The sequence below is a fragment of the Mastacembelus armatus genome, unplaced genomic scaffold (genome assembly GCF_900324485.2).
Source record: "Mastacembelus armatus unplaced genomic scaffold, fMasArm1.2, whole genome shotgun sequence".
In the NCBI taxonomy this organism is placed as follows: Eukaryota; Metazoa; Chordata; class Actinopteri; order Synbranchiformes; family Mastacembelidae; genus Mastacembelus; species Mastacembelus armatus.
This window is the reverse complement of record NW_022872886.1, coordinates 1-60,776: the sequence shown is the minus strand read 5'-3', so window position 1 is coordinate 60,776 and position 60,776 is coordinate 1. Positions and strand designations below refer to the sequence as shown.

General features: G+C 41.1%; 14 non-coding genes across 14 annotated transcripts; 5 read left to right on the top strand and 9 right to left on the bottom strand.

The window, feature by feature from the left end:
• Positions 1 to 13,214: 13,214 nt before the first annotated feature.
• trnal-cag (transfer RNA leucine (anticodon CAG)) lies at positions 13,215 to 13,297 on the bottom strand. Its single transcript has one exon. It is a non-coding gene; the product is annotated as a tRNA-Leu (tRNA).
• A 4,613-nt stretch (positions 13,298 to 17,910) lies between these two features.
• On the bottom strand, positions 17,911 to 17,982 carry trnaq-uug (transfer RNA glutamine (anticodon UUG)). The gene has a single exon. It is a non-coding gene; the product is annotated as a tRNA-Gln (tRNA).
• A 486-nt stretch (positions 17,983 to 18,468) lies between these two features.
• Positions 18,469 to 18,540, bottom strand: trnaq-uug (transfer RNA glutamine (anticodon UUG)). The gene has a single exon. It is a non-coding gene; the product is annotated as a tRNA-Gln (tRNA).
• Positions 18,541 to 21,095: 2,555 nt separating this feature from the next.
• Positions 21,096 to 21,235, bottom strand: LOC113131327 (U4 spliceosomal RNA). Its single transcript, XR_003295796.1, has one exon. It is a non-coding gene; the product is annotated as a U4 spliceosomal RNA (small nuclear RNA).
• Positions 21,236 to 26,010: 4,775 nt separating this feature from the next.
• trnat-agu (transfer RNA threonine (anticodon AGU)) lies at positions 26,011 to 26,084 on the bottom strand. Its single transcript has one exon. It is a non-coding gene; the product is annotated as a tRNA-Thr (tRNA).
• A 1,757-nt stretch (positions 26,085 to 27,841) lies between these two features.
• Positions 27,842 to 27,913, top strand: trnaq-uug (transfer RNA glutamine (anticodon UUG)). The gene has a single exon. It is a non-coding gene; the product is annotated as a tRNA-Gln (tRNA).
• A 474-nt stretch (positions 27,914 to 28,387) lies between these two features.
• trnaq-uug (transfer RNA glutamine (anticodon UUG)) lies at positions 28,388 to 28,459 on the top strand. Its single transcript has one exon. It is a non-coding gene; the product is annotated as a tRNA-Gln (tRNA).
• A 4,179-nt stretch (positions 28,460 to 32,638) lies between these two features.
• trnal-cag (transfer RNA leucine (anticodon CAG)) lies at positions 32,639 to 32,721 on the top strand. The gene has a single exon. It is a non-coding gene; the product is annotated as a tRNA-Leu (tRNA).
• Positions 32,722 to 43,838: 11,117 nt separating this feature from the next.
• trnan-guu (transfer RNA asparagine (anticodon GUU)) lies at positions 43,839 to 43,912 on the bottom strand. Its single transcript has one exon. It is a non-coding gene; the product is annotated as a tRNA-Asn (tRNA).
• A 3,399-nt stretch (positions 43,913 to 47,311) lies between these two features.
• Positions 47,312 to 47,391, top strand: trnas-gcu (transfer RNA serine (anticodon GCU)). Its single transcript has one exon. It is a non-coding gene; the product is annotated as a tRNA-Ser (tRNA).
• Positions 47,392 to 47,844: 453 nt separating this feature from the next.
• Positions 47,845 to 47,926, bottom strand: trnas-uga (transfer RNA serine (anticodon UGA)). The gene has a single exon. It is a non-coding gene; the product is annotated as a tRNA-Ser (tRNA).
• A 5,916-nt stretch (positions 47,927 to 53,842) lies between these two features.
• trnac-gca (transfer RNA cysteine (anticodon GCA)) lies at positions 53,843 to 53,914 on the top strand. Its single transcript has one exon. It is a non-coding gene; the product is annotated as a tRNA-Cys (tRNA).
• A 1,172-nt stretch (positions 53,915 to 55,086) lies between these two features.
• On the bottom strand, positions 55,087 to 55,159 carry trnav-cac (transfer RNA valine (anticodon CAC)). Its single transcript has one exon. It is a non-coding gene; the product is annotated as a tRNA-Val (tRNA).
• A 3,272-nt stretch (positions 55,160 to 58,431) lies between these two features.
• Positions 58,432 to 58,513, bottom strand: trnal-uaa (transfer RNA leucine (anticodon UAA)). Its single transcript has one exon. It is a non-coding gene; the product is annotated as a tRNA-Leu (tRNA).
• Positions 58,514 to 60,776: the final 2,263 nt, after the last annotated feature.

Genomic DNA, 60,776 nt, shown 5'->3' with positions numbered 1-60,776 from the left:
GGATATAAAAAGTCTACACCCCCTGTTCAAATGCCAGGTTTTCGTGATGTAAAAAAATTACATCAAGATAAATAATTTCACAACTTTTTCCACCTTTCATGTGACCTATAACCTGTACAATGTAATTGAAAAACAAACAGAAATCTTTTAGGAAGGTGAAATAAAAATAAACAACTGAGATAATGTGGTTGCATAAGTGTGCACACCCTTTTATAACTGGGGATGTGGCTGTGTCCAGATTTAACCAATTACATTCAAACTCATGTTAAACTGGAGTCAGCACACACCTGTCACCAATTAAAGTGCCTCTGATCAACCCCAAATAAAGTTCAGCTGTTCTAGTAGGCTTTTTCTGACATTTTTGTAGCCACGTCTTCCAGCACAAGCCATGGTCTGCAGAGAGCTTCCAAAGCATCAGAGGGATCTCATTATTCAAAGATATCGGTCAGGTGAAGGCTACAAAAAAATTTCCAAGGAATTAATATTCCATGGAACACAGTGAAGACCGTCATCATCAAGTGGAGAAAATATGGCACAACAGTGACATTACCAAGAACAGGACATCCATCCAAAGTTGATGATAAGACAAGAAGAGAACTAGTCAGGGAGGCTGCCAAGAGGCCGACAGCAACACTGAAGGAGCTGCAGGAATTTCTGGCAAGTACTGGCTGTGTAGTACATGTGACAACAATCTCCCGACTTCTTCATATGTCTGGGCTATGGGGTAGGGTGGCAAGACGGAAGCCTTATCTTACAAAGAAAAACATCCAAGCCCAGCTTAATTTTGCAAAAAGACATCTGAACTCTCCCAAACGCATGTGGGAAAATGTGTTATGGTCTGATGAAACCAAGGTTGAAGGTATATTTGGCGCAAAAACAGCACTGCACATCACCAAAATAACACAATACCTACAGTGAAGCACGGTGGTGGCAGCATCATGCTTTGAGGCTGTTTTTCTTCAGCTGGAACTGGGGCCTTGGTCAGGGTGGAGGGAATTATGAACAGTTCCAAATACCAGTCAGTGTTGGCACAAAACCTTCGACCTTCTGTTAGAAAGCTTAAGATGAAGAGGAACTTCATCTTTCAGCATGACAATGATCCAATGCACACGTCTAAATCAACAAAAGAATGGCTTCACCGGAATAAGATTGAGGCTTTGGAATGGCCCAGCCAGAGTCCAGACCTGAATCCCATCGAACATCTGTGGGGTGATCTGAAGAGGGCTGTGCACAGGAGATGCCCTCGCAATCTGTCAGATTTGGAGCGGTTTTGCAAAGAAGAGTGGGCACATATTGCCTCATCAAGATGTGCCACGCTGATAGGCTCCTACCCAAAAAGACAGAGTGCTGTAATAAAAGCCAAAGGTGCTGCAACAAAGTATTAGTTTAAGGGTGTGCATATTTATGCAACCAGGTTATTTTAGGTTTTTTATTTTATATTTTTCCCCTTTAAAGGTTTCAGTTTGTTTTTCAATTACATTGTACAGGTTATAGGTCACATTAAAGGTGGAAAAAGTTTTGAAATTATTTATCTTGCTGTCATTTTTTTACATCACAAAAATCTGGCATTTGAACAGGGGTGTGTAGACTTTTTATATCCACTGTATATATATATAGAATATATATACATATAAATGATTCTATAATATATAGAATTATATAGCAATATAGTATTATATATATATATATATATATATATATATAGGAGTGAGTGTGAAGATGTGTGCTTGTTTATCTCTGTGCGTCTATATGTGGCCCTGCGATGGACTGGCTGGTGACCTGTCCAGGGTGTACCCCTGCCTTTCACCGAAAAGAGAGCTGGGATAGGTGCCAGCTGATCCCTGTGACCCTGGTTATGGAAGCAGGTATATAATCTATAATCTATATACATAGATATATAATAATATATATTATAATATATAGAATAGCAAAGTTCTCACAGTTGTTGAGAGAGTGCTTAGAATTATCACAGAAGGGGCAATATGATCTCAAAGAATTCCTAGTTGGTGGGGTAGGTTGTGTAGCCTCCGGAACCGCTTTCTCTGTGTTCAGGCTGTTGAAGATGGCTTTGTGTCTCTGACGACCGCTTTAGGGCGTTTTAGAGCTCCTTGACCTTGAAAGGTGGCGAACCTAGAATTGTCATCTTGAACTTGAATTTCAAACTCCAGCCAGTGTTGCGATGGGAAAACATTGAGGGTGAGCAAACCACCGAAATCCTGATCTTAAGTCATGTGGAAGATTTCCAAGTAATCTAACAACATGACATACACACTGTAACTTGTAACTGCCCTTGTTGCCCAATTGTTCCAACATTCCAACTAGCGTACTTTGAGTGCAAACAGCCTGAACGCTTTCTGGTCTCCAGTAGCGATATTTGGGCCGTCTATTAATTCGGCTATAAGCTGAATGGCGAGCTGGTGCGGCTGGCCGTACTGCTGATCTAGGGCAGCCATTGTTCTGGTAAAGGGATGCTGTGAGTGGCAATATGAATCAGCAACCAGCAATGCTTCTTCCAATTTCAAATGATCCATAAGTATTTGGAATTTGAGTCTTTCAGTTGCATGGGCTGGGAGTATGTTCTCCAGAGCAATTTTCAAACATGAGAACTCTCTTGGATTGGGGTGAACAAAGTCTCGAATCCTTGGAGTAGGACCTCAATATATCTGTTCTACCTCATGTGAGAGTGGGAGGCTAGATGGCTGACTTGGAGCTCGATAATGTCATGATCCGCAGTCTGGACTTCCTGTTTGTTTTATTTTGGAGGATCATGACAGGAACTGGTTGGGTTGTTTTCAGTTCCCCTGATTTAATGATTGTTTTCACCTGCGCCTCGTTTTCCCGGCAGGGCTTCTTATACACCTGGTGGTGCCATTGGCATTCGCCAGGTTGTCTGTTGACCAACCTCACCAGCACCTGTGGTTCTTCCTTACCCTGCGCACATCCAGAATGAACTATTGTCTCCCTAGTCGTCGATGGACCACGACTAGGATTTTCATTTTGCGGGTGTGGTTTCACTTCTGCATGTTGCCGGATGTTTGTTCACACGTCTGACCTTGCTCTTCGTGGACATCTACTGGTCATTGTATGGTAACTTTCTGTGTGAAATAAAGCCCTTTCCCTTCAGTCCTGTGGTTTCGTTTGTGGATGAAGTCTCCTCCGTAACCAAACCGTGACAGATAATTCCTCTCGGTGTCAGGAGAATCCCATTGTGTAGACAATGAGGGTCTTTGTGAATAGTACACTTTGAATTGATGATTCGTTACTGTACTGTGGGCAGCTGCTGGAGTACTTCTGTCAAAATGGGGGCAGTCGTGGCCTAATGTACTTGTAACCTGAAAATTGCAGGTTCGAGTCTCAAGTCCGGCAGGAATTGTTGGTGGGACGGAGTGAATAGCCAGCGCGCTGTGGTGAGGTGAGACCCTTGAGCAAGGCACCAGACCCCCAACTGCCCCGGGCGCCGCAGCACTGGCTGCCCACTGCTCCGGGTGTGTGTTCACGGTGTGTGTGTTCACTGCTGTGTGTGTGCACTTTGGGTGGTAATGCAATTTCCCCATTGTGGGACTAATAAGGGTAAAAACTTAACTTTGATGCTGAGGTCTTGGAAAAGTGTCTTCAATCTGATCCTCTCTATGAAGTTTGTCTCGTGGAGCTGGCACTGGCCTGAAACTCACTTGTGGTGGGTGCAGGAGTAGAATAGCTGGCCATATTTTGATTTGAACGGGTGACAGGTGAAAGAGAACGACTCATTGGATGTTGCTGCCTCATTTGAATTTGTAGCTGCTTCATCTGCTGCTTGAGCTGAGAGATTTCTCTGCCATACTGTTCATTTCAATTCTGAAATTAGTCTCTTTCATGTTGTATGAACTTCAATGTTTGGCGAAGCTCATCATTTTCCTTCCTTATGATATCAGACACAGCTTGATATTCCTCATCCGACCAATGCAATTGACTGTTGCCATCAAAACCAGGTAAGAAAGGAGTGAAACCTGTTGCACCTTCTTCTGCATTGTTGGCTTCAGCTGGTTTGATGGATGAAATGAGTGGTGGGTTGATGATGTAGAGCTGGTAGAGTGTAACCAGTAAGGTCGTCCTCATCATAACGTGCAGGAAAGGGCTGTGTTCCTTCTGACGCGCGCACTTGGCTCATCCTCTGTGTAATGTGACATCTTCTTTATCTTTAGCATGTGCTGTGATCCAGGTCGAAGGACCATGAAAAAATTGTAGGCTTTTCAGTGCTTCACCATAAGATAAATTGCTTAAGACACACCCACCAAAGATTGTTCGGCTTAGAGACAATAAGCGAAAATACAGTCCAGAGGAATAATCCAGGATCACCACTCAATTGACTTGGTTTCGTTGTTTATTATAATAACTCGTGATTGTATATTGTGATTTGGTTGTGTTGTGTTTTTCTACAATAAAGCAGATAACAACAATAACTAGAAAAGGTAATTTCGGAAGAAATTACGTGGGAGAGCTGATACGCTGACGAAAAATACGAGGAGTAATTTGAAGTCAAAAAAGCAGACGAAAGAAAAAAGTGCCAAGGAAGTAAAGAAGTTGACAAAGTAGAAGAAGTTGAAATAAAGGAAGGAAAATGAAGTTGAAAGTAAAGAAAAAAGGCAAGAAGTAAGCATGAAAAGAGAGGAACTGAAAAAAAAAGACAGACAAAGAAGAAGTACAGGATGAGTAAGAAAGGGTTGAAAGGCAATGAAAGTAAGAAAGAAAGGTGATGAAAGAAAAAAGTGCCAAGGAAGCAAAGAAGTTGACAAAGTAGAAGAAGTTGAACGAAAAGGAAGGAAAATGAAGTTGAAAGTAAAGAAAAAAGGCAGGAAGTAAGCATGAAAAGAGAGGCACTGAACAAAAAGACAGACAAAGAAGAAAGTACAGGATGAGTAAGAAAGGGTTGAAAGGCAAGGAAAGTAAGAAAGAAAGGTGAGGAAAGAAAAAAGTGCCAAGGAAGCAAAGAAGTTGACCAAGTAGAAGAAGTTGAACGAAAAGGAAGGAAAATGAAGTTGAAAGTAAAGAAAAAAGGCAGGAAGTAAGCATGAAAAGAAGAAGAAGACGTACTTTATTAATCCTCAAGGGGAAATTAAATTGTTACAGCAGTTACTAAAGTTATTAAATGTAATATTATTTAAATTATACAAATTGATTAAGTAATTAATAAAGTAATTAATAAAGCAATCAACGTGTATGTAGAAAAGTAAAGTAATTTGTTTTTGAGAGTTGGAGTGTGTATGTGTGTGTGCATGTGCGTGTATGTGTGTGCGTGCATGCATGCGTGTGTATGTGGTGTGTGTCTGTGTTATTGTTTATATTATGGAATTATAGAGTCTTATGGCCGTGGACACAAAAGACTTCCTGAATCTCTCAGTCTTGGTTTTAGGAGGAATTAGTCTGGGGCCGAATGAACTTTCCGTTCGCCACAGATCCTCATGAAGTGGGTGGGCAGAATTGTCCAGTATGGAGTTGATTTTGTCCATCATCCTCCTCTCTGCCACAGCCTTCAGAATGTCCAGTTGATGGACATACTCCAACCTGTTAGTTGTATTTGATGATAGTCAGTAGCTTGTTGCACACGTCAAAGGAACAGAGTCTCCTGAGGAAGAACAGTCTGCTCTGTCCTTTCTTGAAGAGTGCATCTGTATTGTTTGACCAGTCCAGTTTGTTGTTAATGTGGACTCCAAGGTATTTGTAGGAGTCCACAATCTCTACTTCGTCTCCAAGGATGGAGACAGGGACTGGGGTCTTCCTGCTCCTCCTAAAGTCCACCACCAGTTCTCTGGTATTCTTAATATTGAGCTTTAGACAGTTGTTACACCAATCAACAAAGCTTTTTATCAAGTGAACTCAAAAGAGGGACACTGAAGAAAAAGACAGACAGATAAGAAAGTACAGGATGAATAAGAATTGGTTGAAAGGCAATGAAGGTAAGAAAGAAAGGTGAGGAAAGACAGAACTAGGAAGAAGAAGAACAAGAAGTACTTTATTAATCCCCAAGAGGAAATTAAATTGTTACAGCATTTATTAAAGTTATTACATTTAATATTATTTAAATTATACAAATTGATAATAATTAAGTAATTAATAAAGTAATAAAGCAATCAACCTTCATGTAGAAAAGTAAAGTAATTATTTGTTTTTGGGGGTTGGTGAGTGTGTGTGTGTATGTATGTGTGTATAAAAAAAGGAATATAAACAAACTAAAATAATCAAATAAAGGGGGATAAAGGGTGTGAACATGTCCTGCCTAGTGAAGACGTCAAGGCCAACAATGCTGCCTACGGCAATCTGCCAGGAGCCAAGTGCTTGGTAAGAAGTGAAAGAAGTACGTTTCATGTCATTTCTCGGGGGTGTGCACATATTTACCTGGTTCACCTGAGATTATTTACATGTGAACAGTGAACAGAGTACAAGGGGGGGGGGGGGGGTCGCATTACCTATAATGAGGTGAGACGGGAAAAAACGGACTTCTCCTTACGTTCATACGGATTAAATAAGAAGTGATGATTTGTTTTCGACTTGAATTGTTTCACTCAAAAGAAAACATTTCAAGCTTTCTAGCCATATAATTCTTATTTTTAGGAGCCAAGTATTCGCTGAGATTCTGGTTGTTTTATTTACGCGTCTGTGAAGAGAAATGGCAGAGACAGACAAGGCAGAGATCGCACCCTGTCGGCTTTCTTTATTTAAAAAAAGCACAACGTTTTGCTGTTATTATGATGGTATACCACTAAAACCAGATTTGAATGATACATTTCTTTTATCTGTACGATCAGAATTGACGGAGTAATTTCAGTTTGTTTCGGCCTTATCAGGAAACGATGCGTCAAAACGCGCCGGCGCTTGCGTCGACCCCAGAGGGTTTTAAGCAGCCAGTCGGGTTTAAGCAGCCAATATATATATATAGCTCGGTGGCTCCACACCAGCTAACGGGGCTAGGCTAGCTGGCTTTGACATTAAGCAGCCAGTCAGTCTAATTAGCAATCACAGATAGCCGCTGTTATGCTAATGCTTTGTTTTGATCTGTTGCTATGGTGACCTAAGCCCAGAGTGGGAGGGGGAGTGACACAGCGCTTTACACACGCTGAGTGAATGAGAGGCTAACAAAACTTCACCTCACAAAATGGAGGACAACAGAAAAACTATAAGACCTATCGAAATAATTCTTTCACTAACAGTGCCAGGAGGCTTCAACGAAGAGAGTGATCCGCTTTTTGTGAAGATATTCCAAAAAATGAACGATTGGTGGCGAGTTAGAAACAGCCTTCATTTCTGTTTTCCCCCAAAACGCTACGACCGTTTTAGAATGGGAGTGAATGAGAGATTGAGCAGTCACTCTCCGTCTGTTTGGCCACGTTGCGGAAAAACCGTAGGTCCTATCAAAATAAGAAAAGCATCGCCTGAAAGAAGACAAAAATCTCTACTACTTTTGAGAAAATGGTGTATGAAGAGTCAAAATTGTGGCCGTGACGGCGAGTTAGAGAGAAAAATTTTCCTTAAACTTAACAGCTTCTCCCGCTCTAGCTGTGACGTCACACGCTCTAGCCTGCTGGAGGATTCTGCAATACACACCAATGGAAAAGTTGAAAAATGACCAAAAACAGCCTAAAATATAAACTGCCAGAAATCAAAAAGTATAAAAGATATCAAGAAGCTGACTTAGAGACTAAAAGTTTAAAGGGTCTAGACCGGTTTAAAGTTGAAATGACGTTTCTAGCCCAAAGTATGACGATTTGGGAACCTCAAATAAAGAGGAAAGTTTCATGGAAGTTGAAAGTTTTCTCCATAGAAAACCATTGTAAAAAAAAGGTGAAAAAAGTTGAATAAAAGAAAAAGTATAAAAGATAAAAAGAAGAAAAGTAATAGCAGGAAAGTCCTCTGAAAGATGCACGTTTTGAAGTTTGAACGGAGTTTCTAGCCCAAAGCGTCTGGAAGAAGATAGCGACCGAAGAAAAGGGCGAAATAATAATAAAAAAAACTAGAAAAGGTAATTTCGGAAGAAATTACGTGGGAGAGCTGATACGCTGACGAAAAATACGAGGAGTAATTTGAAGTCAAAAAAGCAGACGAAAGAAAAAAGTGCCAAGGAAGTAAAGAAGTTGACAAAGTAGAAGAAGTTGAAATAAAAGGAAGGAAAATGAAGTTGAAAGTAAAGAAAAAAGGCAAGAAGTAAGCATGAAAAGAGAGGAACTGAAAAAAAAGACAGACAAAGAAGAAAGTACAGGATGAGTAAGAAAGGGTTGAAAGGCAATGAAAGTAAGAAAGAAAGGTGATGAAAGAAAAAAGTGCCAAGGAAGCAAAGAAGTTGACAAAGTAGAAGAAGTTGAACGAAAAGGAAGGAAAATGAAGTTGAAAGTAAAGAAAAAAGGCAGGAAGTAAGCATGAAAAGAGAGGCACTGAACAAAAAGACAGACAAAGAAGAAAGTACAGGATGAGTAAGAAAGGGTTGAAAGGCAATGAAAGTAAGAAAGAAAGGTGAGGAAAGAAAAAAGTGCCAAGGAAGCAAAGAAGTTGACCAAGTAGAAGAAGTTGAACGAAAAGGAAGGAAAATGAAGTTGAAAGTAAAGAAAAAAGGCAGGAAGTAAGCATGAAAAGAAGAAGAAGACGTACTTTATTAATCCTCAAGGGGAAATTAAATTGTTACAGCAGTTACTAAAGTTATTAAATGTAATATTATTTAAATTATACAAATTGATTAAGTAATTAATAAAGTAATTAATAAAGCAATCAACGTGTATGTAGAAAAGTAAAGTAATTTGTTTTTGAGAGTTGGAGTGTGTATGTGTGTGTGCATGTGCGTGTATGTGTGTGCGTGCATGCATGCGTGTGTATGTGGTGTGTGTCTGTGTTATTGTTTATATTATGGAATTATAGAGTCTTATGGCCGTGGACACAAAAGACTTCCTGAATCTCTCAGTCTTGGTTTTAGGAGGAATTAGTCTGGGGCCGAATGAACTTTCCGTTCGCCACAGATCCTCATGAAGTGGGTGGGCAGAATTGTCCAGTATGGAGTTGATTTTGTCCATCATCCTCCTCTCTGCCACAGCCTTCAGAATGTCCAGTTGATGGACATACTCCAACCTGTTAGTTGTATTTGATGATAGTCAGTAGCTTGTTGCACACGTCAAAGGAACAGAGTCTCCTGAGGAAGAACAGTCTGCTCTGTCCTTTCTTGAAGAGTGCATCTGTATTGTTTGACCAGTCCAGTTTGTTGTTAATGTGGACTCCAAGGTATTTGTAGGAGTCCACAATCTCTACTTCGTCTCCAAGGATGGAGACAGGGACTGGGGTCTTCCTGCTCCTCCTAAAGTCCACCACCAGTTCTCTGGTATTCTTAATATTGAGCTTTAGACAGTTGTTACACCAATCAACAAAGCTTTTTATCAAGTGAACTCAAAAGAGGGACACTGAAGAAAAAGACAGACAGATAAGAAAGTACAGGATGAATAAGAATTGGTTGAAAGGCAATGAAGGTAAGAAAGAAAGGTGAGGAAAGACAGAACTAGGAAGAAGAAGAACAAGAAGTACTTTATTAATCCCCAAGAGGAAATTAAATTGTTACAGCATTTATTAAAGTTATTACATTTAATATTATTTAAATTATACAAATTGATAATAATTAAGTAATTAATAAAGTAATAAAGCAATCAACCTTCATGTAGAAAAGTAAAGTAATTATTTGTTTTTGGGGGTTGGTGAGTGTGTGTGTGTATGTATGTGTGTATAAAAAAAGGAATATAAACAAACTAAAATAATCAAATAAAGGGGGATAAAGGGTGTGAACATGTCCTGCCTAGTGAAGACGTCAAGGCCAACAATGCTGCCTACGGCAATCTGCCAGGAGCCAAGTGCTTGGTAAGAAGTGAAAGAAGTACGTTTCATGTCATTTCTCGGGGGTGTGCACATATTTACCTGGTTCACCTGAGATTATTTACATGTGAACAGTGAACAGAGTACAAGGGGGGGGGGGGGTCGCATTACCTATAATGAGGTGAGACGGGAAAAAACGGACTTCTCCTTACGTTCATACGGATTAAATAAGAAGTGATGATTTGTTTTCGACTTGAATTGTTTCACTCAAAAGAAAACATTTCAAGCTTTCTAGCCATATAATTCTTATTTTTAGGAGCCAAGTATTCGCTGAGATTCTGGTTGTTTTATTTACGCGTCTGTGAAGAGAAATGGCAGAGACAGACAAGGCAGAGATCGCACCCTGTCGGCTTTCTTTATTTAAAAAAAGCACAACGTTTTGCTGTTATTATGATGGTATACCACTAAAACCAGATTTGAATGATACATTTCTTTTATCTGTACGATCAGAATTGACGGAGTAATTTCAGTTTGTTTCGGCCTTATCAGGAAACGATGCGTCAAAACGCGCCGGCGCTTGCGTCGACCCCAGAGGGTTTTAAGCAGCCAGTCGGGTTTAAGCAGCCAATATATATATATAGCTCGGTGGCTCCACACCAGCTAACGGGGCTAGGCTAGCTGGCTTTGACATTAAGCAGCCAGTCAGTCTAATTAGCAATCACAGATAGCCGCTGTTATGCTAATGCTTTGTTTTGATCTGTTGCTATGGTGACCTAAGCCCAGAGTGGGAGGGGGAGTGACACAGCGCTTTACACACGCTGAGTGAATGAGAGGCTAACAAAACTTCACCTCACAAAATGGAGGACTACAGAAAAACTATAAGACCTATCGAAATAATTCTTTCACTAACAGTGCCAGGAGGCTTCAACGAAGAGAGTGATCCGCTTTTTGTGAAGATATTCCAAAAAATGAACGATTGGTGGCGAGTTAGAAACAGCCTTCATTTCTGTTTTCCCCCAAAACGCTACGACCGTTTTAGAATGGGAGTGAATGAGAGATTGAGCAGTCACTCTCCGTCTGTTTGGCCACGTTGCGGAAAAACCGTAGGTCCTATCAAAATAAGAAAAGCATCGCCTGAAAGAAGACAAAAATCTCTACTACTTTTGAGAAAATGGTGTATGAAGAGTCAAAATTGTGGCCGTGACGGCGAGTTAGAGAGAAAAATTTTCCTTAAACTTAACAGCTTCTCCCGCTCTAGCTGTGACGTCACACGCTCTAGCCTGCTGGAGGATTCTGCAATACACACCAATGGAAAAGTTGAAAAATGACCAAAAACAGCCTAAAATATAAACTGCCAGAAATCAAAAAGTATAAAAGATATCAAGAAGCTGACTTAGAGACTAAAAGTTTAAAGGGTCTAGACCGGTTTAAAGTTGAAATGACGTTTCTAGCCCAAAGTATGACGATTTGGGAACCTCAAATAAAGAGGAAAGTTTCATGGAAGTTGAAAGTTTTCTCCATAGAAAACCATTGTAAAAAAAAGGTGAAAAAAGTTGAATAAAAGAAAAAGTATAAAAGATAAAAAGAAGAAAAGTAATAGCAGGAAAGTCCTCTGAAAGATGCACGTTTTGAAGTTTGAACGGAGTTTCTAGCCCAAAGCGTCTGGAAGAAGATAGCGACCGAAGAAAAGGGCGAAATAATAATAAAAAAAATAATAAAGAGCGAAGATAACATAAGTGGGAGAGCTCAGCTCTCCCACTAATAATAAAGAGCGAAGATAACATAAGTGGGAGAGCTCAGCTCTCCCACTAATAATAAAGACACAGGATAACATAAGTGTGAATGCTGAATCAGCATTCACACTAATAAAGAGAAAAAACGAAGAACATATCTTGGGATTGCTGCTTTGCACAGCAATCCCAACAAATAAAGAGAAAAAACGAAGAACATATCTTGGGATTGCTGCTTTGCACAGCAATCCCAACAAAAAGAATAATAAAGAGAAAAAACGAAGAACATATCTTGGGATTGCTGCTTTGCACAGCAATCCCAACAATAAAAAAAAGAATAATAAAGAGAAAAAACGAAGAACATATCTTGGGATTGCTGCTTTGCACAGCAATCCCAACAATAAAGAGAAAAAACGAAGAACATATCTTGGGATTGCTGCTTTGCACAGCAATCCCAACAAAAACGAAGAACATATCTTGGGATTGCTGCTTTGCACAGCAATCCCAACAATAAATAAAACATTACTTTTCTGAAACATGAGATATCAATCAATAACCTATCAGCACAATGAGTAGTGAAGGAAGGAAGTTCAGCTGCACATTCAACATATTTCAGCTACACTGAAATAAAATAAACAATTCCAGCTCCCAAAGAACCGAGTCTCCGAATATAGTCAGACTAATTCATAAAGATAAATCTGACCTTAATGTTCTGACAACATTAAGATCAGATTGTGATGCATTGGTCACCATGACTGAGCGATCTAAGTGTTGCTTTCAGTTTGTAGTTTTCTCTGTATTGGTCTTCACTGATAATGTACTGTAAACAGTAACAAAGCTGTGAGGAGGTGACTGAGTGGTTAGGGTGATGGACTGCTAATTCACTGTACAGTGCACGCGTGGGTATGAAACCCATCCATCATAAATCTTGCTTTTAGAAGTGATGTTAAGACAACAAAACCTCAAGTATTATGTTTGCTTCAGTAAGGAGGATGGTTTTAGTCCGTCGACCTTGGGATGGTGGGTCCAGCACACTTCTGCTGCACTCTGTTCCCCTCCACTCTGCATTTTAGCTATATTTAGCTTCAATCACTATTCTGGAAGGTCAAAAAACTTACAAGAGTTTGTAAGGATTCTGGGAGACTATCCTAAATCCAGTGCACTTGCAAAAGGTGGAATACACTTTAAACTTTGTTTCAGCTGAGTTTTTATAGGTTGGTGTCACTGCCTTAAAGTCCAGTCCCATATTAAAAAAATCTATATGGGACTATGGAAGCAGTGGGATTATCTGATTGTTTTGCATGCCCTTATTGTAATTTTTACCTCACATTATTTAGTGTTTAGGTTTTATTTGTATGCATTGATACATTTATTCAATATATCATCTCAAAATTAATATTTTAGTATTGATAAAAAACATTTAAGTGGTCACATCTGACTCAGTGTAACAGTGTTCATAATGTATGTGATTCCACTTGTCATTAATTTAATTTGGTTATATTTGGGCATGTCCTCTTGGTAGCTGGCATAGTCAACATGTTGCCATTTCATGAGACTGGCATGATGTGGGTCACCAATATCTGCACTCTATTCCAATATCCTTAAGGTGGTTTAAAGCAGTTTGACACAAAGTTGTCTTTTGAGACACACATCAAAGCAGATCTGGCTTGTCAGGAGTGGGATTTGAACCCACGCCTCCAGAGGAGACTACAACCTGAACGCAGCACCTTAGACCGCGCGGCCATCCTGACTGCTACTATAACTGAAATACACAAATTTTGAATGGCAACATATTCACTAGTATATCGACACTACTGCACGTGTCATGGCCCCTTGAAAACTGATCTCTGCTGAAGACATTCCAGACTAATTCAGTGACATGGAGATGTTTGATCCAGGGAGGACACTGGACAAACTGCTCTCTATCAAATGTAGAAGACCAGGTGTCAAGCTGCGGAGACATCAGTTTCTAGGCGAGCCAGATGCATTGGTGGTTCAATGGAAGAATTTTTGTCTGCCACGTGGGAGGTCTGGGTTGGATTCCCAGCCAATGGATAAACATCTGTAAATTACCATGTTGTAGTACTTTTCCAACTTTCAAGGCTGGTGCAGGGGCCGTCTGTGTGTAAGGCAAACATGTTAACATCTACACTACAGGAACACAACTGTATGTTTTCAAGAAATCTCTCAGGGCTCCTTTATGATTTCCTAAAGATGACACACAGTTGGATCATTTGAGTTTAGATTCTCCAAATAAAGTGTCTTATGGGCTTAGTGTATAATGTTGCATTTCCCAGTGCCATGTTCTAAGTCTGAAGGTTGTGTCAGTTTCTGTAGTGTAGTGATCATCACGTTCACCTCACACGCAAATGTACCTGGTTTGAAACCAGGCAAAAACAGAGCTCTTGCCTTGACTGTTGAATATCACTTATGGAAAACTCAGCCTGAGCTTACCAAATGTAACTATGACGCAATCTCTGTGTAGCTGCATCTGATAGCGTACACGTCATATCGTTCATTTCTCTCATTCGTTTATTCTGTGTCCATTGCCACCCCCCTGTAAATTGAATTAATTCTTTGTATAGAATAGAAGAAGAGTTAGTCTGTCTGGGGCCAGTCATGTATAGTTGAAATTCAGTGACAGCCAATGAAATTTTACACTGCTCTTGAAGCACAGAAGAAAATACATCTTTTAAAAAAGAAAATTACTGTGTGTGGTTCAGGGTACTATTTTATTTGGACATTTTAACAAAGCCACTGAAGTAAACAATAGGTGCACCTCCACTGTATTTAATGCAGTTTGTATTTTTGTTGTCTATAAAAGTTTGTGTGGTCATTGTTGTAGCTAGTGCAGCCATGATATCTGAATATAGGTCCTTCTATTTGGTTCTTCTGCAATAATAAATGGACACATTACTTTTTATACCTCCCCAGTATTTCTGTACAGTTTCCACACCCATTTACACACTTTAACCTCCACTTGTTTAAATGTTTAAACATTTTTCTGTGTTTAAATATATCAATTTCAACTGGCCTGGAGTTGTATGAGCAAGTTGTTGAGGCCGAGTGGCTTACTTTTTAAAGGCTGTTTTCTTTCATTTCTATCAAACAAACAATCTTAAAAAAATATAAATAAATATTGAGCGGCGGCTCCCTTTAGGGGTTGCCACAGTGAATCATCTGCCTCCATTTAACCCTATCCTCTGTATCCTTCACATCCACACCAACTATCCTCAAGTCCTCCTTCACTACATCCAAGAACCTCTTTTTTGGTCTTCCACTAGGCCTCCTTCCTCAGCATCCTTTTACCAGTGTATTCACTGTCCCTCCTCTGAACATGTCCGAGCCATCTCAATCTGGCTTCCCTGGATTTTTCTCCAAAACATCTAACATGAGCTGTCCCTTGATGTACTCATTCCTGATCCTATCCATCCTCGTCACTCCCAGAGAGAACCTCAACATCTTCAGCTCTGCTACCTCCAGCTCTGCCTCCTGTCTGTTTCTCAGTGCCACTGTCTCTAAACCAGACAACATTGCTGGTCTCACCACTGTCTTGTCCACCTTTCCTTTCATTGTTGCTGACACTCTTTTGTCACACATCACACCTGACACTTTCCTCCACCCGTTCCAACCTGCTTGCACACGTCTCTTCACTTCTTTTCCACACTCTCTGTTGCTCTGGACTGTTGACCCTAAATATTCAAAATCCTCCGCCTTCTTCACCTCTACTCCCTGTAACCTCACCGTGCTACTTGAGTCTCTCTCATTTACACACATGTACTCTGTTTTACTGCGACTAACCTTCGTTCCTCTCCTTTCCAGAGCAAACCTCCACCTCTCTAGATTTTCCTCCACCTGCTCCCTGCTCTCACTACAGATGACAATGTCATCTGCAAACATCATGGTCCACGGAGATTCCTGTCTAACCTCATCTGTCAGCCTGTCCATCACCACAGCAAACAAGAAGGGGCTCAAAGCCGATCCTTGGTGCAGTCCCACCTCCACCTTGAACTCCTCTGTGACCCCTACACCCTACACCTTACCACTGTCTTACAGCTCTCATACATGTCCTGCACCACTCGAACATACTTCTCTGCCACTCCAGACTTCCTCATACAAAACCACAGCTCCTCTCTCAGCACCCTGTCATACGCTTTTTCCAAATCTACAAAGACACAATGCAGCGCCTTCTGGCCTTCTCTGTACTTCTCCATCAGCATTCTGAAAGCAAATATTGAAACTGTGATACTCTTTCTTGGCATGAAAGTCATCTGGAAGAACCTCCTGACCTCCCAGAGCCTTTTTCAGCTCCTCCCTGAAAGCCACACAACACTCTTCCTTTTTCAACTTCCACCACTTGGTCCTCTGCTCTGCCCTTGTCCCTCTTCATCTTCCTCACCACCAGTCATCCTACACACCACCATCCTATGCTGTCTGGCTACACTCTCCCCAGCCACTACTTTACAGTCACTGATCTCTTTCAGGCTGGAACGTTTGCACAAAATGTAATCAACTTGTGTGCTCCTGCCTCCACTCATATGTCACCTTATGCTCCTCCCTTTTCTGGAAAAATGTGTTCACTACAGCCATTTCCATCCTTTTTGCGGTCTACCACCATCTGTCCTTCTGCATTCCTGTCATGCATACCAAACTTACCCATCACTTCCTCGTCACCTCCGTTTCCCTCACCAACGTGTGTTGAAATCTGCCCCAATCACCAGTCTCTCACCATTAGGGATACCCTGAATCACCTCATCCATTTCCCTCCAGAATTTCTCCTTCTCTTCTAACTCACATCCTGCCTGTGGGGCATAACCACTGACAATATTCACCTTCCAGCTTCAGACTCATCACCCTATCTGACACTCTCTTCACCTCCAGAACATTCCTAGCAAAATCCTCCTTCAGGATAACTCCTACTCCATTCCTCTTTCCATCCACACCATGATAAAGCAGCTTGAACCCTGCTCCTAATCTATAGACCTTGCTACCTCTCCACCTGGTCTCCTGAACACACAAACTATCCACCTTTCTTCTCTCCATCATATCAGCCAACTCTCTAGTTTTCCCTGACAAAGTCCCTACATTCAGACTCCCTACACTAAGTCCTACACTCCTGCCCTTCCTCTTCTCTCTTTGCCTACGAACCCACCTTCCTCCTCTCCTTCTTTGACCAACAGTAGTGCAGTTTCCACTGGCACCCTGTGGGTCAACAGCACCAGTGGTGGTCATTGTTAACCCGGGCCAGGACTGATTTGGTATGGAAATCGTATTTGTGATTCACATGTTTGATATGGCTGAAATTTTATGTCGGAGGACCTTCCTGACACAACCCTCTGCATTTACCCGGACCTGGGACCGGCACATGAAGACACTGGATTGTGCCCCCCTGTGGTTGCATTTGGGAAATTATTTAGTAAATTCTTAAATAATACTTAGATACTTAGGCAAGGCAAGTTTATTTATATAGCACAATTCATACAAGGAGTAATTCAAAGTGCTTTACAGAAATAAAAGACACATTAAATGTACATTGGCAAAAATCAAAATGAGAAACAGTAAATAGTAGGAAATTTACTTGAAATTAGAGAAAAAATAATGTAGATAAAACACTTTTAGTTGTCGTATGCAGAGCTAAAAAGAGAAGTTTTTAACCTTGACTCAAACATTGCCAGAGATGAAGTTTGTGTAACATCATCAGGAAGACTATTCCAGGTTTTAGCTGCATAAAACTGAAACACTCTTTCTCCATGTTTAGTCTTGACTCTAGGCATGAGTAGAAGGTCTGTCCTTGATGTTCTCAGAGGTTGAGATGGTTCATACGGCATCAACATGTCAGAGATGTACAGGGGTGCAGAGACTTATACACAAGAAGTGCTGTTTTAAAGTCCATTCTCTGAGCGACAGCAAGCCAGTGCAGAGATCTGAGAACAGGAGTAATGTGGTTGTAGTTCCTGGTTCTAGTTTTGAGAGCCCTGTGAGCAGGCCTTTAGACTAGTCTAAACTGCTGGAGATAAATGCATGGATGAGTCTTTCCAAGTCTGGTTTAGACATGGTCCCTTTGAACCTGACAACGTTTTTGAGATGATGTAGTTAATTTAATATTGCTGTTAAAATTCAAATCTGAGTCCATGATTACCCCTAGACTTCGTGCTGGGAGGAAAAAGAAATTATGGTTCTCCTTTTTATAAAACATTTTTAAAACTTACTAACTTAAAGAAAAAAATTAGTCTTGCATCACTCAGACCAATGAGACTGCACTATCACAGTAAAGGGAATTGAACTGTCTGTTTCACAATTTCATTATGTTGGTAGCTACATTGTAAGTCATGTTTCATAACAAGACCTTGCTGTTTGTTTAAGCTGGTCCCACTGAGATTTGAATTCAGATCACTGGATTCAAAGTCCAGAGTGCTAACCATTACACCATGGGACCCTGGCATGTGTTATTTTTGTTCTCAGAAACGTGAGGCAGTGACCATGTGAAGAACCTTTGCTCTATTACTCGTTTTCTTCATTCCAAGTTTGATTCAAGTCAGGGGACTGTGAACCAGTCACCAGCGAGGATGGATCCCCTGGACCAAACCACATCATGTCAAGTACGATGATGGTCCAACCAGATGTATTCCCCAATCACTGCAGCAAGACACAAAAAGACAGTACACAGACAGACAGAACCAGAGATTTCTCTGATTCGTTCTCAAGATTCTCTGGAGACTGAGAGACTCTCAAGACTCTCAAGAGGTGAAAGACCCTCAGAAAGAGAGGACCAGCAAAATGACAATGGGGTAGAGACTGCTTTTATATTGATTATGCCGGTGAAACCAAGAAATGACTGAACTTTATCCCGAGCTTGATTTTATTTTGTTGGTAGTCACCTTGTAAGTCACGTTTTATAACATGAAACAGCTTTTTTTTAAGCTGGTCCCACTGAGATTTGAACTCAGATCACTGGATTCAAAGTCCAGAGTGCTAACTATTACACCACAGGACCCTACTGTTCATGACCTCTGTGATCAGAAACATGTGGGACAGTGACCATGTGACGCCCTGTTCGCGATCAATTAATCATTTTCTTTATTAGTTCATTCAAAGTTTGATTTCTTGCTCCTCTTGTTTGAAATTAGTTGGTCACAGTAGCTCAGTTATACCGAAAACCGTCTTGAAAAGACGATAGCAAAATAAGATAAAAAGTAACATAGGTAAAAATAAGATAAGATAAATATAATACAATTATATACACCAATGACTCTCAAACTTTTCCTGCCATTCCCCACTTAAGGCGGAGCATACAGTTTCAAGCCACAATTCACCCCAAAAAATGACAATGAAACTTATTTCAAACTTAAAATGTTCAAATTTATTCAAAATAACTTCTAAATAAATAATACAGAGTTCAAAGTGCATGAAAGTGCAATTGTGTAATTACTTCGAAGTCGAGTGGTTTATTGACGAGATTGGGGTGCGTTGTTGGGTCTCATGCTGTCTGCTGCCAATGGTTTAAGACACACAACACACATGGGTATCTCCTCTGCCCCCACCAGCCCCACTGTGAATCCAAGACCCAGGTAGGCTTCATCGTATTTTCTTTTTGGCTGGCTTTTTGCTTGATTTACCTTACTGTCTGTCGTGTTTTTGTCTGCTGGCGTGGAGTCGCCTGCTCTTTTAGGGGTCTGTGCAACAAATTTATCCATTGTCATGCCCACTAATTGCGTCACTGCGTGAAGGTTTGCTTATTGTTCCGCTACAATTAAGTGCCGACGTTAAACATTTATTTCCCACACCATGGTTCCTCGATTCCCTCTATTTGTGTTTTTTAATGACACGCTTCTTTGTATGTGGTTGTTTTATTTTGCGTGTATGGTGTCTGTCAGTAAAGAAAATTATGAATTAGGATATACACAAAATTAGACTAATTTACTCCCGTTCACTGTGCCCCACCTGTCACGGCGTCAGGCCCCACTAGTGGGGCGCGCCCCACAGTTTGAGAATCACTGATATACAAAGTGATATAACTCTACAAGAAAAATAGGAGTATATACAGTCAAGCCCCGAAGTTATTCATACCCCTGGCAAATTCTAACTTAAAGTTACTTTTATTCACATGCCACTTTTTGTTCAAATGTAAATAAAAGATGAGTAATAATTTTTTCCACAATGATGCCTCTTGTCCATCATTTTATTTTCTTCTGGGAGACGCCTGTGTCATTTCTAATCAAGAAAAAACTTGCTGGTTGAATAAAAGTAACTTTAAGTCAGAATTTGCCAGGGGTAGGAATAATTTTGGGCTTGACTGTATACACTGTATACACACATATTAACAGGTGGGATGAGTGAATAAGGTGCAATAACAAACACGAATAAAATGGAATTATCTGTTTGCAAAAGTTGTTGTACAGATGGATTGAGAACGGTATAAATGAAGTCCTATACTGTTCACTGTGGCAGCAGAGCTGGATGAGTCTGTTGGAGAGTGAGATCCGTTGCCCCTCTACAGTCCGGTGTTCTTTTATTGAAACTCCCACAATTCATCACAGAGAGGGTTTGGCTCATTAACTGACTGAACTGAATGCTGGAGCTCTTGTCTTTACATCCATCAATGTGAGCAGATACATAGGACACTAGACCAAAAAGCACAATCTTTCAGCTGGAGTTGAACCAGCAACCTAAGAAAATCATCCATATTAAACCACATCCTCCACTCTGTGAGCTCTGCTATAGAGTCATTTTATTAGCCATGGATGGACTTCTACAGACTAATCTTTGTCAGGTACAGTCATCAAAGGAAGCACAGAGAGGCTTGGTGTTCAGGTTTTTCATGGATGCAGAAACTGACACAGCTGAAGCTCTTTTCTTTACATCCATTGAAAATGAACCAATTCACAGGACACCAAACCAAAGAACATTCCCTCAAGCTGGAGTTGAACCAGACACCTAAGCATAGCTGCTATTTCATCCTACAGTGCTCTGCTCTATGTGTGCCCAAAGTGTGCAGTCCTGCTGCTAGGACAGAGCTAAACTGCAGAGTTATTCATAGATTCAGCAACACCTCCGACTCCAAGATGGGCCATACCAGCAACTCAGGATGCACATTCCCCACCACTGCCAAAGCCTGTGCTGAGCAGCTTGCAGGTGCACTCCAGCAACTCTTCAACGTCTCACTGACGCTGAACAAGGTGCCAACACTGTTTCTATTCACCAGAAAACATATCTGAGTTCAACAGAAGCACAGTTAAAAAGACAAACCAGTGTTTGTGTTACTTTAAAATGAGTTGTGATGAGAGGTGGTCTGGTGCCAGATAAGGTCCTTAAACCTGCTCTGGGTTGGTAAATGTGAGTTTTTACAGTGAGTCTTCATGTTATCAGAGTAAACAGCACTTCTCTTGCTGATGTACCTCCTCCTTCCTCTCTCTTCATTTAATGTTATAAGGTCTTCACCAATTTCTGGATGAGGAGGCTCAGCATAATAAGGAATTTAGATTATCTGACTAAGTCATATACAGGTATTAACTGCAAAATGATCAAATTTGATATTCAGCACATCATCAGTCTCCTTAGAGACCAACAAAAATTGCCATTACCGACTATATTGCAAGTCGTGAAGGCGGGGTATTGGGTAAAGTTTTCATCTAGCAATAATCACACCTCGGATAACCTCTGAAAAAGTTTATTTCACATCTTACACGCATAAAACTATCACACATGATACAATCAATACAAAACCCCCCTCAGTGTAATCTTAACCTCTTCTAATCACACCTCGGATAACCTCTGAAAAAGTTTATTTCACATCTTACACGCATAAAACTATCACACATGATACAATCAATACAAAATCCCCCCTCAGTGTAATCCTAACCTCTTCTCATGCATTCCCCCTCACCCCTCTGCTCCCAGCAGCAATGCCACACTCAGCCCACCTCACCGCCTCCCTCACCCTCCATTCCCTTCCCTCCCTAACCAACTCCTGCCTGGCAGTCCACAACGTCCTTTTAACCACGCTGATACAGTACCACAGCACCCACCCTGTACATTTCTCCTCCCTTTCCAACCCCTCCCCTTTCTCCACCATACCCCACGTCACCCTTATCCCTAGTTCCCCTTTACGCACCATCTTGTCCACCCCTGCCCGTACTGCTCAGCCCGTGCCTGTGCGTTCTCTCCCTCACAGGCAGTCCGCCTGAGCACCACCAACCAGTTCAAGTCCTTTAGACCATTTTCCATCCCCTTGGGCTGCACCCTCACCCACCTTTCTGCCGTCATGCCCACCACTTTCGCCTCCTCCCTCTTGTTTCTCACCGTCTCGTACATCCCTCTCACACTCCTCCACACCCCTCCTTCCAAAACCTCAGGATTCACCCGCGGTCCCAGGTTAGTCCAGTCAATCACCCTCCTCGCCAGATAAGCAAAATAAAACTTCGCGAGCCCTGTCCCTGCTCGCTCTGCCTCCACCACCCCTTTCAAACATTCTCTCACAAACACCGCATCCAACTTCAACTGTACCTCCGGAACACCCCCCCCCCCCCCCCCTATTCGTGCCATCATACACCTCCTACCTACCCACTCATACCCCCCCCCCCCCCCCCCCCCCCATTAAAAATTCAAAAATCATTTTCTGCACCTGCGCCCTCCTACTAGCCGGCAGCGGGTAAACCCCGGCCAGGTACACGAGTCCAGGCAATACTTCTCCCTTCACCACCAGTATTTTCCCCGTCTGTGTCAACTGTCTCTTCCTCCACCTCCCTAGCACCCCCCTTAATTTCGTTATTGTACTACTGTACAGTAGCCAATGCCTTCCACTTCCTCCACCCTCCTGTCCATCTCTTTCCCAAAACACTTCACATGACTCTTCTTTCTATTCAGCTTCGCTCCGGCGGCCTCCCCGAAATCCTCAAATATCTGCAATGCACATCTCAAACTATCCTCCGAATCCAACAGTAGCGTCGTATCGTCCGCATACTGCATTACCTTAATCCTGCCCCCCGCGGAACCGCAAATCCCCTAATCCTATTATCCTCCCTAATCACTCCTGCCACCATTTCCATATATAAAACAAATAACGACGGGGACAGAGGGTATCCCTGCTGCACCCCTGCCTGAACTAAAAATGGCTCGCCCATCATTCCATTAACCATCACCCTGCTCCGCACCCCCCTATATAACGTCTTCACCCACCCCACGAACTCCTCCCCAAACCCCATTCTTCCCATCACCTCGAACAAGAAAGCCCAGTTCACCCTATCAAAGGCCTTTTCCAGGTCCAGGCTTACCACCCACAACCTCAACCGCTTTTCCTCCGCCCACGTTATGTAGTCCCTAATCAGCTGCAGGTTCATCCCCGCCGCCCTACCTTCAACCCCACATGTCTGAGCCCTATCCACCATCCTAGGCAAAACCCCCCGCAACCTCCCTGTAATTACCTTAGCCAAAATTTTATAGTCCACACACAGCATCGTCAGTAGTCGCCAATTCCCCAAATCCTTTATATCCCCCTTCTTATATAACAATTTTATTACCCCCTCCCTCATCGACGTCCCCAATTTCCCCCTCCTCAGGATCTCCCCAAAAACCTCCTGCAGCCACGGTCCCAAAATATCCCAAAACACCAAATAAAACTCCACCGGCACCCCATCTATCCCTGGCACCCTCCCTTTCCTCATCCTTCCCACCGCTTAATTAACGTCGGACTCCGTAGTTTTCTCTGGAAATGATCATGTTCCTCGAAGCACAGGTCGAGGTGGAGGAGTAGCTGCAATCTTCCACTCAAACTTATTATTAAACTTTCATCCTCAGAACAATTATACCTCATTTGAGAGCCTCACTCTTAGTCTCTCGCATCCAAACTGGAAAACACAAAAACCAGTTCTACTTGTCATTGTGTACCGTCCACCTGTCCCTTACTCAGAGTTTTTAACTGAATTCCCTGACTTCCTGTCTGATTTAGTGCTTAGTTCAGATAAAGTCATTATAGTGGGAGATTTTAACATTCATGTAGATGTTGAAAATAACGGCCTCAGCATTGGATTTAATTCTATATTAGATTCAATTGGTTTCATTCAAAATGTTAATAAACCCACCCACTGTTTCAATCACACCCTTGATCTTGTTCTGACCTATGGCATCGAAATTGAACATCTAATAGTTTTTCCTCAAAATCCTGTTTTGTCAGGTCATTCTTTAATAACTTTTGAATTTAAAATGAGGGATAATGCAGCGTTTGGAAGAAAATTCCACTACAGCAGATGTTTATCCGACAACGCTGTTAATAAATTTAAGAAAATGATTCCATCTTTATTTACATCTATGCCAAGTATAAACATAGTGGAGGGCAGCTGCTTCAATCCCACTCCCTACCAAATTGATCATGTTGTTGACAGCGCTGTAACCTCACTGCGTGAAACGCTTGATTCTGTAGCCCCTCTGAAAAAGAAGTTAGTGAATCAGAGAAGACTAGCCCCATGGTATAATTTACATGTTCGTACCTTAAAGCAGGCATCATGAAGGCTGGAAAGGAAGTGGCGTTCCACAAACTTAGAGGAAATTTTTCTAGCCTGGAAAAACAGCCTACTAACATATAAAAAAGCTCTCCGTAAAGCCAGAACTGCATACTATTCATCACTAATAGAGGAAAATAAGAACAATCCCAGGTTTCTTTTCAGCACTGTAGCCAGGCTGGCAAAAAGTCACAGCTCTGTTGAGCCCAGTGTTCCCTTAGCTCTCAGCAGTGATGAATTTATGAATTTCTTTACAAATAAAATCACAACTATTAGAAATAAAATTCAGCAGATCCTTCCTATACCTGCAATAAATTAATCTTCTACTGCAGTAGCTCTTGAATCATCTGTAGGACCTCAGTTATGTTTAGACTGCTTCTCTCCCATAGATCTCTCTGAATTTACATCAGTAGTTGCTTCAACGTGTCTCTTGGACCCCCATCCCGACTAGACTGCCATTAATTAACTCATCTTTATTAGACTTGGTAAATTTATCTCTAGTATCAGGCTACGTACCACAGGCCTTTATAGCGGCAGTAATCAAACCCTTACTCAAAAAGCTTAGTCTTGATCCAGGAGTCTTGGCTAATTATAGACCAATATCCAACCTACCATTTATTTCTAAAATTCTAGAAAAAGCTGTTGCTAAGCAGCTATCAGACCACTTACACAGGAATGAACTATTTGAAGATTTTCAATCAGGATTTAGAGCACATTATAGTAGAGAAACAGCACTGTTAAAAGTTACCAACGATCTTCTCTTAGCCTCAGATTATGGACTTGTTTCTATACTTGTCCTTCTAGACCTTAGTGCTGCATGTGACTGGTATCACAGGAACAGCGTTAAAATGGTTCCAATCCTATTTATCGGACAGATTCCAGTTTGTTCATGTCCATGATGAACCTTCCACACGAACAAAAGGTAGTTATGGAGTTCCACAAGGTTCTGTGCTAGGACCGATTCTGTTCACCCTGTACATACTTCCTTTAGGCTATGTCATTAGGAAGCACTCTATTAATTACCAATGCTATGCAGATGACACTCAGTTATATCTATCTATTAAACCTGTTAACACAAACCAGTTAACCAGACTTCAAGCCTGTCTAACTGACATAAAGGCCTGGATGACCAGGTTTGTGGGTTTGAGCCCTAAGTTATACAGTGGCTCTTGAATGTGGAAATTCATTCCCAAGTTCAAGGAGTCTATGAGCATGTACTGAGCTGTTGACAGTGGAAGGGAAGGAACAATAAGCCCAAGTTTCTGTTAACAACCAAACCTCAGACTGCTCAAATGCTCAGTGTCTGTTATCTTTTCAACAAAGAACAGAACAGCAGGTATTGAAACATAATGTTCTATGTCTGGAAATTCCACTTAGTCTGTGTTTCAATTTGGAAACAATTCTGTAGTCATTTATGATACAGTCACTCATCTATGTTTATTTAATGACACTGAAACACCTTCTCCTATTACCCCCCTGAAGTCACATCACCTCTTCTCAACACATGGAGCTCTCCTGTAGAATCACCACCACCCAAAGTGGGGCTCCAACCTAACCCTAACCCTGAGATTAAGAATATCATGCTCTACTGACTGAGCTAGCCAGACTGTGTATAACACACATTTAACTGTAAATGTGGTATACTTGGATCCACCTATGTTCTGCCAATTGACTATCAGGTTAATGCAGAATATCTTTGCAGTTGATTCAGTGTTGTTACTGTTACATGTACATATTCAAGTAGAAAATGGCTTTACAAAGAGAGAGACATTGAATGTTACCAAAGTACAGGGTAGAACATTAGTAATTCAGCTATTTAGAAAAAGCTGCGTTTTTTTTTTTTACGATGTCACAAAGCAATAACAAGAACTGCTTCTGTAAATGTGTTTTGCAGTATTTCCTTCTTGTGTCATTTCAGTGTATGGGAAGAGAAAACCAGGACTCATTCTATTTGTAGGGAGTTAGTAATGAGGTACCGCTGGGATTTGAACCCAGGATCCCCTGTTTACTAGACAAGTACTTAAACCAACTAAGCCACAGCACCACCTGCAGCTAACCTTAAAATATAGCAGCGGTAGTAACAGGCTCCTCTCCATGTTCTGAAGAAATGAAAGGTTCAAGAGGTCATTCATTCCTGGGGCTATAAGACTGTATAACACCTCTTGTTGAACTTGTGCACTTTATTACTTGCATTGCAAGTATCCTGTTAACTATTTATTTGTCTGTCTGTTTTTATTCTTTTATTTGTATAATGTGGCATTGTGTGGTCTCTGTGCTACTGCACACTCGAATTTCACCTCTTGGGTATGAATAAAATATTTATCATCATCATCATCATCATCATCATCATCATCATCATCAAAGGAATCACAGAGCAGCCAGGTGTTCAACTATTACACAGATCCAGAAAGTGACACCATACCACAAATCAGATGTGTTATCAGAACTTGATTTTACATCCATCCAATGTGAACAGATACAATTCAATTCAATTCAATTCAATTTTATTTGTATAGCGCCAAATCACAATACAAATCATCTCAAGGCACTTTACAAAAACTAAAACTAAAAACCCAACAATTCCCTTATGAGCAAGCACTTGGCGACAGTGGAGAGGAAAAAACTCCCTTTAACGGAAGAAAAAAACCTCCAGCAGAACCGGGCTCAGTTTGGGCGGCCATCTGCCTCGACCGGTTGGGGTGAGTGGATAGAGCAGAGAGAAAAGAACAGCAACAATAAACAACAACTAGACACTGCAAGTTGGTGGGACCAGTAACTGCACATCAGCGATAAACAGCTCCAGGACCAGGGACACCTGCAGAAGGTACAGAGAGACAGAGAGAGAGAGGGAGGGAGAGAGCACAAACTAGGGGAGAGAGAGAGCACAAGATACCAAAACAAAACAACATTCCTTCAAGTCAAAGTTGATACAGCGATCTAAGGATAAATGCCATTTTAACCTACAGTCCTCCACTCTATCAACTGAGCACTTTAGACAGCATCAACAATGCTGCAATTTCATTGGCTATGACTCTTATATACAACTGGCCCCTGTGTGGAAGGCAGCTATGCTCACCACTACACCACCATCACTGTGTCAAAGGTTTTTACTACTCTTCTGAGGTATTTTCCATCCACCTCATCTGTTCTGCTCCTTGGCTCCTGTACTTCTGCTTATGGAAAACATGTCAGTCAGGAAAGCAGGAGTGAAAGTTTGGACTTTTTCTGGCCCTCTGGGTTTTTCAAACCAATCTGTTTTTTAATAGTCTAATTTTGAATTTTCTCAAAATTCTGACTTTTTTTTTGCTAGGAGTTCTGGCTTTCTTCTCATAAATCTCTAAATTAGCATAACATAACTTCTTTTGTTTCATGTTCTCATTCCTGCCAGAGAATAGTTTAATCAATAGTCAAGAATTTTGCTCCTTCTTCTTCTTTAAAGAGATTATGGCACCATGAGATACCTTTTCTGTAATCTGTCTAATACATGTATGCATAACCTTTTCAAGCATACTTGACTTTTTTTAATTGTAGTGCTACGTGCACCACTCTATCATACATGGAACTAGTCCACTGTGTCGAAAAAGTGGTTGTGCCATGTTTCACAATTGGATGCTCTGGCTAGTCCAAGTGAAGCCTGGTTAGCTCAGTTTGTAGACCATGAGACTCTTAATCTCAGGGTCACGTGTTTTGAGCCCCACATTAGACAAGAAGTTGTCTGACTTTAGATGAGTAGATGTAGTTGATGTGTAAGCTGTGTGCTGCAATAGACAGCAGTATTTTGATGATGCCCTGCATCAGCTGCGTCCTGTGGTGTAATGGTTAGCACTCTGGACTTTGAATCTAGTGATCTGAGTTCAAATCTCAGTGGGACCAGCTTAAAAAAAAAGCTGTTTCATGTTATGAAACATGACTTCCAAGGTAACTACCAACAAAATGAAATCAAGCTTGAGATAAAGCTCAGTCATCTCTTGGTTTCACCGGCATAATCAATATAAAAGCAGGCTCTACCCCATTGTCCTTTTGCTGGTCCTCTCTGAGGGTCTTTTACCTCTTGAGAGTCTCTCAGTCTCCAGAGAATCTTGAGAACGAATCAGAGAAATCTCTGGTTCTGTCTGTCTGTGTACTGTCTTTTTGTGTCTTGCTGCAGTGATTGGGGAATACATCTGGTTGGACCATCATCGTACTTGACATGATGTGGTTTGGTCCAGGGGATCCATCCTCGCTGGTGACTGGTTCACAGTCCCCTGACTTGAATCAAACTTGGAATGAAGAAAACGAGTAATAGAGCAAAGGTTCTTCACATGGTCACTGCCTCACGTTTCTGAGAACAGAGATAACACATGCCAGGGTCCCATGGTGTAATGGTTAGCACTCTGGACTTTGAATCCAGTGATCTGAATTCAAATCTCAGTGGGACCAGCTTAAAAAAACAGCAAGGTCTTGTTATGAAACATGACTTACAATGTAGCTACCAACATAATGAAATCCTGAGACAGACCGTTCAATTCCCTTTACTGTGATAGTGCAGTCTCATTGGTCTGAGTGATGCAAGACTAATTTTTTTCTTTAAGTTAGTAAGTTTTAAAAATGTTTTATAAAAAGGAGAACCATAATTTCTTTTTCCTCCCAGCACGAAGTCTAGGGGTAATCATGGACTCAGATTTGAATTTTAACAGCAATATTAAATTAACTACATCATCAGCATTTTACCATCTCAAAAACGTTGTCAGGTTCAAAGGGACCATGTCTAAACCAGACTTGGAGAGACTCATCCATGCATTTATCTCCAGCAGTTTAGACTATTCTAACGGCCTGCTCACAGGGCTCTCAAAACTAGAACCAGGAACTACAACCACATTACTCCTGTTCTCAGATCTCTGCACTGGCTTGCTGTCGCTCAGAGAATGGACTTTAAAACAGCACTTCTTGTGTATAAGTCTCTGCACCCATGTACATCTCTGACATGTTGATGCCGTATGAACCATCTCGACCTTGGAGAAAGAGTGTTTCAGTTTTATGCAGCTAAAACCTGGAATAGTCTTCCTGATGATGTTACACAAACCTCATCTCTGTCAATGTTTGAGTCAAGCTTAAAAACTTTTCTTTTTAGCTCTGCGTACAACAACTAAAAGTGTTTTATCTACATTAATTTTCCTCTAATTTCTAGTTTCTCATTTTGATTTTTGCCAATGTACATTTAACGTGTCTTTTATTTCTGTAAAGCACTTTGAATTACTCTGTGTATGAATTGTGCTATATAAATAAACTTGCCTTGCCTAAGTATCTAAGTATTGTATTTAAGAATTTACTAAATAATTTCCCAAATGCAACCACAGGGGGGCACAATCCAGTGTCTTCATGTGCCGGTCCCAGGTCCGGGTAAATGCAGAGGGTTGTGTCAGGAAGGTCCTCCGACATAAAATTTCAGCCACATCAAACATGTGAATCACAAATACGATTTCCATACCAAATCGGTCCTGGCCCGGGTTAACAATGACCACCACTGGTGCTGTTGACCCACAGGGTGCCAGTGGAAACTGCACTACTGTTGGTCAAAGAAGGAGAGGAGGAAGGTGGGTTCATAGGCAAAGAGAGAAGAGGAAGGGCAGGAGTGTAGGACTTAGTGTAGGGAGTTTGAATGTAGGGACTTTGTCAGGGAAAACTAGAGAGTTGGCTGATATGATGGAGAGAAGAAAGGTGGATAGTTTGTGTGTTCAGGAGACCAGGTGGAGAGGTAGCAAGGTCTATAGATTAGGAGCAGGGTTCAAGCTGCTTTATCATGGTGTGGATGGAAAGAGGAATGGAGTAGGAGTTATCCTGAAGGAGGATTTTGCTAGGAATGTTCTGGAGGTGAAGAGATAGGGTCAGATAGGGTGATGAGTCTGAAGCTGGAAGGTGAATGTTGTCAGTGGTTATGCCCCACAGGCAGGATGTGAGTTAGAAGAGAAGGAGAAATTCTGGAGGGAAATGGATGAGGTGATTCAGGGTATCCCTAGTGGTGAGAGACTGGAGATTGGGGCAGATTTCAACACATGTTGGTGAGGGAAACGGAGGTGACGAGGAAGTGATGGGTAAGTTTGGTATGCATGACAGAAATGCAGAAGGACAGATGGTAGTAGACCGCAAAAAGGATGGAAATGGCTGTAGTGAACACATTTTTCCAGAAAAGGGAGGAACATAGGGTGACATATAAGAGTGGAGGCAGGAGTTGATTACATCTTGTGCAGACGTTCCAACCTGAAAGAGATCAGTGACTGTAAAGTAGTGGCTGGGGAGAGTGTAGCCAGACAGCATAGGATGGTGGTGTGTAGGATGACTCTGGTGGTGAGGAAGATGAAGAGGACAAGGGCAGAGCAGAGGACCAAGTGGTGGAAGTTGAAAAAGGAAGAGTGTTGTGTGGCTTTCAGGGAGGAGCTGAAAAAGGCTCTGGGAGGTCAGGAGGTTCTTCCAGATGACTTTCATGCCAAGAAAGAGTATCACAGTTTCAATATTTGCTTTGAGAATGCTGATGGAGAAGTACAGAGAAGGCCAGAAGGAGCTGCATTGTGTCTTTGTAGATTTGGAAAAAGCATATGACGGTGCTGAGAGAGGAGCTCAACCGTCCAGAGCAACAGAGAGTGTGGAAAAGAAGTGAAGAGACGTGTGCAAGCAGGTTGGAACGGGTGGAGGAAAATGTCAGGTGTGATGTGTGACAAAAGAGTGTCAGCAACAATGAAAGGAAAGGTGGACAAGACAGTGGTGAGACCAGCAATGTTGTCTGGTTTAGAGACAGTGGCACTGAGAAAAAGACAGGAGGCAGAGCTGGAGGTAGCAGAGCTGAAGATGTTGAGGTTCTCTCTGGGAGTGATGAGGATGGATAGGATCAGGAATGAGGACATCAGAGGGACAGCTCATGTTAGATGGTTTGGAGAAAAAGCCAGGGAAGCCAGATTGAGATGGTTTGGACATGTTCAGTGGAAGGACAGTGAATACATTGGTAAAAGGATGCTGAGGTTAGAGCGGCCAGGAAAGAGGCCTAGAGGAAGACCAAAAAAGAGGTTCTTGGATGTAGTGAAGGAGGACATGAGGATAGTTGGTGTGGATGTGAAGGATACAGAGGATAGGGTTAAATGGAGGCAGATGATTCACTGTGGCAACCCCTAAAGGGAGCCGCCGCTCAATATTTATTTATATTTTTTTAAGATTGTTTGTTTGATAGAAATGAAAGAAAACAGCCTTTAAAAAGTAAGCCACTCGGCCTCAACAACTTGCTTATACAACTCCAGGCCAGTTGAAATTGATATATTTAAAAACAGAAAAATGTTTAAACATTTGTTTTATTTTCTAACAAGTGGAGGTTAAAGTGTGTAAATGGGTGTGGAAACTGTACAGAAATACTGGGGAGGTATAAAAAGTAATGTGTCCATTTATTATTGCAGAAGAACCAAATAGAAAGACATATATTCAGATATAATGGCTGTACTAGCTACAACAATGACTACACAAACTTTTATAGACAACAAAAATACAATCTGCATTAAATACAGTGGAGGTGCACCTATTGTTTACTTCAGTGGCTTTGTTAAAATGTCCATATAAAATAGTACCCTGAACCACACACAGTAATTCTCTTTTTTAAAAGACGACCTCCTTCAGGATAAAGTATTTTCTTCTGTGCTTCAAGAGCAGTGTAAAATTTCATTGGCTGTCACTGAATTTCAACTATACATGACTGGCCCCAGACAAACTAACTCTTCTTCTATTCTATACAAAGAATTAGTCTGGAATGTCTTTGGTTGAGATCAATTTACAGGGGGGTGGCAATGGACACAGAATAAACTAATGAGAGAAATGAACGGTATGACGTGTACGCTATCAGATGCAGCTACACAGAGATTGTGTCAGAGCTACATTTCGTAAGCTCAGGCTGAGTTTTCCATAAGTGATATTCAACAGTCAAGGCAAGAGCTCTGTTTTTGCCTGGTTTCCAACCAGGGACCTTTCATGTGAGGTGAACGTGATGATCACTACACTACAGAAACTGACACAACCTTCAGACTTAGAACATGGCACTGGGAAATGCAACATTATACACTAAGCCCATAAGACACTTTATTTGGAGAATCTAAACTCAAATGATCCAACTGTGTGTCATCTTTAGGAAATCATAAAGCAGCCCTGAGAGATTTCTTCAAAACATACAGTTGTGTTCCTGTAGTGTAGATGTTAACATGTTTGCCTTACACACAGACGGCCCCTGCACCAGCCTTGAAAGTTGGAAAAGTACTACAACATGGTAATTTACAGATGTTTATCCATTGGCTGGGAATCCAACCCAGACCTCCCACGTGGCAGACAAAAATTCTTCCATTGAACCACCAATGCATCTGGCTCGCCTAGAAACTGAATGTCTCCGCAGCTTGACACCTGGTCTTCTACATTTGATAGAGAGCAGTTTGTCCAGTGTCCTCCCTGGATCAAACATCTCCATGTCACTGAATTAGTCTGGAATGTCTTCAGCAGAGATCAGTTTTCAAGGGGTCATGACACGTGCAGCAGTGTTGATACGCTAGTGAATATGTTGTCATTCAAAATTTGTGTATTTTGGTTACAGCAACAGTCAGGATGGCCGAGCGGTCTAAGGCGCTGCGTTCAGGTCGCAGTCTCCTCTGGAGGCGTGGGTTCAAATCCCACTACTGACAAGCCAGATCTGCTTTAATGTGTCTCAAAAGACAACTTTGTGTCAAACTGCTTTAAACCATCTTATCAAGGATAATGGAACAGAGTGCAGATATTGGTGACCCACATCATGCCGGTCTCATGAAATGGCAACATGTTGACTATGCCAGCTACCATGCCCAAATATAATTAAATTAATGACAAGTGGAATCATATACATTATTAACCCTGTTACACTGAGTCAGATGTGACCACTTAAATGTTTTGTATCAATACTAAAATATTAATTTTGAGATGATATATTGAATAAATGTATCAATGCATACAGATTAAACCTAAACACTAAATAATGCAATGTAAAAATTACAATAAGGGCATGCAAAACAAACAGATAATCCCACTGCTTCCATAGTCCCATATAGATTTTTTTAATATGGGACTGGACTTTAAGGCAGTGACACCAACCTATAAAAACTCAGCTGAAACAAAGTTTAAAGTGTATTCCACCTTTTTGCAAGTGCACTGGATTTAGGATAGTCTCCCAGAATCCTTACAAACTCTTGTAAATTTTTTGACCTTACAGAATAGTGATTGAAGCTAAATGTAGCTAAAATGCAGAGTGGAGGGGAACAGAGTGCAGCAGAAGTGTGCTGGATCCACCATCCCAAGGTCGATGGACTAAAACCATCCTCCTTACTGAAGCAAACATAATACTTGAGGTTTTGTTGTCTTAACATCACTTCTAAAAGCAAGATTTATGACATGGATGGGATTCATACCCACGCGTGCACTGTACAGTGAATTAGCAGTCCATCACCCTAACCACTCAGTCACCTCCTCACAGCTTTGTTACTGTTTACAGTACATTATCAATGAAGACCAATACAGAGAAAACTACAAACTGAAAGCAACACTTAGATCACTCAGTCATGGTGACCAATGCATCACAATCTGATCTTAATGTTGTCAGAACATTAAGGTCAGATTTATCTTTATGAATTAGTCTGACTATATTCAGAGACTCGGTTCTTTGGGAGCTGGAATTGTTTATTTTATTTCAGTGTAGCTGAAATATGTTGAATGTGCAGCTGAACTTCCTTTATTCACTACTCATTGTGCTGATAGGTTATTGACTGATATCTCATGTTTCAGAAAAGTAATGTTTTATTTATTATTGTGGTTTTTCTTCAACACGTCCCACTGAGATTTGAACTCAGATCAGTATTGTAATGGGAGACTGCCTGGGAATACCAGCTGAAGGATAAGGACTGAAGAGTATGGACTGCACATGTTATTGGCAGTGACATGGAGATGTTTGATCCAGGGGGGAACATGTTATAGTACTTTTCTTTTCCAACTTTCAAGGCTGGTGCAGGGACCGTCTGTGTGTAAGGCAAACATGTTAACATCTACACTACAGGAACACAACTGTATGTTTTGAAGAAATCTCTCAGGGCTGCTTTATGATTTCCTAAAGATGACACACAGTTGGATCATTTGAATTTAGTTTCTCCAAAGGACGTGCCCTATGGGCTTATTGTACAATGTTGCATTTCCCAGTGCCATGTTCTCAGCTTCAAGAGTGTGTCAGTTTCTGTAGTGTAGTGGTCATCATGTTTGTTTAACCCACAAAATGTACCAGGTTCAAAACTGGACCGAAATGTAATTTATGCATCTTAGTTTCAAAAAACATGCAGCCTGACAAACTAAGCAACCATAGCTGTGACCTCTTTGTAGCTCCATTTGATGTGCTGAGTTACTCCTGGAAGGAGTTGGTTTGCAGGACACTGATCAGAGACTTTGTGGAGTGGTCTCAGCCTATCCACCTGTTCCTGAACGTGGACACGTTGAAGGAGCTCATCATAGACTTCAGGAGGAGGACAGCAGTGGAGCCCATCACCATCCATGGCCAGGAGGGGATGTAGTGAACTACTACAAGTAGAGTCTTCTGGTCAGCCTGCTGTGAGGCACGACAGGTTAGTGAATACCCAGCTACTGGAATGACCAGTAATAACCATTGATAATGATAACCCATGGATCCTCGCACATAGTAGCTGGTACACTCTGTGAAGAGCACAGAGAACAGGTGATGAGACCTATGTGTAAAGGACGAAGCCAAAGTCACCTTCAGTGAGTGTGTTACTCCTCTTCTCTGACCTCGTTTTCTGAGGTAGCATTTTCGAAGCATGTGTTCTTTTTAGCCCATGAAAAGAGTGGTCGCCCAAACTGAGCCTGGTTTTGCTGCAGGTTTTTTCTTCCGTTAAAGGGAGTTTTTCCTCTGCACTTTCACCAGGTGCTTGCTCAAAAGGTATTTGTTGGGGTTCTGATTTTTGTAAAGTGCCTTAAGATGATTGTATTGTGATATGGCGCTATACAAATAAAATTGAATTGAATTGAATTGAATTGAATGATTGAAGGCAAATCAATTAGGTTCTGCAACTGAACACCACAGGTAAAGAAACAGTATTGTCTGCATTGAATAGACATTTTCCACCAATGGAAAATCTATCCTTTCAGCAGATTTCTTCACACTTGGACTAGATCTAGGGGTTCGCCCAATACAGCATTGCAATTAAACACAGCCATGTATATTAGAAAAGGTTATGCATCTGAGTCTGAGACAAATTACAGCAAGGTAGAAAATAAGAGGATTAAACTGGGATGAACTGGTGGATGGAAGTGCAAGCTTATGGGGACATTTGATTTTCTAAGTAAAGCATGAGCTGTTGACTGTTCTATCATTGGCTGACCAGCACCATCAGGATCATGCTGCTTATTGCAAGATGTAACTGAAGCAAAGCTCTGTATATTTAAATAATGACACTTCCCAATGTGGGACTTGAACCCACAACCCTGAGATTAAAAGGCTCATGCTGTACCTACTGAGGTAACCAGGGTCCACTTGGGTAACCTGAAGCACTGTTTTTCCAATTGTGACATATGCCACAAACACTTTTTTTGACAGTGTACGGTCATTAATATTGGAAAAGGTTATGCATACATGTGTTTTCAGGAAAAGGTCAAACATGATCTCTTTAAAGAAGAAGAAACTGCAAATTTAGTGCAGCTGCATGTGTCTTTGCTGGGAATCATTTGCTTCTGTCTGTCTCTAACACTTTACCAGTCCATCTTTAGACTGAGTTTAGGATTTCCTGTTCCATTAATACACACAAATACAGAAAGAAATACGTGCAGCTCTGCAACAATGTAGAAAAACATTTGAAACATGTATTTATTCATATTCAGTTTATTATCAGCTTTTATTTCTTTTTGTTGTGCATAGAAGTTTGTGTGGGCATTTTGTAGCTAGTTCAGCCATGATATTTGGTGTTAATTCAGAAATTAGGTTCTTGTCTTTAGTTCTTCCTCAGTACTAAATAGACCAATTACTATAAAAAATGTATTGAAATCAATGACTTGCAATAATACTAAGTGGCTCTGGCCCTATGAACATCATTCTTTTTGTGTTCTTCTAGCTCCCAGTGAAACAACTGTACAAAGTAAAGAAGACTTGATTCAATTCAATTCAATTCAATTTTATTTGTATAGCGCCAAATCACAATACAAATCATCTCAAGGCACTTTACAAAAACTAAAACTAAAAACCCAACAATTCCCTTATGAGCAAGCACTTAGCGACAGTGGAGAGGAAAACCTCCCTTTAACGGAAGAAAAAAACCTCCAGCAGAACCGGGCTCAGTTTGGGCGGCCATCTGCCTCGACCGGTTGGGGTGAGTGGATAGAGCAGAGAGAAAAGAACAGCAACAATAAACAACAACTAGACACTGCAAGTTGGTGGGGCCAGTAACTGCACATCAGCGATAAACAGCTCCAGGACCAGGGACACCTGCAGAAGGTACAGAGAGAGAGAGAGAGAGAGAGAGAGGGAGGGAGAGAGCACAAACTAGGGGAGAGAGAGAGCACAAGGTTAGTAACATTCAATGGTGGAATATACATGAGGTGGGAGAGAAGGGGGGGGTTAGGGTAGGGGAGCTCAGTGCACCGATGGTCCTCGGGCAGTCTAGGCCTATAGCAGCATAACTAACTAAGGGATGGTTCAGGGTTGCCTGAAGCCAGCCCTAACTATATGCTTTGTCAAAGAGGAAGGTTTTAAGTCTAGCCTTAAAAGTACAGAGAGTGTCTGCCTCCTGAACCCAGGCTGAGAGCTGGTTCCACAGGAGAGGAGCTTGATAGCTAAAGGCTCTGCCTCCCATTCTGCTTTTGAGAACTCTGGGAACCACAAGTAGGCCTGCACTCTGAGAGCGAAGTGGTCTATTGGGATAATATGGTACTATGAGGTCTTTAAGGTATGAAGGAGCTTGATTATGAAGGGATTTGTATGTGAGAAGAAGGATTTTAAATTCTATTCTATATTTTACAGGGAGCCAATGAAGAGAAGCCAATATAGGAGAAATATGATCTCTCTTGCTAGTTCCTGTCAGGACTCTGGCTGCGGCATTCTGGATTAATTGGAGGCTTTTTATTAAGATATTAGGACATCCAGATAGTAATGAGTTACAGTAATCTAGCCTTGAGGAAACAAACGCATGGACTAGTTTTTCTGCATCATTTTGAGACAGGATGTTCCTAATTTTGGAAATGTTGCGCAGGTGAAAGAATGCAGTTCTAGAAATTTGTTTTATGTGTGAGTTAAAGGACATGTCCTGGTCAAAAATAACTCCAAGGTCTTTTACAGTAGTGCTGGAGGCCAGGGCTATGCCATCTAGAGTAGCTATAATTTTAGAAAAGTTATTTCTGAGATTTTTAGGCCCAAATATAATGACTTCTGTTTTCTCCGAGTTTAAAAGTAAAAAGTTACTGGTCATCCAAGCCTTTGTGTCAGCTAGACAGGCTTGAAGTCTGGTTAACTGGTTTGTGCTAACAGGTTTAATAGATAGATATAACTGAGTGTCATCCGCATAGCAGTGGTAATTAATAGAGTGCTTCCTAATGATATATCCTAAAGGAAGCATGTACAGGGTGAACAGAATCGGTCCTAGCACAGAACCTTGTGTAACTCCATAACTAACTTTTGTTCGTGTGGAAGGTTCATCATGGACATGAACAAACTGGAATCTGTCCGATAAATAGGATTGGAACCACTTTAACGCTGTTCCTCTGATACCAATCACATGCTCCAGTCTCTGTAATAAGATGTTGTGGTCAATGGTGTCGAATGCTGCACTAAGGTCTAGGAGGACAAGTATCGAAACAAGTCCATTATCTGAGGCTAAGAGAAGATCGTTGGTAACTTTCAACAGTGCTGTTTCTGTACTATGATGTGCTCTAAATCCTGATTGGAAATCTTCAAATAGTTCATTCCTGTGTAAGTGGTCTGATAGCTGCTTAGCAACAGCTTTTTATAGGATTTTAGAAATAAATGGCAGGTTGGATATTGGTCTATAATTAGCCAAGACTCCTGGATCAAGACTAGGCTTTTTGAGTAAAGGTTTGATTACTGCAGTCTTAAAGGCCTGTGGTACGTAGCCTGATACTAGAGATAAATTTACCAAGTCCAATAAAGATGAGTTCATTAATGGCAGGGTGCCTTTAAGCAGTCTAGTCGGGATGGGGTCCAAGAGACACGTTGATGATTTCGATGAAGCAACTACTGATGTAAATTCAGAGAGATCTATAGGAGAGAAGCAGTCTAAACATAACTGAGGTCCTACAGATGATTCAAGAGCTACTGTAGTAAAAGATTCATTTATTGCAGGTATAGGAAGCATCTGCTGAATTTTATCTCTAATAGTTGTGATTTTATTTGTAAAGAAACTCATAAATTCATCACTGCTGAGAGCTAAGGGAACACTGGGCTCAACGGAGCTGTGACTTTTTGTCAGCCTGGCTACAGTGCTGAAAAGAAACCTGGGATTGTTCTTATTTTGCTCTATTAGTGATGAATAGTATGCAGTTCTGGCTTTACGGAGAGCTTTTTTATATGTTAGTAGGCTGTTTTTCCAGGCTAGAAAAATTTCCTCTAAGTTTGTGGAACGCCACTTCCTTTCCAGCCTTCGTGATGCCTGCTTTAAGGTACGAACATGTAAATTATACCATGGGGCTAGTCTTCTCTGAATCACTAACTTCTTTTTCAGAGGGGCTACAGAATCAAGCGTTTCACGCAGTGAGGTTACAGCGCTGTCAACAACATGATCAATTTGGTAGGGAGTAGGATTAAGGCAGCTGCCCTCCACTATGTTTATACTTGGCATAGATGCAAATAAAGATGGAATCATTTTCTTAAATTTATTAACAGCGTTGTCGGATAAACATCTGCTGTAGTGGAATTTTCTTCCAGACGCTGCATGATCCATCATTTTAAATTCAAAAGTTATTAAAGAATGATTTGACAAAACAGGATTTTGGGGAAAAATTATTAGATGTTCAATTTCGATGCCATAGGTCAGAACAAGATCAAGGGTGTGATTAAAACAGTGGGTAGGTTTATTAACGTTTTGAATGAAACCAATTGAATCTAATATAGAATTAAATGCAATGCTGAGGCTGTTATTTTCAACATCTACATGAATGTTAAAATCTCCCACTATAATGACTTTATCTGATCTAAGCACTAAATCAGACAGGAAGTCAGGGAATTCAGTTAAAAACTCTGAGTAAGGAACAGGTGGACGGTACAAAATGACAAGTAGAACTGGTTTTTGTGTTTTCCAGTTTGTATGTGAGAGACTAAGAGTGAGGCTCTCAAATGAGTTATAACTGTTCTGAGGATGAAAGTTTAATAATAAGTTTGACTGGAAGATTGCAGCTACTCCTCCACCTCGACCTGTGCTTCGAGGAACATGATAATTTTTATGACTGAGGGGGGTTGATTCATTCAGACTGACATATTCATCCTGCTGTAACCAGGTTTCAGTAAGATAAAGTAGGTCAATTTGGTGATCAGTTATCAAATCATTTACTAACAGAGATTTAGAAGAAAGGGACCTAATATATAATAATCCACATTTGACAGTTCTGTTTTTCTGTTCAATAAGAGGAGTGGTCTTAATTTTTATTAAGTTTTTATGAATAACTCCTCTTCTGTTAACTTCTGATTTGTTTGATTTATATGTTCGAGGGGCAGACACAGTCTCTATGTGGTTTGAAGGGGGCGGCGGCTCTAAGGAAACTGCAGAGAAGTGTTTTAGACTGAGTCTCTGCATCCCGGTCCCCACCCTGGATTGTCAGGCTTTAGGTCGGCTAAGAAACTCGGCCAAATTCCTAGAGATGAGAGCTGCACCATTCAAAGTGGGACGGATGCCATCTCTCGCTATCAGACCGGGTTTTCCCCAGAAAGTGGCCCAATTGTCTATGAAGCCCACATCGTTTGCTGGACACCACCTAGACAGCCAGCGACGGAACGATGACATGCGGCTAAACATGTCATCGCTGGTCAGATTGGGGAGGGGTCCAGAGAAAACTACGGAGTCCGACATTAATTTAGCAAAGTTACACACCGACTCAACATTAATTTTAGTGACCTCCGATTGGCGTAATCGGGTGTCATTGCTGCCGACGTGAATAACAATTTTCCCATATTTCCGATTAGCCTTAGCCAGCAGCTTCAGATTTGACTCGATGTCGCCCGCTCTGGCCCCAGGAATACATTTGACTATGGTCGCTGGTGTCTCTAGCTTCACGTTCCTGACTATGGAATCGCCAATTATCAGAGTCGGTTTCTCAGCGGGTGTGTCGCTGAGCGGGGAAAATCTATTAGAAACATGAACAGGCAGGTGATGAGCCGTGGGCTTCTGCTTGGGAGTATGTTTCCTTCGGACCGTCACCCAGGCTAATTCTCCGGGCTGCTCCGGAGCTGCCCTTGGACCGCTAACAGACCCTGAGCTCGGTGGCTCCACACCAGCTAACGGGGCTAGGCTAGCTGGCTTTTGTTCGAAGGTGCGGAGCCGCGCTTCCAAATCAGTGATCCTCGCCTCCAAGGCTAACAGAACCTTACACTTAATACAGGTATCATTATCGCTAAAGGAGGCAGAGGAATAACTAAACATGTGGCACACCGAGCAAGAAAGAGAGAGAGGGAGAGGCCATGTTAGCAAGCTAACTAGCTAGCTAAGCTAACCGGTAGGCCAACGAGCGCTAAGTCAGGAAATAGCAACAAACACCGGTCAAAACAGAAAGGTACCCGACCAGCACCGGAATGCAGCAGCCAGTGAACCGTTCAAAGTCTAGCCGGTTCCCAGGTGTGCCAAACCACAGCCAGTCTGCAGACGAACCACACAACACACACAACACGACACGCCTGCAAGACAAAAGTGATTCGCTTACCCGGATGTTCAGCTACTCCAACCTACATATATGTTCTCTTTGTTTTATTATGTACAATTTTAAAAAAAAATTGTGTCCCTAATTTTTCTGCCATCTGGCACATCTTGAGTTAAGATGGACTGTTTCACTTTCTGTTGGTGGAGGACATTGCTCTCTTTGCCTCTCTCTTTGTCGCTATGTTGTGGAGAACCACACACGCCACAGTAATGTCACAGGCCCTGTCTGGTGGGACCCTGAGCCTATGAAGGCACTGGAACCAGGCCTTGAGTATGCCTACAGTCGTTTCAATTCTGGCCTATATAGAGATACATGGATAACAGAACATAGGGAGGTGTATGTTAGTACTCATCACGGGCAAATCTGTTGCTTAGTGCACACACATGAAAAATTTGAGAGTCATGCACAGATCCAGGCCACATTGCTTTCACGTTTGTTATCACATGTGATGCATCACATATGACCTTAAGCACACGGAATAAAAAAATCTGCATTAGCTGTGATGGAATTATCTTTCATAATGAATGCTAAAGGCCGCTATTTACATGTACATTAATGCTGTGGAAGGACTTCCTATTGACATAATCGCATTCATTTACAGAGGGAGCCACGACAGGGATATGAGTCCCATCTATGCAGCCGATCATGCCTGGAAACCCTAAAATATACAATTGATTTGTGCATGAAGTGTCAAAGCTACAGGCTGAATGTGCCACTTGATGCTTGTAGTGATTCCTGCAATTCTGTAGGATTCCTCTTTGATAAGACCTGTGGGTCTGTGACTGGGGAAGACCACAAAGCTGTACAGCAGACGTTTGAGCACAAGGGTCACATTTCTGACTGCGTGAAACGCAGTTGCCTTTGAAATATGTTCTGCATCACCAGTGTTATACAGGATACGTGCAGTTGCAAAAACACAAAGAGCTACTGAAAGAATTTGTTCTGACCTTAGACTGTGTCCACCAGAAGTCATATGGGATATCTAAGGGCTGGGGTTCCTCAACAAAAGGGCACACCAGGTCTCCTGCCTCTTCTTCAGTCTGAGTACCCAGGACTCAGGAAGAACTCGGTTTATAAAACATGCCAGCGAGCAGGTTTGTGTTACAGAGTGAGTTACCACGGTAACTGACTCAGAGTCAATCTGAACACGCTTTGTTTAACCAAAATCCCTGAGTATCCCTCATCTCAGAGTTAATACATTCTGGGTTTTCACTAAACCCACTTTCTGAAACAGGCCCCAGTTCTCTGTGCTACACTGAACCATAACCTAACCTCTGTTACTATGGAAACACTATCTGAAGGGGGAACTGACATCAAAACAATAATGACAGTACACTGTGTTTGTTGGTTCCCTCTCATTCAAATGAGACATGATGTCAGCATTAACCTAACCTAACTGGAACACACACAGCAACACAGTTTTTTCAGTCCTCAAAGTCCACTAAGGCAAGAAGACATAAATGTAGTGCATTTTTGAATAACAGACCACTGTTAAGAGGATTCCAACCTTTGCAGGGAGACCCCAATGAATTTCAAGCCCATCACCTTAACCGCTTGGCCACAACAACTTGCACGTGTAACTACTGAATTTGAGATATTTAAAACAAAAACATGTCTTGTTTAAAGTATTTTTAAAAAGTAATATTTAATATTGTTACAGTTACATCAGTGTCACACTTGAATTATGTTCATATGGTTGTTCCATGGTGACAGTTTATGAATCAGTGCAGTAACATTAGACTTTAAGTAGACTGTTACTATTGCAGAACAGTATTTATACTAAAGTCTCCAGTAAAAATGTATCTGTGTAATAAAGTGCTATGTCATTTTCTGATGACGTTAAATCTTTTGTGATCCCATTTATAGACCACTGTGAAATGAAATACAACTGCAAAATAATGAGCTAACTGCTAACTGAGGTGAGCTGACTGCAACAGTCATCCAGGCCAGGTAGCTCCTTCGGCAACAACAGAGAGTTGTTAAAAGTGATGTTGTAATTCTGCAACAGTGGGCTTTACATGGTTAAATTCATTCTTGTAGTGGTCTTGGTGAATAAAATATGGGTCCTGGTTCTCGTTTATCATCCCACTGCTGTAGTGGTCCTGGTCCCAGAGGCCAGTGGATCTAAACCATCCTTTGCTATACCTTCAGATTATGATACTGACACAATGACACAGTTGGGAACGGTGTGTTGGGGATGTGGGGGTTCCATTCAGAGCTTTACTTCAAACCCAAGTGTCAGAAAACTTCATTATTGACTAATCAGCCATAAAATTAACTATAACATCTATTCTACTACAACAAGTGTTTATATACTATGTTAACATTACTAAGAATCTAAAGGTTGAGTCATAGCAACTGGACTTTCAGTTTTAAGGCCTCAACAGTTCACCACCCATCCAGGTGGCTTCATTAGTCTAAGAGAAAGTTGAACTGGAACCTGCAATTTATCTGACAGAGATACATTGGAACTGAAAGTCTAATTGCCACGACTCAACCTTTGATAATTTGTTTTTTTTTTCTCTATCTGACTTTCTTCTCTGAATTCTTCTTTTTCTCTGAATTGTGGCTTTTTCCCTCAGACAAATATCACAGTGCCCATAATCCTCTTCTGTAAAGCTTTGAGACTAACTGAATAGATAAACATGCTGCCATGACAAAGTACAGCTGATCTGGTTGAGCTCAAACCACCATTGGTTCAGTCAAACAAAGCTGCTTGAAGACTTGTAACACAGAAACACTGGAATGACTTCAATACTTCACCATCAAAGCCATGCTATTTTGTTTGTAGGTGTGACTTCCTGACTTTCAACTCATTTGTGGTCAAACTCTGAATACAAACAAGTCACCAGAAGGAAGACGTCCCTGAGTGGACTCGAACCACCAACCTTTCGGTTAACAGCCGAATGCGCTGACCTATTACGCCACAGAGACTGTTAGTGGAACGCTTTTCATTTTCATTTCCTCTCTTAGCAACACATTTTCAGACCTGGTTTCCCACTGACTGTCTAAACAAAGCACAATACATATGACTGCACATAATTTCAGGTGGGCATTAAGAAGAAGCCCTGTGTGAGGTTTGAACTTTTTATATCAGGTTCTGGTATAAAAAGAACAAAGTTCCTTCTTTTATGTTTGGATGTTTTGAGAACAGTAAGATGTTGATGTGCAGGACCACAGGATTTTTTAAAGCCAGATCCCATCCCTCTGGGATGTAAATGGGATCAAGTCAAAGTCCAGATGGCTAACCATTACACCATGGAAACAAGACACAAAGCATAGGGCTGTGCACACAATTGACTATGTTTATGTGTAATGCCTTCATTTTTGAGCCATTGTGTCAACGCTAACCTTCTCAACTTGGACACAAACAGTTCCTTCAGTTTTCGTAGTTCACCAAGTGCTGAGTTACAAAGAAAAGCTTGACACACTCCTATGGGCAATTTAGAATAACCAACCAACGTGACATACATGTTTTTGGACAGTGTGTAACAGTCTCTGTTGTTGCTGAAGGAGCTACCTGGCCTGGATGACTGTTGTGTTGCTGTTGTTGAGTTAGTCTGTTGCTGTTTCTGTCTACAAAGATGTAAAAAAAAAAAAACTATATTATATAAATATTTTAGTATTAATACAAAATATTAAAGTGGTCACATCTGAGTCTGGCATCACGGTGGTTGAGTGGTTAGCACTGTTCCTTCACAGCAAGAAGGTCGTGGGTTTGCATCCCTGGCCTTTTTGTGTGGAGTTTGCATGTTCTCCCTGTGCTTGTGTGGGTTTACTCCGGGTACTCCGGTTTCCTCCCACAGTCCAAAAACATGCATGTCAGGTTGATTGGTGACTCTAAAATTGCCCGTAGGAGTGAGGTTATTTGTCTTTGTGTGTCTCTATGTGGCCTTGTGATGGACTGGTGACTTGTCCAGGGTGTACCCCTGCCTTCCACCTGAAAAAGAGCTGGAATAGGCTCCAGCAGATCCCTGTGACCCTGGTTAGGGAATAAGCGGCTGTAGAAGATGGATGGGTCACATCTGACTCAATGTAACAGGAATATACTGTATATTAATATTGTAATAATATTGTATATGATTCCACTTTAATTACTTTCATTTGGGTGTGTTTGGGCAGCCCCTCTCAGTAGCTGGTAGTGGTAAGTGCCCAGTGCACAGTGAGCATGTTGACGTCTCATGGCCAGATCAGGCGTCATGATGTGAAGACATCAGCTTCCAGGAGAAACAGATGCATTGGTGGTTCAATGGAAGAGTTCACGCCTGCCATGTGGGATCTCCAGATCTCTCAGATCTCCTTTATGATTTCCTAAAGATGACACACATTTGGATCATTTGAATTTAGCTTCTCCAAATAAGTGCCGTATGGCCTTATTGTACAATTCTGTATTTTACAGCACCACGTTGTGATACCAAAGGCTGTGTCAGTTTCTGTACTGTAGTGGTCCTGGTGTTTGCTGATAAGTGAAAAGACCCTGGTTTAGAACCAGGTAGAAAAAGAGGTTGTTTATTGACTGTTGAAGAAAACTCAGCCTGAGCTTACCAATGTTAGCTGTGACCCAACGCAAGAATAAACAGCCTGACGGTGACACCACAGTTAAATCTACAGAGACAGTCCACCAAACACCTTAAAGTAAGTAGCAGCACAAAGGACAAATCAAATACTCATTTCACAGTTTCAGTATCAATGCAGAATGCATGTATACTGGTTTAGTTTCAAGGAAAGGAGGATGTGTGGAGGAGTGTGAGGTTGTTCCACTTTATGTGGCCCTGCGATGGAGTGCTGGCCTGTCCAGGGTGTACCCCTGCATTTATCCCAAAGAGAGCTGGGATAAGCTCCAGTAGATCCCTGTGACCCTAATTAGGAATATGTGGATATAGATAATAGATGGATGACTGCTCTACTGACTGACCAGTGGGAAACATTTCTTTTTATGCTGATATCATCTGCACACTGAACAATTAATTTTAGCTCTTGAGCCTAGAAAGTTTAGAAGGACTGTCTCTGTTTCCTTCCTATCTCCTTGCGCCATTCTCCTGTTTCATAAAGGATTCATGTTTGTCAGCTCCTGTTCACTAAACTAAATTCTCCAGTAAAAGTCGATCTCTAAAAATTTGTTCCAAAATGAAAAGGTACAAAATGATGTAGTGTCTGTGCCATTGATTCAGTCACCAGTCAGTCATGAATTATTCTGAGACAAATCTATGTCAAACAGGAAATACTGGGATTTAGATTATGAGCACATCATAGTACAGAAACAGCACTATTAAAAGTTACCAATTATCTTGTCTTAGGCTCAGATAATGGACTTGTTTCTATACTTGTCCTCCTAGACCTTAGTGCTGCATTCGACACCATTGACCACAACATCTTATTGCAGAGACTGGAGCATGATACTGGATACAGTGGTTAGCACTGTTGCCTCACAGCAAGAAGGTCGTGGGTTTGCATCCCGGCCTTTCTGTGTGGAGTTTGCATGTTCTCCCTGTGCTTGTGTGGGTTTACTCCGGGTACTCCGGTTTCCTCCCACAGTCCAAAAACATGCATGTCAGGTTGATTGGTGACTCTAAAATTGCCCGTAGGAGTGAGTGTGAGTGTGTGAGGTTGTCTGTCTTTGTGTGTCTATATGTGACCCTGTGATGGACTGGTGACCTGTCCAGGGTGTACCCCTGCCTTCCACCCGAGAGAGAGCTGGGATAGGCTCCAGCAGATCCCCGTGACCCTGAGCCAGGAAAAGCGGGTATAGAATATGGATGGATGGATATATTTATTTTGTTTTATATTCCATAGCCTGCCCATATACCTGGGCAATATATTGTACATATATATTTCATGCATATATTAGTTATATGGAAACCTGTATTTTTCCATCTATACACTGTACATTATTCATCTCTATTGTCTACACAACCATACTCTACCTGCACTTGGTACTTAATGCTTCTTTGCACTTCTGGTTGGATGTCCACTGCATTTCATTGGCTCTGTACCTGTACTCTGCTAAATGACAATAAAGTTGAATCTAATCTAATCTAATCTAATCTACTACTAGTAAAACATATTTAAAATGTAACATTTCTAACGAATGTCAACACAATATGCAAACATTCAATAACAAACTGATTCATCATCTGGACTTATATGCACTGATATGTATTGTACATTGTTTAGACAGTCAGTGGGAAATCAAAAGGAGAAAAGTGAAGTGCTTTGACACAATAACTATGTCCTGGGTGGGTTCTTGGGCACATCTCAACCTCATGAAGGTCAGCTGGAAGTTATTCTGGGAATTCTGCACAGATCATGTATTTCAAACATCTGTTTCAATGTGACAAGGTGACAGTGGTTAAGGTGATGGACTGCTAATCCACTGTGCTTTGCACGTGTGGGTTCAAATCCCATCCTTGTCGTGTGAACTGGTGTTTGGTGTTCAAAGATAAAAAATGTGACATTAGACAAAGACTTGAGTATACCCTTTGCTTCAGTTTGGAGTTAGAGCATGTATTGCATTTGTGTAGTATAGAGGGAGAACCATAGTAGAATAAAAGTGCATTGATGTGGCCACACTAACAGACTGGAGTACCTGTGCTGATGAACTTCCTTGTTGGAGTAGTAGCAGAGGACGGTTTCAGTGCATCGACCTCTGAATTATGCAACAAAACAGAAAAAAAGATGTGTTTCTCTTTACCTTAACATGAAGCAAAGCTCAAACCAGTTCTCTGTACAACACTGAACCATAACCTAGACTCAGTTATTGTGGAAACACCATCTGAAGGTGTAATTGACATCAACAGAAGATGTGATCAGGCCAATTTTGAACAGATACAGACATTAATGCTAGTGATGATTCCTAAAGGAGACCACATTGTTGACAGGATTCAAACCTGCACGGGGAGACCCCAATGGATTTCAAGTCCATCGCTTTAACCACTCAGCCACAACAACTTACAGTCAATTTGTTATATTTAAAACAGAAAAATGTGTAAGTATTTGTTTTATTTTGAAAAGAAACATTTCTCTGCACATAAGTGTAGGTTAAGGTGTGTTACTAGGTGTGAAATCTGTGCAGCAATAATAGGAAGATATAGTCATTTGTCTATTTAGTACTGAGGAAGAACTAAAGACAAGAACCTAAATTCTGAATTAACACCAAACATCATGGCTGAACTAGCTACAAAATGCCCACACTAACTTCTATGGACAACAAAATGAAATAAAAGCTGATAATAAACTGAATATGAATAAATAAATGTGTAATAATAAATAAAATAAATAAATAAATAGCTAACTGACACTTGATAACAATTTTAGAGTCACCAATCAACCTAACATGCATGTTTTTGGACTGTGGGAGGAACCGGAGTACCTTTTTGCTGTGAGGCCACAGTGCTAACTTTGAAATATATCATAGATTTTTTAACAGTAATAGGATTTGTTGAAAGAATATAGTTTTTTGTCAGACCTTGTAAGAAGAAGAAGATAAAGGAGAAGAAGAAGAAGAAGAATACTGATACTGATACTCTGATATGCTACTTATGCTACTCTGTATTTCCATTTATTTCCATGGGTACACAGGAAGAGAGAACATGGGAAAGAACACTGATTAAAATGATACATGATGAACAATGGAATAGATTCATGGAATTTATGGACTGAACTTGTCAGTAACAATGTTTGAAATTTGTTACATCATGTTAGAGTTTGGTACTAAGTTCTATAGTTTGATGGAAGACTTGAGAAAATATCTCTATGTTTTTGCAGTTTGAGACATCAGCTGTTCACCACAGAGTACTTAGCTGCAAGCCATCACCTGGAGCTTGCTGAGGTTAGTATGCAACCAGGGCAAGAAAGTCAGCTTCAGAGGCCATTTGGTCCTCAGAGTGGAATCAGTCGGAGTTCCAAGACTTCTCTAACCTGCAGGCTCAGAGTGTCTTTGTCACCAAGCTGGTGTACACACTCTTATGTAGGTCAATTTTCTCAGTCTTGTGGTGGTTGACAGACCAGGGTCTGTGCGCCACTGAGTTGTAAAACTTGGTCTCAGTTAAAAGTCATCATCACCAGAAAGTTTGGTGGCTGATTCTGAAAACCAAAATTTGGGTGAGATATGTTGTAAATGTCATTTAAGGTTTTAGATTGTTCTATCATGTTATTTCATATCTTCTCTCCATTTTGCTTTTTTTTTTCTTCTTTTTTACAAATAGAAAACAAGAAAGAGAGTCAACAAGACCTTCACAACATTGCAGAGTTTAGAGATTAATCAACATGTTCACACTGAAGAGAAGCCATACAGCTGTGACCAGTGTGGAAAAGTCTTCACTGAATTATGCCACCTCAAAAAACATCAGTGTATTCACTCTGGCTGGAGAGAAGCTGTACTGATGTGACCAGAGTGGAAAAGCCTTCATTAGGTCAAGTGCTCTAGTAGCCCATCAGCGCATTCACACCAAGAAAATGATAGTCAAGGGCATTGTGTTGTATTGTGCTGCACTAATCCCATCTCAGCTACATTGACTGAAAGGCTCATTATGCGCGTCTTTGTCTGGTCGTTCAGTGCGTCTTTTGTGTTCTCAGATAAATCACATGACTATTCATCCTCAGACACACCCTCTTGCATATGGCCTGCCATTTATTTCTAAAATCCTAGAAAAAGCTGTTGCTAAGCAGCTATCAGACCACTTACACAGAAATGAACTATTTGAAGATTTTCAATCAGGATTTAGAGCACATCATAGTACAGAAACAGCACTGTCAAAATTTACCAATGATCTTCTCTTAGCCTCAGATAATGGACTTGTTTCTATACTTGTCCTCCTAGACCTCAGTGCTGCATTCGACACCATTGACCACAACATTTTATTACAGAGACTGGAGCATGTGATTGGTATCAGAGGAACAGCGTTAAAATGGTTCCAATCCTATTCATCAGACAGATTCCAGTTTGTTCATGTCCATGATGAACCTTCCACACGAATAAAAGGTAGTTATGGAGTTCCACAAGGCTCTGTGCTAGGACCGATTCTGTTCACGCTGTACATGCTTCCTTTAGGATATGTCATTAGGAAGCACTCTATTAATTACCACTGCTATGCAGATGACACTCAGTTGTATCTATCTATTAAACCTGTTAACACAAACCAGTTAACCAGACTTCAAGTCTGTCTAACTCACATGAAGGCCTGGATGACCAGTAACTTTTTACTTTTAAACTCAGAGAAAACAGAAGTCATTGTATTTGGGCCAAAAAACCTCAGAAATAACTTTTCTAAAATTATAGCTACTCTAGATGGCATAGCCCTGGCCTCCAGCACTACTGTAAAAAACCTTGGAGTTATTTTTGACCAGGACATGTCCTTTAACTCACACATAAAACAAATCTCAAGAACTGCATTCTTTCACCTGCTCAACATTTCCAAAATTAGGAACATCCTGTCTCAAAATGATGCAGAAAAACTAGTCCATGCATTTGTTACTTCAAGGCTAGATTACTTTAACATTGTAAGAATTTACTAAATATACTTCGATAGTAGATATGAAATGAAAACTGTTATCAACTTTCTGCAGTGTAGTCGTCGTTACATTTGCCTCTAGTGAAGAGGTTTGACACAATAACTGTCCTGGGTGGGTTCTTGGACACTGTAACATTAACAAGGACGAGTTCTGTCATGTGACACTAAGCAGAACAAGAAACAGTTTCACAGTTATGTCTAACTGTATTGTCTTTGTCTCATCAGCGGCAAAAGGGGAAGATAAGATTGGAAATTTGTAGTAGGTTGCAACAACAGCAGGAATGGTTTCACAGTAGATGCCATGAAAAGAAAGTTTTCTCTGCTCTTCACATCCCAAAGGCCAGGCTTCACTTTTCTTCTGTGGTTGAGAGTCCCTCACTGCGTCTCCATCTTCACCTGGAAAATATATGACCCCCTTGCCTCCGTTCAATTAGTGGTTTGATCTTCTCGTCATAAAGCATATGTGAAGGCGGTGGAAGGATGGGGGTGGCAGGGAGATGCCAATTTATGAGGGTGGGCAGTGTAGACAGAACCAGTTTTACAGCTCTGTGATTTATACAGAGCCCAGACACAGCATTCAGTCACAGCTTTTTTTCTGGTTTTGGAAGAAATGTTTGGCTGCTCTGAGGCTGGCAGCTGCTTCGACCTTCACCTGTAATGCACCCCTCACACCTCTTTTCTTAAAGGTAATTTGTGTGTGCATCCAGGCCTCGGGGGTGTGAGCATTGTATCATTTAGTAGTGGTAAGGAATACAAATTTAAGCACAATTATTTGAAGATGCAAAATTAACATTTACACCTTCCATATGTTCCATGAAGTATGTTGACAAGTATTTGCTCATTATACATTTATTTTTAGGTAATGGTGTCATTAGCATAAATGGTAATGCTTCTTTCTGTGCATGTGTCAAACTCTGGGTCATGGGTCCAAAAAGTCTTGGGAGTCTACCCTAAATCCAGTGGAAGGAAGATCACACTGTGGAGCTCATTTTATGGCAACATTTTTCAACAATTTTACCAGAATCAGGTTTGTTCAGCCAATTAGAAGGGAAGGGGGTGGAGCCCACTGATGTTGTCCACCTCCTGATCTCAGTGGTGGGGTGTTATGTCTGTGCTCTCTCTCTCTTCAGCCAGCCTCACATCCATTCACTCCATTTCTCACAGAGCCTCATTGAAGAACTGCCCAGTTCCACTAGTAGACACAGTCTAAATGAAAGCTCCGGGGTTGTAGTGAGTGCCTGGAGGTTCTGTAGATCCAGAAGTGACAGGTCTAGGAGAATTTCAATGCCAATTTAGAGATTTCTGAGAAGAAAGCCAGAACTCCTAGCAAAAAAAATGTCCAAATTTTGAGAAAAATTTGATTACTAAAAAACAGATCTGTTTGAAAAATCCAAAGGGTCAGGAAAAGTCCAAACTAGCTCAGTGTGTTAGGAAAAAGGGCACAGTTCCAGGTCTTTCTGAATCCATGAAACACATGTAGACTTTCTGGGCAAACTGTAAACTGAATTATGGATCTGTGTGACTAATGTGTGGGGGAGTTAGCTCAAGTAGTAGAGTGCTTGCTTAGCATGTAGTGGGATTGATGCCCACATTCTCCATGAGTCTTTAAAGCCCAATCTTAAGACTTCTGTATTATCAGATATCTGATTTCATATGTGTACAACATGTATGAACTCAGTCCAGACAAAGACAGCAGAATGTGTTATAGACAGAGTGAGTGTGAATTTCAAAAGTGCTGTCATCCTTTCACTCCTGCTTTCCTGACTGACATGTTTTCCATAAGCAGAAGTACAGGAGCCAAGAAGTAGAACAGAATCCCAGCAGTGCCTCAATAATAACTCACTATAAACAGAATAAGGCTTGGTTTTCTGTTACCAGACACTGAAATGACACTTAGTGCAAGAAGGAAATACTGCAAAACACATGTACAGGTACAGTTACTATTACTGCCTTGTGACATCCTGAACAAAAAGGCTTTTTCTAAATAATTAAGTTACTAATCTTCTGAGTTCTACCCTGTACTTTGATAACATTCAATGTCTCTCTCTTTGTAAAGTCATTTTCGACTTGAATATGTACTTGTAACAGTAACAACACTGAATCAGCTACAAAGATATTCTGCATTAACCTGATAGTAGTAGATAGATCGATTCTTTTAAAGAGACTAACTCCTAAACATTATTTATATATTTCTTCATTTATTTAGCACAATAACCTAAATTTCTGACAAGCTCTGTGTTTACTATTTTTTTATTCTTCTGAGTGACAGAATAGACAAAGTCATATTACTGCCCTAGTGAGTACAACCCATTTGTGGCACACCTTGCCACTGGTGACTGTAAACTGCAGTAAACTGAATTAGTGTCATGAAAGGCACATCAGGAAGATTAACAAACTCATCCGGATGACTAGACATGTTATTGGCAGTGGCATAGACATATTTGATCCAGTGAGGAACAGGAGGACACTGGACAAACAGCTCTCTATCAAATTGGACACGTAGAAGATCAGGCGTCATTCGCAGCAGAAGACATCAGGTTCTGCAAGGGTCGGCTACATTAATGATTTAATGGAAGCGTTCTTGCCTGCCATGTGGGAGGACTGGGTTTGATTCCCGGCCAATGCAAAAGCAGCTGTAAATTACTATGTGGCAGCACTTATAACTTTTTGGACATTGACCCAGTAACATACGAGCCTAAACATGCTTGTAGCGGACATGCATGTAGGCTGTTTGTAATCCAGTAGTGGTGAAAAGTCAACATGGTGACCACCAGACCGTCTGACTGGCGGACTTTATTCAATCAAATATTAAAATCGATTATTAACTTTTCCTCATCAACTCATAATCTTTTTAAAGTGAACAATGATGCATCCAAAAAATGATTCTACCCCTACTGAATAATATGTGCAGCTGTAGTCACAGGAACATCAAGCTGCTTGGAGATGGTCTTATAGCCTTTATCTTGAACATGCTTGTCTATAACTTTCTTTCTAATCTCCTGAGACAACTCTCTCCTTAGCCTTCTGTGGTCCATGTTCAGTGTGGTACACACCATGATACCAAACAGCACAGTGACTACTTTTCACCCTTTAACTAGGCAGACTGACTGAAGTCATAGTGACTGTGATGAGATAATGTTTGTTGTGTATTGTTCCATCAGTAGATGTTGCTGTTGAGACAGACTCTACTAGAGTAGAGCAAGAGGAGACTTCCAGTTTTGGAGGTATGCTGTGGAGTCTGTTAATAGTAAACCATGATTTACCTCCATGGCTTGAGTCTCATTCCGTTTGCATAACAGTGACTACAGAACAAAAATGATGAAAGAACACATGTGTCTCATGTGTACACTGTCCAGGGGGTATAGCTCAGTGGTAGAGCATTTGACTGCAGCTCAAGAGGTCTCTGGTTCAAATCCAGGTGCTCCCTGGTGTTCCATAGTTACTTATCTGCCTGCTATGGTTGTATTTCAGTCTCCTGAAAAACATTTCAGATCACATTTTCATTAGCTGGACTAGACTTCTTGACTCACCAACAGCAGGACATTTATCACGACATTAAGGTCACACTTTATATATTAGCCTCACTATATTCACACTCTTTGGTTCTTTGGGAGCAAGAACTGTTTTTCATGTAACACCACAGCTGAAATACATTGAATGTGCAGCTGTAAGGAAAGGTCAACTGAACTTCCTATGTTCACTACTCATTGTCCTGGTTACTGACTGATATGTCATGTTTCAGGAAGTTAAAGATGTATTTACTGGTTTTTCACAGATCCCATTAACATTTGAAATCAGAGTTCAAAGTGCTAACCATTACACCATTGGACTGGCTTCAAAAACTGGACAAAGTTGCCACTGTTACTTTTCCACTAGGCTAATTAACTCTACCTTTTTTTTTTTTTTTTTTTTTTTTGGTTTTCCATTAGAAGATAATATCTGGTAGCAGGTACATTTTTAGTACTTCTGAGGTTCCAAGCAAGCCAACCCGACACTAAAATGTAACTGTGATATCAGTCCATATCATGCTCTCTATAGGTAAAAAAATAGTCCAGAAATGTGCAGTTTCTGCTTCTTTAAAAACATATGTTTGACTTTTTCCATAGTCCGTAATAATTCTGTAATAAACTTTGGAATAAGAAGCCAACATCTTAGAAAAGCAGAAATCTGACCAAGTGTCTAATTCACACTGAGTCTTTGTGGCTCTGCGGTTTTTGAAGGAGCCTGTCGACTTACAGACCTGTCCCGTGTAGCTTTATCTCAGGTTTCCAAATGATATCCAGCAGTCTGCGCTGTCAATCAATTATGACTCAGCCAATGACAGAACAGTCAACAGGTTAGGCTTTACGTAGAAAATCACCATAGGTGTCTTCCTCCTGACTTCTTTCAGGTCCACTGACATGAGCTTCTCTGAGGAGAGCAGTCACTCTCCTCATGAATGTGAGGACTGTGAGTGCAGGTTATATTGATGCAGGGTCCCAGCTAATCCTTTAGTAACTCAGCACATCAAATGGAGCTACAAAGAGGTTGGGTCACAGCTACCTTTGGTCAGCTCAGGCTGAGATTTCTGAGACTGAGATGCAGTCAGTGCAAAAACTATGTTTCTGCCTGGTCTCGAACCAGGGACCTTTTGCGTGTGAGGCAAACGTGATGACCACTACACTACAGAAACTGACACAATCAGAAACAAACAATATTACATGCAGTAGTGTGAAGATGCTTTACAGTATTATCACCAATTCTGTGCATATTTTTGAATGGAGTAAACAGCAAAGCCAGTTGTAGTAGGTGGTCCTGTCAATGGCTTTATTCTTTTCCAGTTCTTTTAAACAGTCAATCACCTTTCTCTTGTAGATGCTGGTGGGGTCCCTTATTTGCTTTTCGTATGTCTGTTGGTCTTCCAAGAGAGAGATTATTTTCTCATGATAGTCTGTTGTGTTTAAAACCACTGTGCATCTCCCTTTGTCTGCTGGCAGGATGGTAATAGTCTCGTCCTTAGACAGGGAAGACATGGTCCTGCTCTCCTTGGTGGTGAGGTTGGGTGGTGGTGGCTTAGAACCTTGAGTGCTGCAATTACTTTTAGCCAGAGTTCCTCTGCTTCTGTGTTAGATAGGTCATTGTTGCGAATGGCAGATTCTGTGGCTTTAATAAAATCCACGACCGGAATATGTTTAGGCATGACTGCAAAGTTAAGTCCATTGGCTAGGACATCTCTCTGCTTGTGAGAGTTGCCTTTCTGAAAGGTTCTTAACTTGTTTGTCCTTTGTGGCCTGAGTGGTTCTCACATTTTCATTACTTCTCTTTCCAGTGGGTTCAGAGGAGAATGTCAAACTTCTTGCTCTGTCTTTCTTTGCCTTTCTGCTCTTGTCCCAGTTGTGCTATCAGTCGGAGTCACTGATGAACGTTATGAACAAGTCAGTGCGTATGGGCGATGTTTGTTTAAATCTGGTTGGATGACTGGATTGTAGAGCCCACCCCTGCTGTTTGGAAGCTCGAGGTAAAGACTCCCTATGGCAGGGGTTCCAGAACCACATTCTTTTGTTAAGAAAGGAGTAGGTCAGGCTGGCCAGACTAGGAATCACCAGTGCAGCTCTCTATATTTCAGCATGTGTATTTATTGTGGTTTGTTGTATTCAAAGTGTCATCTTTAGAATCATAAGCAAGGCACGTTGGCCTCACACGGAAAAGGTCCCTGGTTCAAAACCAGGCAGAAGCAGAGGTTCAACTCTTCTCTGACTAACAATTGTGGTCAAGCTCTTCTACATTATGAAATAGACCAGATCAGCCTGTACTTTAGCATGCAATGGTAAACAGCAAGGAAACAAAGTTAGTGTATAACTACAAGCAGCACTGTGACGCACCTGTTTTTATGGCATGTTTTGTATTTTTTATTTCTACAAATAAACTGCGCACTTGTATCTGCATATCAAATCCTTCCTTCAACTGCCTTTTTTGTGTAGAACATACTCTGACATTTTTGTGTCTGGGTGTGCTCTGCCATTTACTCCCTAGTCCAGTAACATGAAGGGAGACCAGCAGGTTGTCCAGTTTGGACTTATTTAGGGTTTCTGGTATCACCAAGCTGGTTTATGCTTTGTCCTGTGGTAAGGACAGAACAACATAAGACTCCCCGTCGGGGAATTGAACCCTGGTCTTCTGTGTGAAAAACACACCTGGAAATACATAAAGTGTACTCTGTTTTGTAGTTTAGATGTTTCCAGTTTTGATTTAGAACCACAATGAATAGGTCATACACAAATCCTCAAGTTTAATCCTTATGTTCTTATTTTCAATATGAAGCTGTTTCTGTCAGTTAACTCTTAGACAATAAACTGTTGATTGCTGGGATCAAAGGATGAGCCTCCTTTGCTACTGTTTGCAGTGGGCCCAGTGCTCCAAACTACACTCCAAACTCCTCCCGTGTGACCGAACTGCTCACCCTATCTCTAAGGGAGCACCTGGCCACCCTGTGAAGGAAGCTCATTTCGGGTGCTTGTATCTGAGGGATCGGTGAGAGTTATGTTATTATATTGTGCTATAATTTTATATCACATGTACACTGTCAATTTGATATATCGTTTACAAAGTAGTTTGAACAGCTTTTTCTGAGTAGCTTTAGCAAACCAGACTGGATCTGTCCCTAACATTACTGTAGGTCAAAGTTTGATACAGTATATGGAAACCATTTCTGCTGTAGCCACTAATTTCCAGTCTTATCTTCCCCTTTGCTGCTGATGAGACATGTTCAGTAACAGCCATTGTCCACACGTTGGATTTAATTAAATTCCTTCAGGTATTTTTCCCTATGTTGGCTCATTACATGCACTGTATTTAAAGACTGATTTCATTATAGTTCCCTAAACTTTCAGAGGTAAACTGTTCATAAAACCATGAGCTCAGCTGGTGAGACAAAATGCTTGTCTAGTAATTTGGCTGAATGGTCTAAAATGTGGGATGAAATCTTAAATCTTGACTGAGCTATGGGTTCAACTCTAACCAGTACCAGTTCTTTGACATTGTCTAAGTTGCTCCTGCAAAGTTCTGTTTTTTCAGAATCTTCTCCTTAAGAATTAACTTGTTGTGACTTGGATGTTAATGGAAGACACACCACATAGATTCAGTGTTTGCTGGTTATGTGTGTTAAATCACAGTTGTGTTATAGTTGTGGTACATTTGTGTAATTGTTGCTTGTGTTGCATAGTGGTACATGACAGAGCTCATGCTTGTTGATGTTGCCTTGAACAGCTACTGTTTACAAAGCACACTCAGTATTCTAAATGTTTGCCTTATTAGACTTGCCAGTGTCAATGGACCACTCACATAAAAACAGTGCATCCATAGTCGAATGGATTTCCTGGCCTAATATCAGAACCACAGGAAAGAGACTAATCAGTCAGTTATATCTGAGAGATTATCCTGTTTACAATGACTAAATCTTAGAATAAACCTGCTCCTGAGCTGGTTTGAGATTGCAGATGTGTTGCCAGGACAACAATCGTACCATGACTTTGGAAGAACCAGAAGATCCACGATCATGTCAAACAGTTAATAAATAATAGAAAATTATCTGGCTAACCAGTTAATCCACATATGAAGAACACACATCTAGTTTGTTTTTTCACTTTCTTGTTTGTTTTTGAGCTTTGAAGCTTGGAACGACCTTGTTTCAGCTGAGTTTTAACAGATTGGTGTTACTGTCCTGCAATGCAGCCTAATATTAGATCTTGCATAGACCAATGGTAGTGGTGAGTTGATCCCATGACTCAACTGAGAATGGAGACTAAATCCAGCACCTTAGACTAAAAAAGACACTTGAGTGGTGCAACGTTTTGACTCAAGAAGTCCAGTTATCATAACTCAACTTCTGGATAACTTAACATGGATGACTGTTAATTTTCACAGACTCTCAGCCAAGCTAACAGACAAAAGCCTCCCTTAAATGGCTGGTAGTGGTGGGATTTGAACCCACGCCTCAATTGAGATTGGAGCTTAAATCCAGCGCCTTAGACCACTCGGCCACACTACCACGACTTATGCATTTTGTATGCCTTGAACAGAAGTATTTCCATTAGAAAAATAGGAAAAATCATTTGCCTGTACACAATAACTATTCAAAGCAATGGTGGAAGAACAAGTCCACCTGCTTATTAATGATGCCGTAATGTCTCCAGGTCCAAGTAACTGCTGGGCATAGAGTCGTGACTGTGACTTACACTCCAAAACAACTTATATATTTATGTTAATGTTATGAGTGGTAAGCCTCCATCCACCCTCTGCTGCTGCTGCTGTAGTTGCTGGGTGGTAAACATCAGCCACACCTCATTAACATCGGCCACTTGGACAACAGCCAGAGGGCCACATCTGTGGCACCATTGCACCAACTGCCAGGAGCTCTTGGCAGGTGACCCAGACCCTCTAAGCCTGATTCAGCAGCAACCCCCTTTAAGGTGTTTGGGGGATTGTCTCTGTAGATTTAAGACTGTAGCATGTTATTTCTGGTGCTGTTATTATAACACTAGAATCTGATGCTTAGTTGTTGTTTCAGCTTCAAGTTAACAGTTTCAGAACAAAGTCAGTGTCCCCAGACTGTATCTGTGTTGCCAAGTCTTGAGTATGACAGGCTTCTTTTGGAACAAACTTCTAATCTTCTCCTTTGCTGCTGATGAGACATGTCCAGTGGCAGCCTCTGTCCACATGTTGGATTCAGTGAAATTCCTTCAGATATTTTTCCCCGTGTTGTCTCATTACATGCACTGTATCTAAAGTCTGACTTCATTATAGCTACAACTACATCCATGAGCTTAGCAGTTGCCAGTTGCAGTTTGATGGCAGAGTGGTCTATGGTGCTGGATTTAGGCTCCAGTCTCAATTTAGGTGTGGTTTCATATCTGCCACTTCCAGTTGTTTTCTGTGCTTGGGATCTCTGTTGGTCTGGTGTCTCTGCAAAGCTTTCTCACTTCATGAGCTTCTGCTTAACTCATTTTCACTTGGATCTCAATGTAAGACACAACAGATATGTTCAGTGTTTGCTGTTTACAACTTATCCGACTAACCAGTTAATCCACATTCGAAGAACAGGCCTCTGGTCATTTGTTTTTTTGTGTGTGTGTGTTTGTAATCCTTAATAGGGAACCACATCCATCTGTTACTCTTGAAGTCAGATCTCAGAAACCCTATTTTTGTGTTTACCTGTAACAGTTTCATGGAAATGTATACCTCTATTCCACTACTTTTCATTGAAATTCACCATTTTACAAGACTACATTAATTTAGGTTTAGATCATTTCAGTGAGATTCAGATTATAAAATATAGACTATAACTTCTGAGTAGTTTTCAAATAATACAAAGACCCCTAAAAAGACATGAAAGGACCCTACAGAGCAGAGGTGGTTTCTTAGAGTGTTTGTGATGCTGAAAGCTTGACTCCAGTGAAGTGTTAGTCCAAATGATAGCTTAGTATGTACTGTGGGTCCCAGCTTGTGTCATAGAGACAAGTCAGTTTGCAACCTAATACTGTTGTGTTCAATGTACACATAACTTTGGGATGTGTTCCACATTCCTGCTGAACAACTTTGGGATGTTCTTCTGGACAAATTCACCACTCCTCAATGAGGAATGGGCTTATCTGGGACTTGAATCCAGGACCTCTCACACCCAAATCAAGAATCATACCTCTAGACCAACGATTCACATGCAGGTGTGCTATCCTTCACATAAAATCTCACCAATTCTCTCTTTAGCAGCATTCATATTCATATTTAGGTTTATATTTATACAGACATACATTCAGTGTGTAACAGTCAGTCTCTGTTGTTGCTGAAGGAGCTACCTGGCCTGGATGACTGTTGCAGTCAGCTCACCTCAGTTAGCAGTTAGTATAAATACTGTTCTGCAATAGTAACAGTCTACTTACAGTCTAATGTTACTGCACTGATTCATAAACTGTCACCATGGAACAACCATATGAACATAATTCAAGTGTGACACTGATACAACTGAGCTCTGCCCTATAACTGTGATTAGTTTTATGACTGGAATAAAACATCCATCCATTATCCATACCCACTTATTCCTACTGGGGTCCATGGGATCTACTGGAGCCTATCCCAGCTCTCTTCAGGTGAAAGGCAGGGGTACACACATGTCACCAGTCCATCACATGGTCACATATAGACGGACAATGGGCAATTTAGAATCACCAGTCAACCTGACATACATGTTTTTAGACTGTGTGAGGAAACCAGAGTACCCACCAGCATGAAAACTCCACACATAAAGGCCACTCCAG